General features: G+C 37.1%; 4 protein-coding genes across 7 annotated transcripts in view; 1 reads left to right on the forward strand and 3 right to left on the reverse strand.

Moving 5' to 3' along the window:
• Positions 1-13,475: 13,475 nt before the first annotated feature.
• cdc73 (cell division cycle 73, Paf1/RNA polymerase II complex component, homolog (S. cerevisiae)) lies at positions 13,476-43,653 on the reverse strand. 2 transcript variants are annotated; one of them, XM_030160481.1, is made up of 17 exons: positions 43,491-43,653; positions 42,167-42,272; positions 41,954-42,023; positions 41,435-41,497; positions 39,210-39,262; positions 38,238-38,326; positions 37,207-37,420; positions 35,171-35,269; positions 34,768-34,846; positions 34,468-34,532; positions 25,409-25,466; positions 19,879-19,914; positions 19,630-19,717; positions 18,524-18,685; positions 17,951-18,051; positions 17,155-17,296; positions 13,476-14,262 (listed from the first exon to the last, which is right to left on the reverse strand). In XM_030160481.1, the coding sequence occupies exons 1-17, from the start codon at positions 43,619-43,621 to the stop codon at positions 14,226-14,228; spliced, it is 1,593 nt and encodes a 530-aa protein (XP_030016341.1). In that variant the 5' UTR covers positions 43,622-43,653; the 3' UTR covers positions 13,476-14,225. The 2 variants fall into 2 exon arrangements, with proteins under 2 accessions (XP_030016341.1, XP_030016340.1); XM_030160480.1 differs by having other exon boundaries at positions 34,768-34,849.
• LOC115437286 (beta-1,3-galactosyltransferase 2-like) lies at positions 27,851-34,061 on the forward strand. 2 transcript variants are annotated; one of them, XM_030160482.1, is made up of 2 exons: positions 27,851-28,767; positions 29,953-34,061. In XM_030160482.1, the coding sequence occupies exon 2, from the start codon at positions 30,124-30,126 to the stop codon at positions 31,390-31,392; it is 1,269 nt and encodes a 422-aa protein (XP_030016342.1). In that variant the 5' UTR covers positions 27,851-28,767; positions 29,953-30,123; the 3' UTR covers positions 31,393-34,061. The 2 variants fall into 2 exon arrangements, with proteins under 2 accessions (XP_030016342.1, XP_030016343.1); XM_030160483.1 differs by lacking the exon at positions 27,851-28,767 and adding an exon at positions 29,897-29,907.
• A 7,368-nt stretch (positions 43,654-51,021) lies between the features above and the next one.
• ro60 (Ro60, Y RNA binding protein) lies at positions 51,022-62,894 on the reverse strand. Its single transcript, XM_030160349.1, has 9 exons — positions 62,783-62,894; positions 60,298-60,898; positions 59,481-59,701; positions 58,927-59,073; positions 58,702-58,839; positions 55,644-55,760; positions 53,949-54,065; positions 53,715-53,861; positions 51,022-52,910 (listed from the first exon to the last, which is right to left on the reverse strand). Exons 2-9 carry the CDS (start codon positions 60,878-60,880, stop codon positions 52,758-52,760), a joined length of 1,623 nt encoding a protein of 540 aa, XP_030016209.1. The 5' UTR covers positions 60,881-60,898; positions 62,783-62,894; the 3' UTR covers positions 51,022-52,757.
• A 9,038-nt stretch (positions 62,895-71,932) lies between these two features.
• The window catches only part of LOC115436690 (regulator of G-protein signaling 21-like), a 6,126-nt gene continuing 5,969 nt past the window's right edge, over positions 71,933-72,089 (reverse strand). For both annotated transcript variants that reach the window (XM_030159599.1, XM_030159598.1), the window contains exon 5: positions 71,933-72,089. This exon is cut by the window's right edge and continues 582 nt beyond it. The gene's annotated coding sequence lies outside the window, so the exon portion shown is untranslated.

Here is a 72,089-nt window from a genome sequence, read left to right on the forward strand (position 1 = left end):
TTTAAATGCATTTATTTGTAGTTGCTTCCAATGATCTTGGATGTGTACACTGATTTATTTATGTCTGTCACATTACACTCTGGATGAGGCTGATATCTGTGGTAAGCTGCAAATGAATTGGCCGTATGGGATACATGAAGTTTTGTGTGAATCTGAAACTGAATCTGACATGTACATGTTTTAGAGACTTTAAAAGTATATCTGTCTCGTAGTGAAGTGAATGTGGACCAGTGTGGGTGGGTGGGGTACTACTCTTCTCCCTTTTTAGCTTACCGGCCAACACGCCATAAGCTACTGTCGTCATGCGTTGTCGTCGTCCGTTACAAAACTTTCAATTTCAAACTTGGCATACAGCTTCTTGATGATGATGTCAACAAAAGTTAGTGAAATTATTTGGATCCGGCTCTGATTCTGGATTTGGTGCCACTTTGAAAAATGTCCCCATTATAAGAGATAGGAAGTGGATGGATGCAATAACTCAGTAAATATAAATGATATCCAGTGTAAATTTCTCCAGTCCAGCCCTGATGGGGAGATGACCAAAACATAATGTCCACATGCTGATCAGGATCTTCTTCTGGATCCGGGAACTTACGGAAAATTTAACATGGGCTCCTACGGGGAAAAAATTTCAATCGTCTTCTTCTCCCAAACTCCAGTTCTGATTGACTTCAAACTTGGTATACAGCTTCTGTATGATGATGTCAACACAAGGGTTTGAAATTATTTAGATCTGGATCTGATTCTGGATTTGGCGCGACTTTGAAAAATTTTCCCATTATAACAGATAGGAAGTGGATTGATCCAATAAATCAGTATCAATGATATCAAGTGTGAATTTGAATTTTTTACAGATCTGATTGGAATATGACCAAAACATGGGCTATTTCTGTAATAGAATAAATACACAGAACTGGGTGAGAATAAATGGCATCTGGATACATTTCCCAAAGCGTTAATTTGCCCGGTAAGCTACAGGGCCATTGGTCCTATTTTTTAATTTAAGTTTTTGTTTGCTTTTTTCTTTTTTCTTTTTGAAAACTGGAAAATTGGACATATGCTTGTACCTGTGCTGAGAGGATGCGTGTACTGAAAATGTGTCTTAAGAGTACAAAAAAAAGCATATCTTTTCATTTGCAGTATATCTTCAATCGGCCTCCATAGTCCTCATATTTCTTATTCCCCACTTTTTTTTAATCCTTTAGCCTTGAAGAAAACACTTAATCACCCACAGTGTGGAGTGAGCAGCACTGATAAAGCGCTCATTAGTCTTCATTTAGGAAACATCCCCTACAGACCTCATCTGCCAATACAGCAGGAGAGTAATTACTCAGCCTTCAACACTACAGCCAAGAATACCCAGTGAGGATTTGCTACTAAAGTCTTTCAGCCGGCCCATATTTGCACTTTCCAAAGTCGAGTATAGAGTATGTTTTTTTATCGCGACTAAAGTCCACAGTGAAAACTAGCCTCGCATTGACATTAAAGTTCAGAACAGTTTCCCTTTCCTGCTTCCTCTTCTAATCTCTGTGGAGCAGAGCGCAGGAAACCTGCGAGTTGTGGCCGCATGAAAGCCGAGAAGTGAGGTTCATGAAGTGAATATTTATTCCGAGGCGCATATTACCCTCTCTTTTCTGCCAGACTCCAACAGATGTAAAGTGTTTGTGTAGTTTGTTGATGCCTCTGGCCGTGTCACATGACTCTTCTAATATGAGCTGAGTCTGAAGCCAGCGGCTGCCGGGCAACAGGAGGGAGGCGGACAGGAGGGACGGGGGGGGGGGGGGAGTCGGTCGATGCTCTCCCCCCGAGGCCTTCAAAGTGAGTCCTCGCGTCTGTGTTTGGGCCGTGAGTGAAGCAGAGGAGCATGGGAACAGCTAGGCTTCCTGTCTGAAGAGCATGGCTGATGAGCAGAGAACCACAACAAAGGCTTCTTGTCAAGGCACGAAAGCAATTTGGCAACGAGGTCCATTCTGTGAAAACCCAAACAACAACCGCCAGACAAACATGAGACTGTGAGACCTTCCACACACTCAGATTAAGGTCCATCAATAAAACAGACAGAACATGATTACATTACCTCATCATTTTTCCTCCATCTTGACCCTCAAACACCTTAACGCAGGGCTGTCAAACTCATTTTAGTTCAGTTCCACATTCACCTAAATTCGATCTGCAGTGGGCCCAACCAGTCGAATAATAACAGAATAATATATAAATAATGTCAACTCCAAACTTTTCTCGATGTTTTAGAGCGAAAAAAGTGAATTTACATTATGAGAAGGTTTACATCTACAAACTATCCTTTCAAAAGATGTGAATAACATGAACAAACTGAAAAAATCAGTGTAATTTTAACAATATTATGCCTCTGTTTATCATTTCCACATGTACATTAGAACTTACAGATCACAGCAGATCTACAAACACACAAAACATTTAATAACAGACAGAATATTGTTAAAATTGGACTGACTTCTCATAAGACATTTCAGGTTGTTCATATTTGTTCAGGTTATTCACATTTTCTGCGAAATTATACTTTGTTTTAGTGTAAATACATGAAAATATTTACATTTACAAAGAGAAACATTTGGAATTGTCATTATTTCTATGTTATTATGATAGTATTTTACTGAATCCTGCCCACTGGAGATTGAATTGGTCTGAATGTGGAACCTGAACTAAAAGGATTGTTAATATCTTAGTGTAATTTTTGCATTTCACAAATTCATCCCCAGGGCCGGACTGGACCCTTTGGTGGGCCGGATTTGGCCCCCGGGCCGCATGTTTGACACCTGTACCTTAATGCTTTATCAGAGAAGTGATTATTTTTAGTAATTTCCACACACATTCCAAGACAGTGACAGCAACAGTTACACCGAGGACAGTGAGGCAACAATCTCAGGTCCAATGTGGTCTATAGCAGTGGTTTCCAACCTTTTTTGGCTCATGTCCCCATTTTAACATCACCGGTGACCCCAAATATTCAAAATAGAGACTTTTTTTTTTTTTTTGCTAAAATTAATTTGTTTTTAATCATGTCATAGTTTTCTATACTATGTTGTAATAAACATTAATTTTAGAGGACATTTAGTCTATATAATGTATATTATTATGGACGGAGGCAGTAAATCCAGGTGTAGATTACTGCACAAAGGGAGAATTTTATTTTTCTTGGTCAGGATATGTACAGTCAGTCCAGCTGTGATTTACAAGGAGGACAATTAATACTGAACAAACAAGAACTGAAACTATGAATTATGAAAGAGCTGCAGCATCTGAAACTGACCACAATGAACACTTGACAGAGAAACAGAACCACAGTGCTGCAGTTTCAGACTCACAGTTTGTCATGTCTGTTATGGATTGGGATTGTCTCTGTCAACTCACCATGTATTTTTATTAGTAAGTTGGTTTCTTTTTTTCTTTTTTTTTTTTTTAATCAATTACTAGAAATTTCAGGTGACCCCATTTGAATTTCAGGCGACCCCAGGTGGGGTCCCGACCCTAAGGTTGAAAAACACTGGGCTTATGCCAGGTTCAACAAATGCACATAAATATTCACTGTATCAGTTGTGTCTGTGTGGGTTCTCTCCAGTTGCTCCTCCTTCCTCCCACCATCCAAAGACATGCACTGATAGGTTAACCAGTTAATGTAAATCACCCATAGGTGTGAATGTGACAGTGGTTATTTGTCTCTATATGTTCAGACCCGTGATGAACTGATGACATGTCCAGGATGTACCCCACCTTCAGAACTGAAACTATGAATTATGAAAGAGCTGCAGCATCTGAAACTGACCACAATGAACATTTGAAAAATAAACAGAACCACAGTGCCGCAGTTTCAGCTTCACAGTTTATCATGTCTTTTATGTTTTGTGATTGTCTCTGTTAACTCACTGTATAGTTTTTATTAGTAAGTTTTTTGGGTTTTTTTTTTTTATCAATTACTAGAAATTTCAGTTGACCCCACTTGAATTCCAGGTGACCCCACATGGGGTCCTGACCCCAAGGTTGAAAAACACTGGTCTACAGGGTCTGTCAGGTCCACCTCTGCATGAACAGTGAGTGTACCTGCTTTGTTCGGTACATGCAGTAATGGTACTAATGTAAGGAATGATGTTCAAAGGGATCATGTGGATGTGGACAGGGGTCTGGATCAGCACTTATGTTGGTCTAATGTTCTAAAAGTCATGTTCTAATGTTCTAAAATACATGTTCCTTTCACATAACGTGGTTTTCTTCCATTTTTTATGTTTACTTGGATTTTTTTTTTTTTTTTTTTTTTTGCCATTTATGGGCAAGGGACCAAATATGGTAACTTCATTGACCTTGATTTTACACATAACAATAAAAAAATTTTGAAACATTTCACAAAAGTAACAAAGTCTTGTTAGGTCCTCCAATAACACACTAGGGTTGAAATGTTGAATTTCAGAGTATTTCTATGAGTGCCCTATAAAGGATTAAAGCAGTGGTTTCCAACCTTTTTTGGTTCATGACCCCATTTTAACATCACACATTTCTAGCGACCCCAGACATTCAAAATGGAGACATTTTTTTTGCAAAAACTAATCTTTTTTTAATCATGTAATAGTTTTCTATACTATGTTGCAATAAACATTAATTTTAGAGGACATTTAGTCTATATAATGTATATTATTATGGACGGAGGCAGTAAATCCAGGTGTAGATTACTGCACAAAGGGAGAATTTGATTTTCCTTGGTCAGGATATGTACAGTCAGTCCAGCTTGGATTTACAAGGCTGACAATTAATACTGAACAAACAAGAACTGAAACTATGAATTATGAAAGAGCTGCAGCATCTGAAACTGACCACAATGAACATTTGAAAGTCACATGATCAGATATGGCCTCCTAGATATTATATCCTGCATTTTATTTGAACTTGATTTTTATTAGGAAAAGTGTGTAGTGTTTTAATTATAATGAAATATATATTGAATCATTAAAAATATTTTTTCTGATTTTTTTTTTTTTTCTAGAAATTCCAGGTGACCCCACGTGTGGTTGTGACCTCAAGGTTGAAAAACACTGAGTTAATGTCTGTCAGCGACCAAGAGCATCTACTGATCTAAAAGGATTAATAACCACTGGGCTATTTATCCTATCAATACATGTAAAGAATTCAGGTAAAATGCAGTTTTCTTAGTTGTCATGATCATCAGATATGACCCATTTGGACGTTCAGAGGCTCCGTAGTGAATGTGGAAACACCGTCATCTTCTACAACAATGATTCAACAATAAAGTCCATGTAGTTTAACAAATGACAGTGGATGTAGACACTTGTTTTTCTGCTCAGCTAATGAATATTTTGCTAAATGCGTCACTTTTTCCTCAGTATTCTCTCTCTCTCTTCAGTTATGATATAATGACCTTAGAATTTACCCTCAGTAAATTAAATACAAGACAATACATGCTTTTCACTGAGAGGATAAAATAATGAATAGAAATAAGTCACCTAGAAAAGATTCATTTGGAAGTTGCCACAAAAATAGCTCTGAGTCTTTAAGGGTTTAAGTTTTGTTTTGTTTTTTTTCCCAGTGTTTCGGTCACTTCAAGGCTGCAGAAAGTGAAGTGAGTTGCAGTTGCCAACATGCATTTGAGGTTGTTTTCTTTTAACCTGTCTTTTAATGGCAGTAAATCCAAACACTGAGATAAAAGACAGAGGATCAGCAGAGGTGATATTTGTTTTAATGAAATTTACATGTTATGACAGTTATCTTTGGTCTAGTTGAAATACAGGCCTGCACAAACAGAACTTCAGTTAACTGTCTAATTACTGAGTGAAATGATTATTAAAGAGAGGACAAACATAGTCAAATTAAGGGCCAGGGCTGACCGCTGGAGGGGGCGCCACAGGTAGGCAAAAAAATACAAAATAAATAAAAATGTAAAAAAAAATAATAATGGTAATAATAATTATAGTAAAAAAAGACAAACTAGTATTGATGACGTGAACATTTCTCATTAGCTGTCTTAATAATAAAGAAATTAGAAAAAAAAAAAAAAAAAAACAACAACAACACCCCCCTGTAATTTCTTAGGTGAGCTCTCCCAGACCAGTGCTCACTGTGTGTGTGTGTGTGTGTGTGTGTGTTTGTGTGTCAGACACAGAACGACAGCATCAGATGGGTGTTGAACTAAACATCTAAGGTAAAGGTTGTAGAGTTTATCTCCATGAAAAGGCCTTCCACGCCCTTAGCTGCACAGTTTCGAAGAAGAGAAAAGAGGAGGCAGAAAAGTAATCAAATTACAGAGGTATGTAACCTTTAATAATGTTAAAAAAAACATTTGATGGCACCAACAACAGCTAGCTGAATGGAAATGAAGCAAAGTTGGCTAATAATGGAACTGTAGATGATTAAGATATGAGATATCTGCCAAGGTGTGTGGTTTACTGATGAACTGGGTTATATATGTTTCTATCTGGTCTATACATGTTTGTATCTGATTACCTCCGCCAAGGAGGTTATGTTTTTGCCAGGGTTTGTTTGTTTGTTTGTCTGTTTGTTTGTCTGTCCGTTAGTGTGCAACATAACTCAAAAAGTTATGGACAGATTTGGATGAAATTTTCAGGGTTTGTTGGAAATGGGATAAGGAAGAAATGATTAAATTTTGGTGGTGATCGGGGATGGGGGGGCCCACGGGGGGGGCCACTGATCAGCCTTGGCGGAGGTCTGCGCTCTCCGAGTGCTTCTAGTTTATGTATGTTTCTATCTGGTTACCTCCGCCAAGGAGGTTATGTTTTTGCCAGCGTTTGTTTGTTTGTCTGTCTGTCTGTTTGTCTGTCCGTTAGTGTGCAACATAACTGAAAAAGTTATGGACAGATTTGGATGAAATTTTCAGGGTTTGTTGGAAATGGGATACGGAAGAAATGATTAAATTTTGGTGGTGATCGGGGTGGGGGGGTGGGGGGGGGGCAGACCACAGAATTTCATCAAAATCTGTCCATAACTTTTTGAGTTATGTTGCACACTAACGGACAGACAAACAGACAGACAGACAAACAAACAAACAAACCCTGGCAAAAACATAACCTCCTTGGTGTGGGGGGGCCCACGGGGGGGGGCCACTGATCAGCCTTGGCGGAGGTCTGCGCTCTCCGAGTGCTTCTAGTTTATATATGTTTCTCTCTGATTTATGTATGTTTCTATCTGGTTACCTCCGCCAAGGAGGTTATGTTTTTGCCAGGGTTTGTTTGTTTGTTTGTTTGTCTGTCTGTTTGTCTGTCCGTTAGTGTGCAACATAACTCAAAAAGTTATGGACAGATTTGGATGAAATTTTCAGGGATTGTTGGAAATGGGACAAGGAAGAAATGATTAAATTTTGGTGGTGATCGGGGGTGGGGTGGGGGGGGCCCACGGGGGGGCCCATTTCCAACAAACCCTGAAAATTTCATCAAAATCTGTCTATAACTTTTTGAGTTATGTTGCACACTAACGGACAGACAAACAAACAGACAAACAAACAAACAAACAAACAAACAAACCCTGGCAAAAACACAACCTCCTTGGCGTGGGGGGGGGCCTACAGGGGGGGCCACTGATCAGCCTTGGCGGAGGTCTGCGCTCTCCGAGTGCTTCTAGTTTATATATGTTTCTATCTGATTTATATATGTTTCTATCTGGTTTATATATGTTTCTATCTGATTTATATATGTTTCTATCTTGTTTATATATGTTTCTATCTTGTTTATATATGTTTCTATCTTGTTTATATATGTTTCTATCTGATTTATATATGTTTCTATCTGGTTTATATATGTTTCTATCTGATTTATATATGTTTCTATCTTGTTTATATATGTTTCTATCTTGTTTATATATGTTTCTATCTGATTACCTCCGCCAAGGAGGTTATGTTTTTGCCAGGGTTTGTTTGTTTGTCTGTCTGTTTGTCTGTCCGTTAGTGTGCAACATAACTCAAAAAGTTATGGACAGATTTGGATGAAATTTTCAGGGTTTGTTGGAAATGGGATAAGGAAGAAATGATTAAATTTTGGTGGTGATCGGGGGTGGGGGGGCCCATGGGGGGGGCGCAGACCACAAAATGTCATCAAAATCTGTCCATAACTTTTTGAGTTATGTTGCACACTAACGGACAGACAAACAGACAGACAGACAAACAAACCCTGGCAAAAACATAACCTCCTTGGCGTGGGGGGGCCCACGGGGGGGGCCACTGATCAGCCTTGGCGGAGGTCTGCGCTCTCCGAGTGCTTCTAGTTTATATATGTTTCTTTCTGGTCTATACATGTTTCTATCTGGTTTATATATGTTTCTATCTGAGTTATATATGTTTCTATCTGATTTATATATGTTTCTATCTGGTATATATATGTTTCTGTCTGATTTATATATGTTTCTATCTGGTCTACACATGTTTCTGTCTGGTTTATATATGTTTCTATCTGATTTATATATGTTTCTATCTGGTTTATATATGCTTCTATCTGATTTATATATGTTTCTATCTGGTCTATACATGTTTCTATCTGGTTTATATATGTTTCTATCTGATTTATATATGCTTCTATCTGGTCTATACATGTTTCTATCTGATTTATATATTTTTCTATCTGGTTTATATACATTTCTATCTGATTTAAATATGTTTCTATCTGGTCTATGCATGTTTCTATCTGATTTACATATTTCTCCATCTCGTTTATTTATTTTTCTATCTGATTTATATATGTTTCTATCTAGTTTATATATGTTTCTGTCGGATTTATATATGTTTCTATCTGGTCTATACATGTTTCTATCTGGTTTATATATGTTTCTATCTGATTTATATGTTTCTATCTGGTTTATATATGCTTCTATCTGGTCTATACATGTTTCTATCTGATTTATATATGTTTCTATCTAGTTTATATATGTTTCTGTCGGATTTATATATGTTTCTATCTGGTCTATACATGTTTCTATCTGGTTTATATATGTTTCTATCTGATTTATATGTTTCTATCTGGTTTATATATGCTTCTATCTGGTCTATACATGTTTCTATCTGGTTTATACATGTTTCTATCTGGTTTATATATGTTTCTATCTCATTTATATATGTTTCTATCTGATTTATATATGTTTCTATCTGATTTATATATGTTTCTATCTGGTTTAGATATGCTTCTATCTGGTCTATACATGTTTCTATCTGATTTATATATGTTTCTATCTGATTTATATATGTTTCTATCTGTTTTTTTATATGTTTCTGTCTAATGTATATATGTTTCTATCTGATTTATATATGTTTCTATCTGGTTTATATACATTTCTATCTGATTTATATATGTTTCTATCTGGTCTATGCATGTTTCTATCCGATTTACATATTTCTCCATCTCGTTTATTTATTTTTCTATCTGATTTATTTATATATGTTTCTATCTGATTTATACATTTCTCTGTCTGGTTTATATATGTTTCTATCTGATTTATATATGTTTCTATCTGGTCTATACATGTTTCTATCTGATTTATATATTTTTCTATCTGGCTTATCCGCCCCACCCCCCCGTGTGTGTGTGTGTGTGTGTGTGGGGGGGGGGGGGTGCCAAATTCATATCTCGCCTAGGGTGCCAAAATGGCTAGAACTGGCCCTGTTAAGGGCAGTTATTGCAAACAGGAAGAGGATCTCACTTTCAGGACTGTAAGCACAAGTCTAAACCAATGACTGAAAATATGAGAACCAAAAACTGAGGTTCCGTAGAAACGTGGAAACAACAGCGTTTTAAGTTGCTAGTTTACAAAGTCTGTGTTTTGCTTACTCATTTTATTCTTCTGCTTTTGGTTTCACAGTCATGACCAGCACATTTGCATATTACTTTCCTATTCTGCATGTTTTGATAAGTAAACTCCAGTTCTGGGTGATTCTGTTGACCTCAGCTGGGGTCATTGTGTTTTAACAGTTAAATATGAACCTAAAAAGACCCAAGTGTTGACCAAAAGCGTCTACTGATCTAAACTGTTGATCCACTAATCCTATCAATACATGTAAGTAATTGGTGTAAAATGCCATGTGTCATCTTTCCATGGTCATCAGATAACGCGGAAACACCGTCATCTTCTACAACACCGATTCACCAGTAAAACCCTCGGTGTTTAATCAGTGACAGTGGAAGGATACACTTGGTTTATGTTCAGTTAATGATATATTTTACAGAAAAAGTCCCCTTTTCTTCAGTTTTTTCTGTTTTGATGTAATGACCTTTGAATTTACTCTGAGCTTTTATGAACAGCTACATGATCGATCAATTAAAAATAGGAAAATAGATGACTTTCACTGGGAAAAAATGCAAAATTCAGAGGATAATATTATAATAAATGGTGATAAATCACTTCAGAAAGGTTAAATAGAAAGAAAAATTAATTTGGGAATTGCCACAAAATCCCACTGGGTCCTTATGGGTTAAAAAAATGACCTAGTTATCATTAGCGTTTAGAATAGAGTATTGCAGATATATTGGATTATATAAGTTGTTCATAAAGTCTCTTTACCATTTAACACATTTATTACAAGCAAATGAATAGACAGATCTGTGGAAATTATTACAAAATGAAAAGTAGATATTGAAGTTTTTTTGCCTAATATGGGCACCATTAGTTGCACGAAGCAGATTAAACAATTCTGCATTTCTTAGCCTGTTAGCTGTAGCATAGCCTCATCAGTGGTTTCAATGGCAGCAGTGGTCTTTTGCTCCAGGCCGTTGATATCCCATATCTTTGTTCGATACTCAATATCTTTAACCCTTTAACCCCTGACGTGTCTGTGGTGAGTGTTCTGAATATATGATTTATTTTAAATATTCATAAAAATTTAACCGTTTGCATGATAGGAAAAATGTCAAAATATGCTGGTAGATAGTGCTTTCCGTAGACATCTGAGCATGCTCAGTGCAACCCCCCCACTGGCTGTGGAATGGGGGTAAAACAGAGCAGTGAGTAAGACCAACTCAATTTGGATTTTTCTTTTTTTTCTTAAACACCATTTTCCTTGTGGTCTTTACCAATTTTTTTTTTGTTTCTAACCGAGTTTTCACCTACCCATGTAAACACAAATCAATGAGTGATTTTGCAACAGTGGTCATTTTTGTGAAACACTCTGCCTCGCATATTTACTTCGATTCCCAAAATGTACCTGTGAAAATAAAAAGATATTCAAAAAATAATAGTATGTAATTTTCATGTCCTTTTTGCCATGTTAATGTGGATTTTTGTATAAAAAATATTACACAAAAAAAAGTGTTTTACCTGAAAAATAGTTTCTCTTTTATCTCAGTAAATACTTATTTTTAAAATAGACCCAAAGTGCTTCCAAACTTGCTTTATAACATTAGTCTACATCTGGTTTGAATTTTTAGCCCCCCATGGCCTGTTTTTAGGGACCAGTTTCGTAGAAGCACCCAACTGCTTTTTGGTGTTCAACCAGCTACCAAAAAGCAGCTGGACTGATTTAGAAAAAAAAAAAGAGCCCCAAAACAAAAACCAGTGGGCCAGAATTCAAATACTTGTTGTTCAGTGTGTTCCAGTTCACAGTTCATGTTCAACATCCTACAATTCTTATTGATGTACATTCTGAGTGCCTTATTTAGTGAAAACCGGTCAAATCAAACCTGTCATCTGAGCATGCTCAATGCCTGGAGTCAACCTGAGAACACCTGCTAATTTTCTTTTTTGACATGAAGTTTTATTTTTTTTAAATGTATCATCGCTCCATAAGTAGCATTGGCTTTCCATCTAACCTGGCAGAGTTACTAAAAAAAAAAAATTAAATCACATCACAGTTAGAATTCCAAGCACTTAAACTAAAATTAAGGCACTTTTCAGACCTTGAAAACACATTGAAACTCAAACTTTTTCAAGGATTTCAAGCACCCGTATGAACCCTGTATACAGATTAGAGGATGTGACCCTTGTTTCTTGTTTAACCCTTCTACGGTGTTTGGGTCTGTGGGACCACTTTTAATTTTTTATTAAAAGAAAAATGAGTAATTTTTTTTAATGAATTTTTTCCTCTCATATCTTATGGAACAGGATTAAGGCCACTGGAAAAAAAATAAATTAAGGTCCAATATATATATCTTTTATTATTATTCTGAGAAAAAAGTCAGAATTCAGACTTTTTTTCTCAGAGTAATGCTAAAAATATATTGGACCTTTTTTTCAGTTTTTTTCCCTAATCCTCTTCCGTACATATCTTGATTATATTACATTGTATTAAAAAAAAAAACAAAAACTAAAAACGAGTTGCACTTTAATTCATAAACGTGATCTAGCAAAAACAAAAGGTAAATATTAAACATATCGGCTAAAATTTCCTTAGGGGGTCAAATGAGTGGTCATTTTTGTAAAAAAAAACAGTTGTCCTAAAGTCATAGAAGTGTGTGTAAATAATGCTAATCCATTTGTGCACAGACTACTGATATTCTGTGACAGTGGAAGCTCTATTTTCATAAATATTGGTTTTGGAATAGCACGTGTATGTGAAAACTTTTGCTGGTGAACGGACGTGACATTACCCATGATGCTCTGGTCAGTACCAGAACTTTATTAGGAATAAACTTACACACTTACTATTGCTAATTCTGCTCTTCTTCACAAATGTTAGTATTGTGGATCTAAAACAATCCCAGCTGACACAAAAACACAAAATATGTCAGTGGACGGATGTGACATGGTTGTTGTGGATCCCATCATACTGATGCTCTGCAGCCATGTCAGCGTTTACACTAATGATCCCTGTGCAAAAACTAGGATCACAATTATTTATTGGATAGTTTATCATCAGACTGAAGAGGAAAGAACAATATATCACAAACATGTGATATGTCGAATAGAATCTGGTAAGAAAAACTGGGGAATCTAAAAGAATAGAATATTTGTTTTTCAGGTAAATTCTGTTCAAACAGAATTTGGCCATTTGTGACATGAAAATATAGCATTAATTGTGATGAAATTGGACATTTTTGAGCTGAAAACATAGTTCATATGAGCATCAACATGTTGAACAGAACTGAAATCCTGTATATTTGCAGAACTTGTATTTACAAACACAAAGTTCCTTTGGGGATTCACTTAGATTGATTTCTTATGCACAAAGACAGAAATAAGACCTCTAAGCACATTTTAGCTGATATATGCTTTTTTGTTGCTTGTAATTGGGATGAAATAAACATCTGTTGAGTATTTTAACATAAATTTGTTTATGTTGAATTAAAAACCCACAAATGCAGCGGGACCACCAGACCAAGGAACACTGGCTGAAGAACAAAAATCTGAACACCACACAAAGGTTAACTGATTGGGTCGCTTCAATTCTGTGAGTGAAAGCAAAAAACTTTTACTCATCTTCGACGAACACCTGTGGAAATGTAAACTATCAAACATGAAAGAACAGTGAAGACAAAAACAGAGCATGTGTAGGCGGTACAGTGTGACTTTAAGAGGTTTTATTGTCTATTTCATGTGATGACTTAAAGCAGAACTCTCCTCTACCACAACACCAACAAAGAAAAAGAAGACATTAATGTGGCCATTTTATGACCGAGAGATGTGCTGATCTGTCAAAAACTGAGCTTCCTAGGAAGTGCCTGCTTGACTGACGATGTTTTCCACAGAGCCAGAGTAGCTTTCTAATGCATCAACAAATCATTTACCTGCAGCGCCATCTCTGCTCCAACAGAACTCCGGCTGCCAGGTTTTTATCTTATGTACATTTTGCCCACAAACACCCAAACTAAAAGAAAAAGATAAGTGAAACTCTGAGCTATTTTTATGGTTTTCTTATTCTTAACAGTTCTGAGGCGATTTCACAAAAGCTCCCCTCCGGATCGTTTGATGTTGCTTATTATTTCATTTAAATTGTTTCCACAGCACGTTGCCTTTGTCATATAAAACATATTTTGGTATTTTTTTATTACATCAAAACATTAGAAAACAATTACAACAAAAACACAAAAAAATCCCCATATTCCCCTGTTCAGAGTGAACAGCACATTGCATCAGGGAGTCCTGGCGGAAGTGGAAGAGGGGAGGGGTGCCTCCTCCTAAAACGGGGGTCGTGTTGGAAGGCGGGTCACCGGTGTGGATGCCAGAGGTTATTTCTGCCAGAGTTGGACCGAGGAGGGTCGGAAGTTCAAAGAATCACATGTGGGACTTTTGGAGATGGACGTTACGATGTGGATTTAGAACCTGAGGTGGGATTTGTGTTTCACCATGTATCTGCAAAGACAGGGGGAACAACCGAATGTCTGCCACAATTCTGATGAACAGCATCCACAGTTCCTCCATCAAATGAAAATACATGCAATGGAATCTACAGCGGCTTCAGCTTTTCGAATAAAATATGTCTTCCATCTGTCAGTGATTCAATCAGCAGGTCAATCAGTGTGTGTGTGAGTGTATGAAATATTACAATGAGATTTCAAACCATCAACACTGACAAACTCATATTCACAGTAGTGGATGGAAATGTGCAGGTGTTTGCATCATCTTTGATCATTTCCAGAACATTTTAAGAAAGCTGCACTAAAAACCAAACTTCAGTTTCCTTTCCTTTCTTCCTACCTTTCTGTCTGTCTTTCTTCCCTTTCTGTCTTTATTGCATCCATCTTTCCTTTCTGTCTTTTGTTCTATTCTTTCCTCCTTCCATCCTTTCAGTTCCTTCTTCCCTTCCTTCCTTCTTTCATTTCATTCCCTCCTTCTTTCATCTTTCTTTCCTTTGTCTTTATTCAATTCTTATTTCCTTCCTTCCTTTCTTCTTTCTAGGGATGCACTGATACCACTTTTTTCCAGACCGAGTACGAGTACTTACATTTGAGTACTTGCTGACACTGAATACCGATACGAGTACTTAATAATCCCATTCCAGTTCTTAGTTCCTTTTGTAAGTGTGCTTTATTGTCGTTGTCATTAGTCTGACTGGAACAAAGTGCTGCTACTGACATTTAATGTGTTGGAATGAGCGTTTCTCACCAGGGGGCGCCGCTCTGAATTAACCATACTGGACAAATACCATGAAGAAGAGTAAAGTTTTTTGAGAAGAAGAAGAAGAAGAAAGTCAGTAATAACAAACATGGAGACGACAGAGGCAACACTAATGTGATACTAATGCTGCAGCGTTTTCTCTGGTAAGGTTTAAAAGTTTAGCTTCAGCACGAAGAGAAAAGAGAAATGAGCGAGAAGTCTCGTTTTCACTTCTGTTGGCAGTGGTCCGCACCACTCCGTACTCCCGCTGGTTTTCTCATTCTGTGTACGCATCCGCCAGCGCCTGGAAAACAGGTGGAATGTACGCAGAGGACGGACAGAAAGCTGCGTCCGTATCTCTCTGTGTCTGTAACATTACTGTCAGTCAGCATTACTTTTATCACTGTCCTTTATTTGGTTCAATCTCCACACTCTTCACACTCCACACACTTTATTCCTCCTCCTCGTACCTGCTGCACTGAACTGGGAATGTCACACGTCCGTAAGTGGTATCGGTGCATTTGTATCAGATATCTTTTACGAGTACGAGTACACACACTTAGTATCGGAGCCGATGCCGATACTCATATCAGTGAATCCCTACTTCTTCCCTTTCTGTCTTCCTTCAATTCTTTCCTTCCTTTGTCTTCCTTCCATCCTTCTTTCATTTCTTTCCCTACTTCTTTCATTTCTGTCTTCCTACATTCTTTCATTTCCTTTCCTCCTTGCCTCGTTCATCCCTCTTTCCTTTCTGCCTTTATTCCATTCTTCCTGCCTTCCTTCTTTCATTTTTTTCCCCTCCTTCCTTCATCCTTTCCTTTCTGTCTTTATTCCATCCTTCTTTCCTTTCTGTCTTTATTCCATTCTTCCATCCCTCACCTTCAATTTCTCATTATACAATAAATTGTGCAGCTGAGACACAACAAGGTTTGTAAATTGATCTACATCCAAATAAGAACAAACAATAAGACGATAAGCAAATGAGACACAATAAATAAAGACTGAAAGGTCAGTGTGTATTCGATTCGATTCGATTCGATTCGATTCGATTCGATTCGATAAGATAAGATAAGATAAGATAAGATAAGATAAGATAAGATAAGATAAGATAAGATAAGATAAGATAAGATAAGATAAGATAAGATAAGATAAGATAAGATAAGATAAGATATTACTGATCCCACCATGGATGGGTTCATGAATATGTATGGGATCAAAGTGAGATCTATTCCTTAAAGCAGTGGTTCCCAAACTCATTTTAATGTCTCCTTTGGACCCATACGTACAAAAACACATCCTGAATTGACATAACTTTAATCCTAAATTATATTATCACCAAAACAGTGTCATAAAGTCTCTTTCTGTAATACCGTTACATCTTTAAGGTTGTTTCCATCTTGCTCATCCTTTTATTTCATTTTTATCACGTTACATCTCTTGTGTAAATATTTATAAACTCCTTTAGAAAACCCTATTCTAGTATTTTTTATCAGGACAATGAGTCCACAGATAATAATACCGTTATGCATGTGTTTATTCATGCCATTGTGTGACTTAATAAAAACAGCTCCATGACCCAATTTTGAGAAAAGCTGCTTCAATGTCACTGACTATAATACAGTAGACAGGTGCCTTTTATAGGCTGGTTATGCAGCTGTTAAAAGGATGATGTAGTGATGGGATGGGTTTCAGTTTACTGAGAGATCACACATTTAGACTTTCTTTACATTTAGAGCCTGGATACATGGCGGTAAAACACAGGGCAGCCCTGGTATAGAAATCACTATCATAACTTAACATAATTATGGTGTTATTTTCTTCTCTGCTCTGTTTTCTTGTGTACCATTTGCACATCTTTTGTATTTTCTTTGTCATTTCTGTGGATGTCAAAGTAACACTAGAGATTTCTGGGTAGTGAGGGCAGAAATGGGCTTTGCATGTTATGTCCTTGTCTGTGTCCGCTGCCTTGATTTGTTATGCTAGAGGTCGAGGATAAGCGGGCAAGAAAATAACAAATTTCCCCTCCAATCTCCACTGTATGTCTTTGACACTGAGCTCAGACAGTAAATACTTGATCGACCAAGATATCCATGGTAGACAAGGCAAACAAAGCGATAAGATGATGTGATCGAACGTGAGTGTAAATACCTGTCGAGGGTTTCCCAAAAGCGCAAGAAGACGGGCCGGTCCAAATGGCGCCTGTGGCGACTCAGCTCCAGGACCGTGACATCCCATTTCTGCACATTGGGGTCTGTTTTTGCCTCGTCATACTTTAAATGAAAGGCTCGAACTGGAGAAAAAAACAAAACAAAACACAATTTTGTCAATGAGGACACATCCTAATATAATCTTTTACTCAACTGGTTTCTGCGCTAGTTAGCTGGTTAAACCTGGGCCATTTGTTTCTAGGTTGAATCATGTTAATGTAACAATGGATTTAATTGCAAGTGGATTTAATGCAGCAAAAAACAACAGATTAGCTGATAGCAGAGGTTTCATTCATATAACACCAAGTTATGTTCAGAAAACAGCACAGTAAAGACAAAATCTGTATTCATCGCTTCATAATGGAACCTTTATTTTTGCTCTTCTTTGGCTTGTTCAGTGAAATTTAGCAGTTGAAAAATAATACCTGTACTGTTGGATCTACTTAGTGTTGGCTTATCAGTGGAAAGTTTGTTGCATCGGTCTGTTTTATGAAATTATTAATGACAAATGCTGGTGTTGGACTGTTGGCTTGTTTTAGATGGTTGCCCACTTAAGTGCTTGTGATTGTGTGTGTGAATTGTGTTCTGTTTTCTTAGTTTCATTGAACTTTTAGCTGAAGTTATTCAGTGTGTATACCCTAACCTTAACCCTACAAGCATCACATTGCAATACCATGGCAACACAGACGGAACACCGGAAACAGTTACAATTTCAAACATGTCCGAATATCACCTACTTTTGGCGAAAATGTCAACAGGAGATCCATCAGGCAGCAGCCAGGGCCAGCCTTTGAACTGCCAGGCAGGACCCTGCACAAACACAGCCACGACTCGATCCCTGCAAAAGGAAAAAAAAAAAAAAAAAAAAAGACACATCCACAGATTAAACCTACCATTGGTTGACATTAAGAAGATAGAACAGATAGGAGTGAAACTGCACAAAAACGAATCATCACAAACATTAAGCTGAAATGAAAGCAGCCCTCATTACTGTGTGCACAACAGATATTCAGACTGTTCACCATTTTTGTGTATCACAGGTTGCACATGGAATCCTGAGTCATAGATGCAAAACGCTACTGACTCAATCCCATAGTCACTGGTGTTGACAACTGAGTCATTTGACAGAAAAGAAGGTCTAACAAGTGGCTGTTTCGGGGCTATTATTTATATATATATATATATATATATATATATATGAAAAAACATGTAGTGACGTGATATATGTGTTCTCAGAGCTACAGGTGTCTTGACAACACTCATGCATGAGCGAAATCACAAATTATGAGACAGAATGATAAACTTCTCACCAGTCTTGTGGAGCCAGTTTAAGGGGCTGGTCAATTATTCGATACGGCACGGTGACGCTGAGCGTGGCACCACCAGGTTGGATCTGATCTTTACGGCGCTGAAGTAGAACCTCATTATCACGCGGAATGCCCTGCTTTTTCTTCTCCTCTGACGTGACAAACCTGGGGATAAACAGATAAAGGTATCTGTCATTTATTTTACGTTCATTAAAACAAAAGCTTCTTCGATATTTTGGGTTTATTTTAAAGACTGTGGTGGAAAGAATCAGCCCCGTGGGGGGAAACCATAGTCTGTATGATTAATGGGGAACACTGCTTCTAGAACTGATGTGTACAGAATGAATTTCGGTGTTTAATGGGATGCAGAAATGTTAGCATGTCTGACAAACTAGGCAAGTAGATGCCACAGTCGTGCGCTAACCGGGCATCAAATTAACTGAGCATTTTCCCACCTTTGAACAATGACAGAAAAATTAAAGACCATAATTTTTGACAGATTGGAGTACAATAGAATGTCACAGTACGAGTGCACCATTGTACTAGTAATTTGGTTTACGAGCAGCTCATGAGTATTGTCTTGAATTAAAAGTGGAAAATAAAACTGTAAACAAAAAAAAAAGTGATTTAATGCATGTTCTAATTGCAGTAATTTCCAATAGCAGGTATCTTGTGGCTACTGAACAGGACAAATATTCACTACAAAAGGAAATGAGCACTGAGACATAAATGCACTGTACATGTGCTTATCTGAACCCCAGTATCAATCATGGCACAGTGTAGCAGTTGAACTAATAAAAACTATGTGTTCAAATACAACATTTCTGTACTAATTAGGTGACTTAAGAAAAAAAGTCCAAGCCACAGTGGGGATCACTACTTTCAAGTACCATTTTCTCGAATTACATCAGCAACAGCAGACAACGTTCATACCAAAGACGGGAGTAGTTTGACGTTTAGGGACACGTACTCTTAAGAAACACTGGTGGGAGAGCTGTACATACACTCTGGTTTAAAAGTGGTTCAATATACGTTTAAATGGGAGATACAGAAAAGAGTGTTTGTATTCAGAGGAGAAGAGAAGCAGTGCATCATATTTCCACACGTACTTCAGATCCTGCAGAAGGTCTTTAGCATTGAGCATTGTGATGAGAGAGGTGGTGGCAGCAGGGATGATGATGATTGGCGTTCGGGACCCTGTAAAATAAAAAAAAAAAAAAAAAAAAAAAAAAAAAAAGAAAAATTCAAAAAAGGATGGAAGAGATGTTCAATTAATTCAATACTGGTTTAACACATACTGTAATAATATACATATAAAAGTGAAGGTCATATCATTGAATTTGATAAAAGCAAAGTACCTTTTTTCTGATTTGGTGGAGGTCTGGCTTGTGAAACTAGAATGAAAAAAGCATGAATGAATAAACAGAAACATTATGTGGCATTTGATGACACCAAGAAGAAAAGGACCTAAAATTTACAAGACGGGGTTCCTACAAGTTAAATTTAAGACTTTTTAAGACTACTTAGAACAGAATTTAATGCCCATTTCACAGCTATTTCATGGCCATACTGGCAAAAATTGGTGACTCCTCGAATTTTGGAAAATGTACTGATTTATGCCTTGATTCATTCCTCAAAGGGGGGCTGCAAAGTTAACCATAATTGGTTCCTAATTTCAAAATGTTGGGTTGGAACAGGTGGAACTGAGTCTACTACTGTTACTTTCTTTGTAGCTTGGACATTTAACTGACGCATTTAAACCCAACACAGCGAACAAGTTTATGGCAACATAACTTAAGACCTACAATCATCAAATTAAGACCTTTTAAAGACTTTCTTCAGGGATTAAATGCAGATCTGTAAATTCAAGACTTTTAAGACTTTTGAAGAACACTGCAAGAGCTCAAAAGCTAAAATCAAAGAACTAGAATTGTGCAATAATGTCATATTAATATTAGGGCTAGGACTTTAACACATTAATTTCAATGAACGAAATTAACACGTTAATTAATTACAGGAAAAACAGTGCAATTTCAAAAAATAACACATTTAGTCGCAATTTATTTTTACACTCCAGACAACATGGAACATTTCTCAGGGGTCGGGTTTCTAGCATACTGATCATATCACTGAACAAGAGGAAGAGGAAATGTAAAATAAATAACAGAAGAACATGCAAACTATGCCACAAAAAGTTGGCATACCACCAGTTATTCAAACCTCACGTACCACCTAAATGCCAGACACATCACAGCTGGTATGAACACTGGAGCCAACGCCAACACTAGTGCTCCTACAGGGCTCGTGACTGCGACTGAATTATGGTCGCATGCGCCTGAGAATTTCGGTAGTGCGACTGTTTTTGAAATTACGATCACACGGTGCACCAATAAAAAAATGAGCGAAAATTAATACGTGCGCCTAGAATAATGGCTGCAGAAGTAACTCGTCAGCTGAAAATAAACAAGCTCCACGCCCCGCTGACTGAAGCGGAAAATCTAGTCCCCGCCCCCTCGCGTGCGCATCTCTGCGGATGGTCCAACACTGCATGACTTCAATGCACTGCCAGCGGTCAGGAAGTACCTACACTCTGGCACCAGGTCAAGGAGACCTGACTTCAGGCGTCGTGGTGCAGACCACAGTGACTAAGGGGCACCAGGTCAAGGAGACCTGACTTCAGGTGTGGTGTAGACCACAGTGACTAAGGGCCTTTAGGCCATGAAATAAAAAAGTTGGTTGTTGCAAATAATGGTGTGATTCGTCTTTCTTCTCCAAGAACCAACTAAAGTATATACCACACATTGACAATTGTTTTGCACCTGTGTCAATGTAAGCTTTTTCTTTCATACTCTATTCAAATACTTTATTCTAGGTTGTTAACATTGCTTAAATACATATAGGAATATTACTTGGTATGGCCAAGAGTTTTGCTTGTTCTCCAAATTTTTTATATAATAGTGGTGCGCCTAGATTTTAGCCTGTGCTCCTAACTTTTTAGGGTTAGGAGCACAGTGCTCCTAGGTCAAAAAGTTAATTTTGAGCCCTGTCCTATTACCACCAACTGACACTCCACCAGATAATGGGTTTAGAGCTAAGATGACTGAGTCCACGTCTGATAAATCAACAAACTCACTGGTGACGCGGATTCCAGTGGACTGTAGACCACTTTAGAAGATCAGGGGTTAGAAAAGATGCTATAGATAATGTCATCTGATCCCACTCATGAACTGCTATGCTTTAAAGTCAACTTTAAACAAAACCCAACAGCTTTATGACACAGAAAAGCAAGTAAAATGGAAAGAGGGACTGAGGTCGGTTAAAGGACCATTTGTGTTTGTTCTTTTCTTCATAATTTTCAATGGTATGGCACTTAATATTTAATGGCATTTTAAAGGGGTCATATTTTGCTAAACCCACTTTTATTAGTGTTTGGTTCATTTATTTGTGTATTTGGACCCTAATAGTTCACACAGTTTGAATTTGAACCCTCTAGGTGCTGCAAAGCTATCTTTATATTCATTTTGGCAAAAATCGAGTGGATTTCTACAACCCATTTTAATTCCTTCTTCATTTGTTACGTTTTATAACTACTTATGTAACGACATTTGCACATATAAGGTCAAGACTTCTGATGAATATTTCTCAGAGTATGGCTTAATTGTTTGTCAGCAGCAGCGGTTGGAGTAAAAATTCAAAATGTGTCCAAACTTCAAGCCGATTAAAATGTTCAGTTGTTGGTCGAACAGGACAGAGCGCACTGTCAACAACCTGAAGGGGTTGTGGCATGAAGTGGCTCATTTGCATTTAAAGGGCCAGTACTCGAAACGACCTTTCTGGTGTCATTACTTATAGAGTTGGAGATGGACCTGTGGAGTTGAATTAATGAAGAATTCAGACCCAAGCAGAGCATTTACAGTTTATGTAGACCACGGGGAAATGTTTTAACATGCATAATTCCATTTAAAAAAGCAAAATATCACTCCTTTAACTCTTGGTCGGTTTACTTTTGGCCAAGGACATTTATTTCTCACTTTACTACTCTTCTGAAATGAACTTGAAAGTACTGTTCATTTACAAAACAAACATGTGTAGTGGATTATATAAAGTAATAAACAGGATTTGGTTGTTTAAACTTATGTATGTGTCTATTCATTGATTTAGTCATCTACTGTTTGAATTGGAAAACGTTGCTTCTGGTGTCCAAAATTGATATGCCATTAAAATACGATTAATTCATTTCAAGGTCATTAATTAGATTTTTTTTTTTTTTTAATAAATCGAGCCCCACTTATTAATTGATATATTAGCTTTTTAGCGGTAGATGTCCCACATTTCCTCCCTTGAGCCATGTCTAGAGCTATTACTCCTCTATTGAACTGTGTCACTGCTGTGGGCCAAATGTGTCAGAGACGGTTAGCGAGGTAGTCACTTGCTAGATAACACTTCTGCTCTTGTTCTCTAAAAATAGCGGGGAAAAAAGGTGGCGAAGGAAACGTTTAGTCGGCGTTTGCTGAGGATCTGAACAGATGTGGGATTCTTCCCTTGAACAAAAGTGCCTTTGACAGATCCGGCTCCATCCAGTTAATGTTCATTTTTTTATGCAGTGGTCATGTTTAATAAAAAGCATCATGTGTTGTTCGAGTTTCAACAGTGGAAATGCTGATCGTTTTTTCTTTTACGGTTGCCAGTGGTTGTCTTTAAATGCAACATCCAGCCAAGATAAATACAGGGATACAGGGGTAACATATGTTGATACATTTATGGCATTGAATGAATTTCTTAGAATTAGGTCAAATCCAACACCTCTAGGAATAAATCTGCTTGTACCAACATCTAACAAAGCAATGCAAAATAAAAAAAACATAATTTCCTGTTAATTTCTTGGAGATGAAAGAGGTTTGTTCTACATGAAACTGCTTTGAGTGCGAGTGATGTTTATACTGTTATGTATATTGTAATATTAATTTTGCTGAAATGAAGCCCTGGTGCCAAACTGTGTTCAAACCGTCTAGCAATGTGAAGAAAATAAAACAATTTAATGATGTAAAAACTCCAACGTGGCTAATGATAGCATCTGAAAAGAGTGAGCGGGTGGTTTCTGTGATTTCTCCTCTCGCTGACCCTGGAGAGGCTGTGTGTCGGATCTAAATGGTGACTGCATGCAGCTGCCTGACAGGCCGGACTGAGGGGAAAAACACTCAAGGTTTTAGACACCAGTAACAGAGCAAGTGAGGATGCTGTAGAAGTCTTTTTCAAAAGCTAGTCACCAAAATGGTTAAGAATTTATCCGTTTTGGCTTTCTTTCAAAAGAGAAGCGTTATTTTTTTTATTAATCCTTTAATTATCCATAAATATGTCTCTGGTGGACAAAATGGGGACTAAAGACTGTGTCATATAGATCAGTTTCATATAGAAAATACACTAAATACACACAAGAATCATAAGAAAGATCAGAATAGAATTAAAGAGGTACAGGAAGAGACATACAGACCATACCAGCAAAAGGTTCTGTAAAGCAACATGCATCTTTCACAACACAAGCTTTTCGTGTGAAATTAAGTTTTGCAATTCAGACCATGACAATGGTGCATAAACAGAAAAAAACAACTTTCAGATGTGAGATGAAAACAATCTAAAGGACTGCGCCCCAAATCATGTCAATTCAAGAGGCAGCTGGACTCAAGAAATCACTCAGTCACATGGAAACCTGGCTCTAACTTAAGGAATCATCTACATGTCCCAAACGTGTAGCAGATAGGCAAGGCCTCATGGAAACCCGACATCCAAATTAGGGATGCAAATTATCCATTAATCAATAGTTGGTTGGCCTTATTGATTGATTAACGATTAATTGATAAGCTATTTTCCTGAGAACCTGAATTTCTCTTTCGATAGGGTCTATATGAATAAAAGCTAAATACTGTTTATATACTTCATGAAAAAACATGTCATATTCCTTAATGATTGATTTATTCTACCATTGTATACAGTACAGGCAATGACATTTATGGAGTATAAGAGAATAAATTCTGAAGAGAAATTCAATAAAATAAATGGATCTAAAGAGGGACAGTTTAGAAGAAATGAGCATTTCTGACTTTGCATCACTTCCTGACATGATGGAGTGAGATTTCAGCGGAGATCTTTCCCATGGCCACTGGGGTGACCGTGGGACATACCTGTGGTCCAGATCAGGAGTCTGGAGGATGTTTTCAACTTCTGCCTCACTGACCAGATCGTCCAGATTACCGTGAACTAAACCAACTTCCAGGGAAAACGCTCCGATCTGATACCAACCCTGCATTTGTGTGTGGGCTGTACCGCTCCCACAAACAGACGGGCCGGTCTATGTTTGGCTCCACCATGTCCCTAAAGCCACTCTAACTCATCAACGCCAAGATCCGGTTCGATAACCACTATCCCAGCCGCGGCATGGCAGCAGTAAAGCCTTGTTTGGGCAGTGGCGCCCCCTACTGTCGACACCACAAATCCCACTGTAGAAAAGGGCTATTAACCGACAAAGAATAATTTAATCAAGCAAATTCTCATCGACAATTAAGTGATAGTCGGTTAATTGTTTACATCCCTAATCCAAATATCTACCAGTGCACACATCTCTACTGCTGCATGATGCATACCCATGACTGCATGTTGTCCTCTTCACGGCCGTTTACAGTTATCTGGTCATGTGACTATCAGATGGTTTACTTCTGTCACACATACCAGACTTTTTCAATGCTATTCATACACAAAGATGATGATGAAAGGTTCTTTCTCGTTTTGATCCAGAGAAAAAATTACATCCTAATACAGGTAGATGTTAAACAAATAAGAAATGCATGGCTATTCAAAAGCACTTGGATATGTGAATGCTTTGGGTTTTCTAACCTGGACGAGGGACAGGCTGCAGTGCTGGGGTCTGGGCCTTCCGTGCAGAAGCTCCTTCCTGGTAAGAAAAACAAAAGAATTCATCCGTAATCATGTTGATCAAATTCTCCTTGAAATCAGGCTCCTTTGCTGATAGTCACTCATCTTCCACTGCCTCTAGGCCACTATTGATTGATTTGGTATTGAGAAGTAAATGTGTGCCTGTGTGTATGTGTGTTTGCAGTGGAAAGGGGGGAGGGGGTTGTTCAAAAGTTGGCTGCATTCAGGGCCACAGTCGAGTAGTAATCCATCATCCAATGCCATTTCCTCAGGCTTGTGTGTCACCCTGAGAGACAGTAGGAACCTTGTGTTGTGGTCAAATAGTCCTTCTTACTTAGACCTGAATGAAAAGACTCTGATGTACTGTATCTAAGCAGCTGACAGGATAACAGCCGGTCGAATTCACTAAATGCTAAGGAAAGGTGCCTCAATGCTTCCTTTTGTATTTCCTTTAGCATGGATACACTGCTGGACCATCTTTCCTACAAAAGAAAGAAAGATAACGCCATCCTACAGTTCCTCAAGGCAGCCGCTTCTATAGTGAGACCACATTCACCGACCATTCACAAAAAAACCCCACAAAAAACCCCCAAACAAACAAGATCAACATGGCCAACCAGACACACAGATAATCCCATTACAGTAGCTTATTAAACATTTCCATCTCATGTCAAATCTAGTGAATGCTGCATGGATGATTTCATCCAAAATTTTAGTCATTTAATATTTAATTCCTATGGCGATGTATGATGTATACACACAATAAGGAGATTCCCTGCGCTTTAGTCATTGTAATTCCTGTAACAATAAGACAAGTAAAACAATGCAGCCCAAACCCATCAGTGTGCCCCAAAGTCACTTGATGAACATCAATTTTATCTTTCCTGCCTTCCCACAAGCCGCAGGGCAGAGTCTATCAGCAGCACTGCAGGATCACTGTCAATTACTGCTTATCTGCAGCTCAGCAGCGGCCTGAGCAGCTGTGCTTCCTTTCCAGTGATATTACACTGTGCAACAAGAGATGCTCAGCTTTACAATAAATAAATACTGTAGTATGTACAGGCAGTAAGCCGGCACGATGTGAGGGAAATCTGTGATGTGCAGCAACGACACAATGATATGATGCCTAATAAACTAATCTCACAATAGTCACAAACTTGACAACAGCCATCCCCCGACTCCGCTGGGACCAGCTGTACCACATTATGGCTCCAAAGTGGTTCTGTTTAGTCCTCTACAGGGCTTCAAGCCACACAGAGAGGTTTCCAGAGGCTGCAATGATGCTGTAACATAATGCAGCTGTTCCTCGGTGGAATCCAGGGGTTAATCAGAGAGAAGTTGGCGACTCCTGTGGGCAATCGCAAAATGTGTCAAATTCTGTATCAGTATGGACACGTATTTAAATATTCACCTGCTGAGTATGAATGCAGAATGCTTGTAAATAAAACCTTTTATCTTATTCGTTGTGATTCAGTTTTTCATGATGCATTTACATGCATCCCTATTCAAAGACAAAAAAATGAGCAGTAACAGACAAATGGACTTATTACATCATAATAATGACCAATGTTAACCTTCCTTTTGTCTTACAAAATAGGTAGAAATTGGTCAAATCAAATGCATATCTCCACATGAACATCATGAACCCAGTATTTATTTTCCATTGTGTTTTTTGTAATAATGTGTATATACTAAGGTGGGCTACTCAGCTGATGTTGAAATCATTCCTTGATTGATTAGTTAGAATTTTGAAAGTATATTCTTAAAAAAAAACATACAAACAAAAAAAAATAAAGGGTTCACAACTGCTTGTAGTAAGAGCAAACATCAAGTAATACAAAAAACTGAAGATGTGATGCTTTGAGATGCATTCATAAATGTGTGTAAATTCTAATCAAATCAAATCGTATGGACAGATTCATAACCACTGCATAGTATTTCATTGATCTGAAGTTACCATTAATCAATAGTAACAATTCCATTTTTAAAAGCCGTGTAACGCAGCAGACCTATCAAGGTGGGTTAAGTGGACCTACAGGGATCATAACTGCCTGTGGAAAACACAGCAAACAAGCAGCCCCCTCCCCTTCCCCCAAGCTCCCATTAACAGAGCAGCAAAATTTAAATGACAATACACGAATATCAAACCTCTGCCACTGCATGCTACACCGTGTGTAAATAAAACTGGATTTTAATTAAAGGCGTTTCAATCATTTCACAATACAAGAGACTGGCACACACGAAAGACTAAAATAGATCCTTTACTTCTAAGGTGTAACTGGACGATTGGGCCATCAGCGCTTAAGTAAAATTTGTGTAAGTGGTGACACATCTTCTGTCATGGCACAGCAGACAGAGATAATGCTTTATTCCTCTTTCTGGAGAGTGGGCGTGAATACAAATAGGTCACGAGCCCAGCCCCCCTTCCCCAGTAACGGAGCAGGCAGCAACAGCAGCAGAGACGGCATGACGTGGTGGGAGAGCGTAGTGCCACAAAGCCTGAAGCTGCCTTTCAGAACGAACGCTCAACTCACAGAGCTACGTCCTGTTCATCTTCCTCCACCCCTGCTGCTTTCACACTCCCCAGCTCTCTTGCAGAAAACACATTGTCGGCACAGAGCAGAGAGTGAGGGGCTGCTGCGTAAAAAGGGAGGGGGGGGGGAGAGAGAATGGAAACGAAACGCAACAGAGAAGCACACGGGAGAAGGGTAGTCAGCATGAGCGGTTGTGAATCAGAGAGGGGGGGCGAGGATAAGCAAGGACTGCCACGAAAAAAATGAAGAGCTGAAGAAATGAAGACATGTAAGGCTGTGCATCACCCACAGATGGACCCCCTGTACGGACGGTTGCTGTGATATACGCGGGAATGACAAGCAAGGACTGTGAACGGACCCGGAGCTGCAGTTAACCGCCAGCTATCGAGTCCCATCACCCTTTGGCCAGAGGCAGTGGCAGCAGCAGCAGCAGCAGCGTTAGCATTTAAGCCTCTGGGGACAATGCGCCAAGGCAGATGGAGAGCTGCAACAGTGGAGCTCTGACACATACTCTGCACATACCCAAATACCCATGCATGCGCCTGCAAGAGGATGCAGTTTCTTATCTGACTGAGAAACCACCACGTGTCAAAAAATTCATCCCCCCAAAAATCTGTCACCGGTTAGAAAGGAAACAGCTGAGGACCTAAGCCATGAAGCCTGAACTGTATGAAGCAGTAGAGGATGAGCAGAGACCGAGAAGGAAAGTCAAGCCAAGTGTGAGGATTATGAATGATCATACTGAGCAATGATGGAAACCAGAAAGAGAGATGTACTCGAATTCAGGTGAGTACAGGATGTAAACACGGAAATCCAAACTCAAATAACTGCAGTAAAGAATTCAGAAATAATTAATGCCATACATCTTCTGTAATTAAATCTCACATGTCATCACCATCTGTTTTTAATGCTACACAGGATATGGAGGGTGTGCCTTTTTCAACTCCTCTTTCTGTTTCCGTCAGTGTATGCAAGAGAGCTAACATACGTCTCCCCAGTGCTTCTCTGAGCTTTCACAAACCACTCTTTGTCTTGTTGGGGTCCTTTAAGAGGGTAGTGTGTAATTCAGTAAAAACGTGAAAGACCACACTCCACTTCTAGTTCTAGCCTGGATACTGTACAACGGCAAAAAAAAAAAGGCATGTCACCAATAAGAAGTGTAAACATGTAAGTCATGTGTTCGATATGAACCTAAAGGAACTTGTCCAAAAATATGTCTGTCCTGTGTTAACACCTGCTGAGCATTAGGCATGTTGAAATATGCTGCTTATATATACAGCGTTTTTACTCTTATCAGAAGCAAAATAAACTCCTGACTTATTAAGAATAAATAATAATTTTTTTCCATTAGGAATCTGTAGAATTGGAAGCACACGTGCAAAAAATAAATGAAACAAATTATTCAAACTTGACCAGACAATCAGTGATGCCAGACGATGCACCATTAGCTCATATCCACCACAATGAACAACTTCACTATCGCGTCCATATACTAAAAGAAACTTGTGTCACAAAATCAATTTCTTAACCCTTTTAAAGTCCTACAAAGAATTTGGATTCAAGTTTCCCTCAGAGTGTTGTGATGTTACTCAAAGAGGAGTGGATGTGATTTTACTGTCGATACCGTCATGAATGGACCTCAAACATGGTGGAAACTTGATATAAAATTGTTATCACCAAGATCTGGATTCTTATCGAAAATCTAAACCTTCATTGAGGAAAACGGAAACTGAAACTTCGCATTTGTGTAAAATTTTCAGGTTGAAATGCATTGAATTACAGGCGAGGATAAACACACACAATTACCTTCTGAGACAAGGGTAAGAAAATATCTCTCAAGGAAAAGTCCACAAAAACAGATGAGAACTTTTTTCTGTGGCATGAAGATAAGGTAGGAAAACCTGTGAATTTGACTGAATAATGCAGGTCTTGTATTCTTGCTTATACTCTCCTCTGTCCTTTGTCTTCCAGGTAGTCACTGGAGGTTCAGCGACATCTGGCTTGTGAGGATTTGATTCACAGTGATTTACATGGTCACACCTGCAAATCGGGGCTAAGCCTACAACGCAAATCTCTCTGCCTTCAGGTATAAAGGCTGAAGACTGTCCAAGTGCATCAGCACAGCCGTTTGCCTTCGGAGCCATGCAGTGGAGACGACGCCACTGCTGTGCACATACAGCTAAACTTCTTTATCTGCTCTCCCTGTTGGGTTTACTGGTCTTCTTGGTCAACCAAGTGTGGCTACCGAGGCTCACGGGCCTGCCGTGGTGGAGGGGCCATCCTGTGGTGTATGGAGGCGGTCTACATACCACTAAAGCCAAATGGAACACAAGCTCTCACCATACAACGTGGCGGCTCGTTATCGTTCCTCAGGCAACTCTCAAGGCTGATGCTAACGCCAGCTCTCATGAGAAGGAGGGTGTAATCTCTCCTCAGGGAGAGCCAGGACTTGACAACACTCTGACAGCTAACACTAGCCAAACAGACGAGGTGACCCTCAGTGGTGAGATAACACAAGGGCCTTTCCCTTTTATCATCAATGAACAAGACAAATGCGTTGAGGGCAAACCTGCACCTTTTCTGGTGTTGTTGATAGCTACTGAGGCGCGGCAGGTAGAGGCGAGGAACGCCATACGCCAAACCTGGGGGAACGAGAGTGTTGCTCCTCATCCAGGATTTATCAGACTGTTTCTACTGGGAAAAACTGAAGGTGAACTGGGAATTTTACAGCAAAGAATGTTGGAAGCAGAGAGTCGTAGACACCATGATATAATTCAACAGGACTTTCTTGATACCTACAAGAACCTGACCGTGAAGACACTGATGGGCATGAACTGGGTGGCAATGCACTGTCCACAGGCGAGCTACGTCATGAAGACAGACAGTGATATGTTTGTTAACACAGAGTACCTCATACAGAAGCTCCTCAGGCCAGAGCTGAAGCCTAAGAAGAACTACTTCACAGGCAATAACATGAGGGGCTTTGCACCTAATCGGAACAAAAACAGCAAATGGTACATGTCTCCTGAACTGTACCCAGGAGACAAGTATCCCACCTTCTGCTCTGGGACAGGCTATGTGTTCTCTGGAGATTTGGCCGGGAAAATCTATCGAGCATCCCTCAGCATCCGCTTTTTGCATCTGGAGGACGTGTTTGTGGGAATATGCCTGGCCAAGCTACGAATTGAGCCCACGCCACCGCCCAATGAGTTCCTTTTCAACCACTGGCGCGTGTCTTACTCTAGTTGTAAGTACAGCCATCTGATAACTTCACATGGGTTTCATCCCAATGAACTACTGAAATACTGGCATCATCTACAGACCAACAAGCACAACGCCTGCATCAACTCAAACAAGGAAAGAGCTGGGAGGCCACACTCAAACAGAATGCATGTAGAAAAACCACCTTAAGGACTGAAAACTTAAACTGGTGATCATCATAAAGGTTGGGTGGATCTCTCTGCACATATCAAATAACCAGCTGTGTAAGAACTGAGATTTGTCCTTCCACTTTATGAAAACAAATGAAAATGTTTGAGTCAGATCACTGGGAAGTTTATGAACAGAGTTTCATCTTTTGTACAAGAATACGCAGGTGTGTCTGTTTAGCTAATAATGTAATATCAATTGTATAAGTTTTCTATAAGCACACATGGTGTCTAAATTACAGCAGACAGGGTATGGCACCATTACAGTTCTTCACATTGGCATTAAACAGTCCCTGCAATCTGATTATAGAGATCAAGACTGAAGCAGACAACAGATAGAAGGGTCTGCTTTTTATAACCTTGTGGCTACACTGAACATATAACGTATGCTAGGCCAGGCACGGAAGCAGCATGTAGGTGATGGGCAATACTGTGCAAAAGTTACAGGCAACCTTTAGTGTTGCAATGTGTGCATCTTTATTTTCAACAAGAAATATGAAGAAATATGTACACAGTATTGAATTAAGCATACACATAACCACAAAACCAAAAATCAAACTGAGAAATAAACAGCTTCAGCAGCTAAAGTCAGTACTTAGTTTACTGTGACCACCATTTGGATTAATTAAATTTTCAATTGTCTTGGGTCGACTGTCTGGATGTTATCTTAAATAATATTTTTCATATTTTTTTCAGAAATGCATTTATGCTTTTAACACTAAGTATTTGCTGTATATTCCACTTGTACATGTATTAATACAAAGACTGAGAAATGCATATGTGTGGTTTTCGGAAGCGAAATGGGTCATCTGGACAGTAAAAAGGATAGAAGACCATAAAATCCTCTGGAATATTCTGAAGGTGTGCGATATAGCACAAGATTATTTTACATCCAGTCAACCCAAGATAGTTGAAGATTTACTCAAAGTAAACACTGATTTTACCAGCAGAAGGTGTTTAGTTCAGATTTTGTGTCTTTCAATGTCGTGCACTTAGTTCCTGTTTACTTGTTTTTAGAAATAGACATATGCCCTATACAACCCTGCAAAAACAAAACTAAAGGCTGCCTAGGACTTTTGCACAGTACTGTACATGTTCAGAGAAATGCAGAGTACATCTACAAATAGCCTATTCTTCTATTTATATTTTTAGGCTAAATGTACAAAGCTGTTTTACTGAGAAACGGGTCAGAGAGTACCTATATTTTTTAAATTATAACAGAGTAGCATACAGGAAATCAGTGGTACACTGGCTGTGTCAGTTCAAGTTCAGCGTAGTAATCGTTTCCTGTTCCACGCTTTCCTGAGAATGAAAAGAGCTGTGTTCAATCAGATGTCCCCATGAATAATCAAAAATCTTGAGTTTTAGCAGGATTTTGAGGTCACTGAAATTTTTACAATTCATCCTTGAATGCAAGTGAATGTGAATTTTCAAGCTGTTCCTAAGATATTATATTTTTAAAATAATGGCGACAGATGCACCAGTCACCAGACAACCTTAAAAGAGATATGCGGACGCATCTAAAAAACACAGTGTGATCAATTGTTTTACTTCTTCTTTCCCATCACCCTGTCAACATTGTACCTTTATCCCTTACAGAGCACTCTAGACTGCAGCTCTGAACTTCCCACATTTCACAAGTACTGACAAACATTTCCCAGTGCTTTTCTGGGGGCTTATAAGCTGAAACCACGACACAATCATACAACGACATCTTGTTTTATCTGTGACTCAGCCCTACGCTGTACATGCACTGGTGGTACAAGCAGCTTGGAAAATACATTCAATGAAAAAAACTACTCTGCTAACCAACTGCGTACGTTAGATTAAACTTATTCTGACTAAAGATGGAAGAGTCCGATCTCATGGTGAACACATACAATCAGCCAACCTCTGATCATTTTTTAACAATTTATGTCATCACAAGCATGCCGTCACAAGCACTGGCAGAATGTGATTTCAGATGCTAGACACCATCGGTTCAGGGTGATGATGCACATGATCAAGGCTCAAGTTAAGCAAAGATCAGCATTGGAATCTTTTGCATTTAGTCAGAACATGTTTAGTTAGGTGTTCAGTGTAGCCAAAGGATAATATTTTTTGGACTTTATACTTATACTATATCTAAACTATAACAAAGGTTGCCAAATGACATTTGATGATGATACATAGAGGCCTTGTTACTTAAGTATCTACTGTCACATGACAACGCCAGTGCCAACAATAATATGTTTGGAATAGAGCATAAAAAGGTGTGCCATGTTGAAGAACTTGACTGGAAATATGATGGTGATTAGGCAGTTTTTGTATTTACCAAGTGGCAGGCAGCTAATACCAGAGAAAATTATGGTAGAAGATGGTTCTACCAGGATGGTCTCAAAAAAGCAGCACGAAAACAATTTCCTGTCTGAGGTAGTACAAATTATATCTTTACGATGGAAAAATGAAACTGACCAATATGATTTTTTCCTCATGCTTTTAATGAAATGAAAAATGTGATTATTAATACCAACTGAAATTCTTCAGAAAACAATATGTCTACTGTTTATATCACCATGTAGACAAGCTGATGTTTACACATTCAAGTATGTCAAGATTCATAACCCATGTAAACAAGACTTGAACGAATTTAATAAAAGACTTTTCTGTGTATTTTTTGGTGAAATGGAACTTGCCGCTATATTCACACGAATGATTTCAGTGAATACTCGAATGAGAAACAAGCCGTCTTCACTACCAGACTATTTGCCATGATCCAGTGCTGAATAAAGGTGTTTTTCCACAAGATTATAACAATGTGAAAACAACTTACTTCATGAAATTGTTATTTCTGTGAAATTTTGAGACAATTGGAACTAGAATTCATAAGTAATTTATTGAAAAATGCCTTTCAAAAAACCCCTAAATTTAAGTAAACATCAACAAATACTAAACACACATACAGAGTCATCCGGCCACACAGAGGCTTCTGAAACTATCCGGTGGTGTGAGAATAAGAGCACCTCACTGGTTAGTCATTAGGAAGAAAAAAACAAACAAAACAGAGGTTTGTTCTTACCGTCACTGACTTCAGGGTCATGCCGTGGTAGGTGCCCATGGTATCAATCTTGAAACCCTCCGTTTCTAAGACCACAAAAAAGAATAAGCCACATATTACTAGAAGAACAAAAGGGTCTATTTTTAACCTGTGAAATACACTGTATTCAGGCGTGTGACTCACGATCTCTGAAGGTGACATCTAATCCCATTGTACCATGTTTGAGTCTGTTCTTTTAATATTTGAAGAAGATCCATCTTAAACTGCTCAGTACATTCAGTCAAGACTAAAACTGGCCACGGGAGCAGGACACAAACTCACCCTCTTTTCCCTTGAATCGCTCCTGATCGTATCTGTTGTAGGCAGCTGGGACCGGCTGCTTGTTCCTCAGGGACGGATCCTGCTGACAAGAGCAAACAAAAAATGTTACTACTTGTCTTCAATACACACTTCACCCTTAAAAGACCTACAACTACTTTTGTGGCCACTTCCAGTTATTTTGTTGTCTACATTAACGTTTTCAAAATGATTTATCATCATTTGTCATATTATCCTCTGCATTTTCAGTGAAAATCAGGTATTTTCCTGAATTTAATTTAATGAATTTTTATTTTGCTCATAATTTATTGAATTAGGTTAAATTAATTGATTGAATAGGGGATACTATTCATTACAGAAGCCAAATTAGTTTGGCAAAGTATCCAGTGAGGAATGCGGTTCTTACCATTTGAGTAGTGTTCTGGGCTGGTCTCTGCTCTGGAGCCCGACCTTCTTCTCTGGCTTTCACAGACTGAAGGATGGCGAAGATGTTCTTGGAAAAGTTCTGCAGAGGAACAACACAGGTGAAGGTGAGAGACATTTTTTACACATCATTCCTCGGGTCAAATACAAATATTGAAATGTAGCATTTGAAGTAAACAGGTAAGTCATTTATGGTACACAGGACGCCTTGAAGACTGATTACTCCACTGGATACCCAATAATTATTTATTAAAGCACTGGATGCCATTTTCAGCCTCACTGAGGAGCTTCAACATTAATTGTAGTACTGTACTGTTAAGATAAAGATAGTATCCAAACAGAGTCAGAAAGAGTTCCCCTCATAACAGCACCTGACCGAGAATGTTTACAGGATCATTTTAATAGGACACTGGACATTTTGATTCCAATTCAAAGATTTCCCAGAGGAAAAACTTCCAGCTTTGTGTGTAACTGCCATCAAAAAGATATATGTGTAACAGTATTTTTACTTGGACTATAACAGGTTTGAATAAATTCAAGGCCTCTCAAAGAGGGAAGTCTATCTAAAACAAATGGCTTTGCTGCCATCTGGTGGTTAAATATTTGCACATAGGAAGCATTTTCACAATTTAGGCATTGAAGCCTTTTAAATTTCTTTAAAACTGGCTTGAACTCTGACACAGTTCACACAATAATGAAATAAAATGAACTGCCTGTATGGGATAAATAAAGTTTTCTGAATCTGAATCAATAATAACGATTTATTTTCAACCCATTAACGCTGGCAATCTAATTGTTTCATGATCCATGCAGTACTGATTTGAAATGAAGAAAATTGAGTCACTGTCCATAACTTACATGTTCTGACTATATATGAGGATTTGAAGTTAAGACGTTTTTTTAACTACCTTGAGACAATCCTGTGTGACTAATAACATTACGTTTAATGTTCCCATTCTTGCATGGGTTTTAGGGGGCAAAATATGTGACTGTCATTGTGCTTCAAGCACTGCGATCACTACAATTTTTTTCTCCAATAACATTTAGAACACAAGCTTAAATTAATGCTACTTCATAAAGCAGGGGTCTCAAACTCATTTTCTTTCAGGGGCCACATTCAGCCCAATTTGATCTCCAGTGGGCCGGACCAGTAAAATAATAGCATAACAACCTATAATTAATGACAAATCCAAATTTTTGCCTTTGTTTTAGTGTAAAAAACACAACATTAAATTATAAAAACACTTACTTTTAGAGACCATTTAAAATGTGAATAACCTGAAAAAACAATTTCGTAAGAAAAATAAGTGCAAGTTTAACAATAATATGCCTCAACTTATCATTTCTACATGTGTATTATGGATCAGATCTACAAAGACACTAAACACTGAGGAACAGGCAGAAAAGAGTTTAAATTGTACTTAATTTTCTTTAGACATTTCAGGTTTTTCATATTTGGTCAGGTTATTCACATTTTATTGTTACAGGATAGTTTATTACTGTAAATATTTTCGTAATTTAATGTTATTTTTTGCATTAAAACAAAAACTTGAAGTCATCATTTATAGGCCTAATGTAATATTTTTTTCACATCAAACTGAGAATATGGAGTCATTATTTTTTGTAGGTTATTCTGCTGTTATTATTTGACTGTAGATCATATTGGTCTGTATGTGGAACCTGAACTAAAATGAGTTCCATGGCCTTGACTGTGGAATTTATGCACTTTGCAAATTCATCCCACGGGCCAGATTGGAATCTTTGGCGGGATGCATTTGGGCCCGGGGACGCATATTTGAGACCCCTGTCATAAAGCTTGAACAAAGTCATATTCAAGACTTTAAGACACACAAATTAATTTAATTCCGATTCTTATCCCTGAAAGTACAGGTACAAATGGACCAACAAACCTGGAAGTGGTAATCTCACACAGGAGTTTAAAGGACTAGTCTGTGTTTGTTTACAGGACAGAAAAAGCAGTTGTGCATCTGATTGGATGTGAGCGAAATGGATGCTGACCTTTCCTGTGCTCTGCAAAATGGTTGTCCTGGTCCTCCAAACCCGCTCTCTGCTGACAATATCTCTGGTGACATCCACCTCTGCGTCCACAAAGCTTCTCTGCTTCAGGGTTATGTCATCGTCCAGATCTGTTTTGATGGTGGAACGCTTCTTGGCCATAATCTTGGCCTTGATGGCAGCAATTTTCTCCACTGACATGGCCTCAGACAGGGATCTGGAGGGGGAGAAGATTCCTGGTTCTTAACCCTTGAGCTCTTCAAATTTACAATCCTCTGGATACCTTCTTGGCAAAAATATACATGCACAAAAAAAGCTTTTATTAAATAATCAAACGTCAATATTTTTTGGCTTTTCAGGAATCTTTAAAACGTCCTCAAACTTGCTCAAAACTACCAAAACATTCAATAATCTTCAGGATTTTAACCGTTTAAATGACAGTTCATAATTACTTATTTAGGAATTATTTTTTTCTAAAAAAAGACAACCACAAAAAAGCACACACAAAAATTTATTATTTTCCATATAATAATAGGGGGATGGGGCATTGGTGGTGATTAGAGTCTTGGATATGTCAAAGATTCGCAACAAAATTGATTTGATTTTGTTTGTATTTTTATGTCACTACTCCCTTTGGACACTTTTGTAGCAAACATACCTCACTGACTTCCATTAAAACTGTTGTTTGTTTGTTTGTTTAACTCATTGCCATTACAGCATATTAACATGCACACCAAAGTGTCCAGAGGGTTCAAATGCATCAACAGAGTATAAAACACATTTAAGTGTAAAAGACATTGGATTTCAAAAATTTTACTAAAAAGAAAAGTTCTTGCTTAAATTCATGCTACAAGCTGTAACACAGCCAAAAGGATCACCAAATTAAAATAAATAAATAAATAAAAAAGTTCAGAAAAATGTACAAAAAATGCCTGTGGGGACATAAGGTTTAAGCAGCTCATGCCTCTAAGATGTGTTTTGCAGTGAAAGCATGTCATCCAAGCAGGTCATCCTGCTGAGAGAATCCACTCTACCTGATCTGGTCTGTCTGTACGATGCCTTCTTTGTGACCCTCCAGACGGGCGGCCAACCGCTCCTTGTCCAGACGTACTCGCTCTTCATCCTTAAAACGACAGCAGTGTACGCATTATTATTATTTCACATTATCATCATGAATCTTTTTTCCACAATCTGTTAACAAGTTCATGACCCTGTCTGTCAGTTCATTTGCTGCATATTTGATCTGCCTGAATACAGACATGAAAAGGACAGAGTTTATTTTTGATATGCATATTACTGCTACGAAATGGATAGTTTATTTCGATTTGTCTATTATTGTTATGAAAAGGACAGAGTTTATTTTTGTTTTTGAAATGCATATTATTACTGCTACAAAAAGGGACAGAGTTCATTTTGATGTGAAATGCTGTTGCAAAATGGACAGAGTCTATCCTTGGTATGTACAGCATTTTTGTGTTTTGTGCTTAGTCAGAATTTAGTCTGATATGTGTAGGATTTTTGAGTTACTTATGGGGTCTGATGTAGGAATTTAGGATAGGTAGAAGGATGGGGTAAGGGGGTGGGAGATTATAAATAAAACTTCATCCCGCTCCTTTTTGAATGTTTTCCTTTCTTCTTATACAAATCTTTTTGAGGTTTAGTTTTAATGTTATAGTCGAAATAAACAAACAATATCCAAGTCCTCCGTAAAGCCTTGTCATTTCACTTCACCCACTTCACAGCCATTTGTAACAAAATTACTCTTTTTTATTCCATTGAACACTGATGAGCAACATAATTAAATGTACTTTTGCCCATCTTATCATACTTTTAAATGTTCCCACCTCCATTAGTTGTAGAGGCACTAAAGCTCAATATTCTTGTAGAATAAGCATTAAAAATAGCGTAACAAAATCAATTCTTTAGGAGTGACCGTTTACCTACTCGGGTCAATATGCAAGTCTGAATTAATTTAAGTTTGTTACTTTATACAAAGCAGCTCTTACCTCAATTCTGGGTTTTTTGGCTTCAGAAGATACCTCATCTGCTGCTCTTTTCACTGCGAGACAGAACAAAACAATGTTATTGCATTAACGTTCAAAGTAAATGTTAAGTAATGACTTGACTTCTCCTCTTACAAATTTACAACCAAAAACTGTGAACTCTGTGGTCTGCCTGTGTCTCTATTACAAAACAAAGTACATAGAACAAACGCTTGGTCTAAATGACAATATTTATTTTATTTTATGTACTTAACACATACAGGATAAATAAGTGTGAAAAACAAGCATGAATAACAACCAAGCACTAATCAACATAAGTGAACAACCCAAACCAGTAAGTTAAGGATAATTTAACAGTAAAATGAAACGGGTAATGATGAAACTTCGGATGAGTAATTTATTACTTATGATCAGCTCAAAAACTTGGGTGGAACCAAGGTGTCTAATGTGGGGCTGAATTCAGATGTGCTGGGTCTGAACAGAAATATTAAATCCGGGGTTAGATACTAAATATATGACCAATTTAGCTGAACAACAAAACTTTCAACGAACAGTGATGGTAATGCCTAACAGAAAAACCTAAGGCTGTGACTTTCTCATTTTAATTCAGTGTTGGATAATAACTGACTTGCTGCAAAAACAGAAATTCTGTGCATTGTAAGCCTAATTGACATTGTACCCGTGTTCATTCGTCCTCTCTCGTGATATTCAAGAGAGTAAGCAATTTCTAAATTAACATTTATTCCATTAATGTTTTGGTTTTCTACAGTATTACATACACCCTTGTCACCATAACCCATTAAAAACAATAGCAATAGATGTCAGGTATGGAATTAAGCATTGCCTTGACTACATTACAAAATACTACAGGGCTGAAATGACTAGTTGACTACCTGAAAAATAGTCAATGGCAAAATTAGCCGATGAATAATTTAGTACTCGACAGGTCGTTTGTGACGTCATGCACTTTTGTTTAAAGAAAAATGTTTATTTTATTGCTGATTGTAACTTGAGTATTTGGTTATTTAAAAAATTTTTCTCCGATACTGAAATTCTTATGCACAAAATGCACTTTTGTCTAAGGAAAAATGTTATTGCCCCTTGGAAACTTTGTTGAAAATTTAACTGAACATTTGTTTAACAATCTTTGTTATGCATTTCAATTGCTGTGCACCACATGTCCTTTTTAAAGAACATACATTTTGTTGCTGCAGTAAAGATAAATAAGAGCCATTGTTTTTTAACAATTCATAATTTGACTCGTTGACTTGTCGTTAGAGTAGTCGATAACTAGTCAACCATTGAAATAGTCATTAGTTGTAGCCCTAAAACATTACATATGAATGACACATGTAGTATAACCCACCAAAGCAGAAGAAGACCAGTGTAGGAATGGTAATAAGCAATTTAATTAGTGTATTAACTTTTAAAAGTAATTATGGAAAATACATCTGAGCATGAATGATCATGTGGTTACGTGGAAAACAAACCTCAAATAATGATAATTATAAACTTTATTTCAAACATAAGTAAGAATAAAATGTAAATGGTGAACAAAAGGCAAAGAGAAATTACAAATTTAAACAGAACACTCCAGAATATTGAAGGCCATAAGTTAACCAAAAAAGGGGGAAAAAAAAGTCACACCATGAACAACTATTTCATTGTGGTTCTTTAACAACACTTTATGTATAAAATGGAGTAGGACGAAGCTGAGCTCATATTATCCTACCAAAAATAATCAATCCCACATTCTTAGTATACAGAGATGGCAGTTGCATCATCTTACTGGAATGATTTAACTAAATAAAGTAAATCTAAAATGTCTACTACATATGTATTAAAGACCTGTATTCTAATCAAAATGTTTCCTGCTTTGTAAGTCTTTGAGGACACAACCAGACTTTTACAACATGGTCTGGTGACCCGTCTCCAGAGAAAATTCTGGGAAAAAGGAAACAGTGGTCTGCATGACAGTGCTGATGTACATTAATAGAAGTCAAAACTTGATCACTGCTGAGTCGGTGTGAAGAAAAAAACTTTACTGGCACCTTTAATGGTTTTAAAACGCACAATAATCTCCATTTTTGTCTTGAGTTAGGTCTTATATTAGCCGACTTATTTTCACTACTCTGAAGTAGGTATATCATGTTGTTTGAAATAAAAGAAATTACTCAACTCTCATTAAATAATGAATTAACATCTGTCACAAATATGGTTATCCTCACCTTGTGTTGGCCTTTGCAAACCTATTTCTATAGGTGCACTTCTGTCAATACTTGTCGATGTAGCTGCAAAGAGACAAAGAAACTGCATTACGACATTTATATTTCAAAGATTATAATCAACCATAATGTTTAGCCCTCAACAAGAATGGGCAATATGGCCAAAAAAATATATCTCCTTTTTTTTTCTCTGGTTTTATGGATTATTCATGACAATAATCCATGTTCTTCTGTCTACATGAACAGAAAAAAAAAAAACACACATAATGCTTGACACAAAACAGTTTTCTTTACTACATCTGTGTGTTGTATATAACTGGGAAAAACATTTTGAAAACATTACAATAAATAAGCTACATTTTTAAGGTGAGTAAAAAAAAAGTCTCAATAAGTATACTATAGTAGTACACTGGCCAGCCGGACCCTGAGAGAGACTATTATACAAAAATGTGGTATAAACATCTTACACAAACACTAAAACACAAAACAATAGAAAAGAAAGGGATTCCAATTACTACTTACAGCTCTCGCCATTGAGATATGACAATAAGCCCTTTCGATCAGGTCGTCTGACAACAGGGATGTTCTCTGTCTACAAACAAACCATGTAAAGTTAATTACGATGACAGTAGATTAGGTCTGTTTTCTTCTCAAAGACTGCAATTGTATATTTTACCCAAATACTTTTAGTGCAAGGTTAAGATACTTTGAGAGTTCTTTATTATTAGTACTTACTGCAGCTCTTCGCACATACGATGGATGCGGGAGATGCACATTGTTGAGCAAGAACAAGATAGAGTCCAAAGTATAGTATTCTTTGGGCTGCCCCTCTTTACCGGTACTGAAAGTAGAATTAGAGGCAGATGTCATAACAATATTCAAAGCTCAAGGATATTTGACCTTCACAGCAGAAATACTTCACTGTACACAGACTGGAGCTGGTTACAGATAAACAGAAAAGAACTGGATACGTGAGGTTTACTTGAGCAGTTCTAATTCAATTCGTAAAAATTTTACTTGTCCCCAGGGGGCAATTTAATTAAATTTATGTGCAGCATGATTACACAACACTTATACAACCAAAGAAATCTAAGAAAACAATGTAAAAAATAAAGTCATATAATATATAACAAATGAAAATAAGAACTGTGTACAATAGATAACAAACCTGTGCCAAAAAAAAAAAAAAAAACAAAGATTGAACTGTTCATAGTGAATGCAAACATGTGACTGTATGGATTAGGTGGGTAAAGTGAATAACGTGCAGATAGGTAAATATGAGTTGAGCATTACTGGAAATTTTATATTTACAATTGTTATTGCAGAGGTAGTAATGAATGACTACATAAAAAATAAAAAAATAATGTTGAAATTATGTATGGGTAATCAGTTTTAAACAATAAAAATTACATTACATTAGACATATGAGTTTAGATCTTAAAACTTTACAAGATGTTTTTAGGAAATTCAGTTTGTGTTGGTAAAAATCAGTAAAATAATGAGCAAATTAATGATATACTGTTCGATGCTACAGAACAACTTGTTAAAAGTGAATACATCAGCACTATATTTAAGCGTTATCCATAGTTATTGCAGTTTGAGCATTTGCTGCATGTTTCAAACTTTAACTCAGACTGAGACCTTTCTGTTGTAGTTAAAAAATATTCTAGAAGCCAAAACTACAAACCGGGGATTAGCTTCACACACTCTGACTCCAAGGCAACACAACTCCACGATAGCTACTGTTGCTATCTGTTTAGCATCAGAGCCGTACTGCAACTTTCACAGTCCGACTCTCATAAATACATCTTAATGAAGTTTAAAAGTAACAAACTGACATGCACAAGTGTTACCAAAACGAACTGCGGGGCTTAAAGCACAATACTTGTCAAATAGACCACAATGCGTAAAGTTTGAAGCATTCACAACGAGGACGGGAGTTGTGTTAGCATTGTAGCATCTGGCAGCTAACTAGCCTTCCGTCTTTGCTAGCACAAGGCACTGAGCTGCTGCTGCGGCCTACAAAAGCGATTTTTATATAATTTAAGCACTGACATACCCCCAGATTATGTAGTTGGTCTTCACATTTTTCGGCCAGGAGAATTCTCCAAATATAACTTCATCTCCTTTAGCGACGATTTCTTTTTTCTGGATGTTATACTGGCGAAGAACACTCAACACATCCGCCATCTTCACTCGTCTTGATGTAGTGTGTTTGCGAAGCCCCCACTTATCAACACGGTGTGACCTGCAGAATGCCTGACTCAAATAAAACTTCCACAGACATGTTCAAGTCCTGTCACATGTTTAATACAGACGTCATATATGTTACATAATATCTCCGAGTGTTGATTAACTCCTTCATGCATGAATTATGAGAAACTTAGTCAAAATTTTTTTCTTGAGTGTTTTTATTCCTCTTTAGGCATGAAAAAAAGGTGCGCAGACAAATGCCCACAACCTTAATGAAAAAAGAGACAAATGCCCACAACTTTATTTCATAATATTTTATCAGCAACAAAAGTAACAAAATTATATACATTGTTAGTAAGGAAATGTAAAAAACAGTACCTGTGATATCCCATCACCTCCATATGTAGACATATGCATAAGCAAAGCTGAGTCTTTGTAGACAGAAAAACTGCATTATGTATAGATTGTTACTTTAATTTTAATTAATCAATACTAATAAAACACTAAACAGGTTTTTCAAATGTGATGGGTGATTGATCTGAGTATTTACATAATTCTTAGAGGTTTCTTAAAAAAAATGTCTGAAAAACAAAATCCTACAAACAATTTTCTCTTTGATTTATTATCTAATAAAGGCTTAATTCAGATCCTGTATCAATAATGTTAGAGTGAAATTACTATTTGGACTATTGTTGTTTAACAACTGAATACTGATTACATATGTAGATATCTGCAGTACATATGTACTTAAAATATCTGCAGTATTTGCATGCTTCATATAGTTCCCCCATTGGAATAATGCCATACTACAAACTGTGGGCATTTGTCTTGTGGGCATTTGTCATGGAGTAAAAAAAACGTCATGGAGTAAAAAAAAAACAAAAAAAAACAAAAAACAATGCAATTGAATTTTTTTGTTATGAACCTATTTTTCGTCGAGTCACAAAAATGTCCACTCAGCTGGACACCACGTGTTTAATTTTTGAAGCAAAGACGCATGTATTTAAAACTCATCATCAGAAAGTGATATACTGTGTAAAAACTACGAAATAAAAACATTTTTAATGCCCCTAATCTGATGTTTTCTCACATTTTATCCTACTCAAATACTAGTTATTACTCATTTCATGGAGATAATATCCTCTGAGACCCAGGAAATGGACAATTTTAGCTTTTTTACACTAAAAACTTGTCTTGATTGGAAACTGTACCCTTCAACAGTTTTTTCAGATACATTTTTAAAATAATTTTTATTTACTGATTGATTTTTTAATGGAATGTCCTTTGCGATGGACAGCATTTGAGTAAAACTGTCAAACTTTTGTCCCCTATTGAGGACAAAATGCATTGCTGGATCTTAGGAGGAAATGCAAAAAAAAAAAAACAACAAAAAAACAAAAAAAAAACTTTTTGTTTCAGAAAACTGTTAATTACAGTCTCATAACAATTAGCAATTGATTTACACTCAAACATGTTAGTGCAGATCAGGTTTATTTAGAACAGCAAAGTTACAGTAATGGTATGAATGTCAGTGTATTATGGGATGGTGCATTAGTGTCCACTGTGTTGACTGATATAGAACTAAAACAACAAAACCCATGAATATATGAGAGAACAGCTGGAGAAGAACTGTCCACTGGAGTGACCACTGTGCATGAAAGGGTTAATCCTAGACACATTTTCATTTACTTGGCTTGTATCTTTGACAAATGTATGCACTGAAAACAGATAAGTAGCTAATAATACAAATATTATACAATTATATTAATATAACAACCAATAAAACCTAATGTTTTTCAAGATTGTGTAATGGTACTTTTACATATATTCTATATTACATATAAGATTGGTTGAACTCTGTATTATATGAGACTGGGTTTTATTCCTGTTAGACAAATGTTGTTTTGCACTCTGTGTTTGGTCTAGGACATAGGGACACCTGCGTTGGAAAATGCTTTCTCACAGAAGTTTCTCACAGAAGTTATCTCTTCCTGTACTCCCAGACATTCCAGCCAGGCATAGACTTTTTTTTATTAGTTTCATATACGAGACAATGACAGACTGTAATCTTTGTACACTCCTGCAGACAGCGTTGCCTGTGTATGATCAGACCTTGGAGCTCATATTAAAATACACAAAGACACTGATCGTCTAATGACCATTTTTTTTATTCTGAGGACGAATGAGCAGAGTATTTTTCCCACAACAGTAGTCAGTTATTGATGTAGAAAAAAAACTTTGTGGAACAAAAAACCCCCAAAACAACACTGTAGTACTTTATTCTGAATACCGTATTCATAAATATAATTTAAAAGTGGACATGAGGACAAGGACTAAAAATGACAAATAAGCAAAAACATTAGAAATCTGAATTTTTTTTTTTTGTTATGAGATACCCCTTTGTATTTTATAGCCTATCAATGTACAATTTATAATCTGTATATTATGATAAATGATTTTTGTTTTTTTGTTTGTTTTTTTTGCACTATCTTGTTTTTTTTATTTTTATGCAGCTTTAACCTGTGAATTTCCCACTCTGGGATAAATAAAGTTCCATCTTCTCTTCTCTTCTCTTCTCTTCTCTTCTCTTCTCTTCTCTTCTCTTTGAAGTTAGAATGTTAATTTTGATGTTTGATGTCATGAAACTACAGCTTGAACAAATTCACCACCTTTACAGTGTTGCTTAAACTATTTTTAGGACTTTCAGATTGAGTATGTTCATTTTGTCGTTTTTCTTAGATTAGCAATTCTTTTTTTTCTGACAAACACACTCACGCACACGTCAGATGACACCCTGAGGAAGACTGCAGAAGTAGTCGAAACATGCCAGCAAGGTAAAACACTCATCCTTACTAATTGTCAGAAAAAAAAAATATTAACCTAATATTTTTAGTACTTCTCATCTTTATTGTCCAATTCAGAATAATTGGTAAGAAAATGAATCAAACTCATGAAATGTGCAGGTGATGTGCGAGACATTTGGATATAAACCATTTTAGTCACAGTTCTTGTCCTCCTCAAATTCATCCCAATCTCCTTGGTGTTAATATTTAGGAACCCCCTCCCTCCAGTATGCTCTCCAATAGGTCCCAGTTCTCTGACTCCTGCCCATCATTACTACACCCCACCCTGATAGCATCACTACAGACATTTATGCAGGTAACACCATTTAAAGAAGCTGCTACGACAGGCTGACACTTACATAAATGCATATTAAGGCTGTGAGGTGAAAACTGCTTTTATCAGTTAGTCTGTGATGTTGTGGTCCTCCGATGTTAGCTCAAACAGATGATGCCCAAAATAGGATGAGAGGTGACATGTACATCGGTAAGATGAAACATTCTGTGTGATGTTGTTGGTGATACACACAGAGATAATATAAAAATGAAAGTGTACTGTCATATTTAACCCTTTCATGCATCGTGGTCAGTCCAGTGGACAGTTCTTCTCCAGCTGTTCTCTTGTATTTTCATGGGTTTTGTTGTTTTAGTTCCATATTTGCCAACACAGTGGACACCAATGCAACATCTCATACACTGACATTCATACAATGACTGTAACTCTACTGCTCTTGGTGAACCTGATCTGCACTAACATGTTTGAGAGTAAATCCTTTGCTAGTTGTTATTAGACTGTAATTGTTTTCTTAAACAATTTTTTTTTTCTTTTTATTATCTCCATGAAAAGAGTAATAATTAGTATTAGAGTATGTTAAAATGTGAGAAAACATCAGATTAGCTGCATTAAAAAAGATATTTTATAGTTTTCCACCCAGTATATCACTTTCTGATACTGGGCCGGATCTACTAAGATCCCAATTTGCTTGTAGTCATTTGCTTGCGCAATCTAGAATTTTGCATGTGGGGTGTGACCAAGGTTTGCAGGTGATTTACCAAGATTACTTGCGCAAATTACAACAGGTGCAAAGTCTTGCAGACCGCCCTATTTAAATGAGGGTTTTGCGTGCGCTACTGGAGATAATACACTGGAAAAACTGCAGTGGGATAAACCAGCACTAATGGGAACGTGCGCTGAATGATCCAGAGGAACCGAAATGTAACGTTGGAGGAGTTTTGTCACAGAAGGTATTGCATGACTCAGTCATTCATTCATTTATTTTTCATTTTAAAAGTGTATGTGTGTGTGCGTGTGCGCACGGGGTGGGTGGGGGGTTGTATTTGGATAGAAGGACTGTCAGGCGCAAATAATTTTGTCATGCTGTAGCCCAGGGGTCTCAAACTCGCGGCCGCAGTATGTGAATTTGTGGCCCCCCACTTGATACTAAAGGTTAATGTTAGTGCAGCCCACAAGTTTTTTTCTCACATGATCTATTTTATGTGGGGGAATTTATTTTAAAAAGTAATTATTTATAGCTTTTTGTTGCGTTCTCTTTCATTAATGTTGATGTTCGGAATTCCGACGCCCTTGAACGCACCTCGCATATGCGCGATTAGTGAAGGAGGACACGACAAGTAAGTGACATGAACATGTATCCTGTCCCAGTCATGGCTTTTTCAAAACCTACCATGAAGAGAAAGATTAGCGACAAGCACAGACAGTTCCAGGAGAAGTGGGAGATGGAATATTTATTTGTTGAGCACAGGAGGACCCCGACGGGTCTGATATACGCAGAAAAAGTTGCAGTGTACAAAGAATACAACAGCAAAGGTCATTATTGAACTGGACATGATGAGCATCTGCAAGACATACTGAGGGTCTCAACTGCTTCCTCCCCGAAGCCAAATGTAGCTCATGTGTGCAGGAGGACGCGCTGCCAGACGTCTGGGAGCAACCAGTAGTCAATGGAAGTCTGTTCTGAAGAAAGGTTCATGTTTGAAGGAATGTTCATGTTCAGAAGAAGCGTTTGTGTTCAGAGGAAGTGTTCTTGTTGTGGAGTACTTGATGCGGCCCAGCCTCACCCAGACTCTACCTCCAGCAGCCCCCAGGTAAACTGAGTTTGAGACCCCTGCTGTAGCTATATGACGGTGCGTATTTTTAATCACAATCATCAGGAGTGGAAAAGCGTCCTGTAAAGTGTGTGTGTGTGTGTGTGTGTGGGGGGGGGGGGGGGGGGGGGGCATACGTCTCAGTTATTTTTTCTTCCATCACTCCAAAAATGTTCACATGAGGGTGAAAAATATGTTCTCTGCATCTGGTTTCATCATTTCTTTGTCTCCTAACCGCAGCCATGTGTGCGCACTTACGCATCCAAACCGTTTGCACCTCCTTTTGAGACGTGGTAAATATAGACGCAGTTTCTATGAGCAAAATTGCTTTCTGGTTTGATAAATCACTTTGCCTGTGCCAAATTAATATATTTACATTTTCTCCTCCCACAACACGCACAACTGCGTGTAAACGCCCCATATTGCATATTCATTGAGGCAAACGTACTAATTGGATGCAGATGCGCTATTTTGCACCTTTGAAAGACGCAACCCTTATTGCGCACTGTTAGTAAATCAGTTTGTACATTTTTTTGAGCGTGCAATGAGTTTGCACACGTTTTAATACGCGCAAACCTTTGATAGATCCGGCCCACTGTGTTTTAAATACAGGGTTGTAATGGCAAAATTACTTATATCCATATATATTCATATACAGGGTGGGGAAGCAAAATTTACAATATTTTGAGGCAGGGATTGAAAGACAGTGTATGACCAATTAGTTTATTGAAAGTCATGAGAATTTATTTGCCACAAGAAAATTCACATAATAGAAAATGTTTTTATTCTATGTGTCCTTCTTCTTTCTCAATAACTGCCTTCACACGCTTCCTGAAACTTGCGCAAGTGTTCCTCAAATATTGGGGTGACAACTTCTCCCATTCTTCTTTAATAGTATCTCCCGGACTTTCTCGTAATAGTTTTGCTCATAGTCATTCTCTTCTTTCCATTATAAACAGTCTTTATGGACACTCCAACTATTTTTGAAATCTCCTTTGGTGTGACGAGTGCATTCAGCAAATCACACACTCTTTGACGTTTACTTTCCTGATTACTCATATGGGCAAAAGTTTCTGAAAAGGTATGGATAATAGTGTTAGGTATGATTATGACATCAATATATGTTTGGTTTCAAAACAATTGACATAGTGCCTGCTAAGAAAAAAAACCCCTAAATGTTCATTGTAAATTTTGCTTCCCCACCCTGTATATTTTCATATATTTCATATATCATATAGGCTTCTAACTCTATTTCAGATATTTTCATGTCACTGTGTATTCTAGAGCAGTTTGGACCTCTTTTGTGTTGTGTCCACAGTAGAAGGCCAAACCAACATTTCTCACAGGGGTCTTATCTCTAAGTTCCTGGCACTAACCAAAACACTTTCCACACATCATAATTTTCTCATGGGAGACAGAAGACTACATTGTGATTTGTATTTTTGGGTTCAGACCGTCTCAGTCTTTTGTCTGAGCGATATCTCTTTCTATGGAGCTCCAAATAAAGTGATTTCTTTGACACTGAACATTTGGACTGACCCTTCTTTTCTGAAGACGAATTAGTAGAGTATTATTTTTCCATAACAGGGTGAAAACATGGTATTTGAAATCCCTCTGATGGGACATTTTAGAGACAGATTAGGGTTGTTAAATGACCCCCAGTTTTACTTCTAAATTCATTTTTGCTTTAGTTGGACCATAAGGGATTATCCAAAACAAGAAGCTACTTTAATATTGAAACTAGAAAAGCACTCGGAGAGCGCAGACCTCCGCCAAGCGCAAAAATTCCCCACATAATCGGTGATACAAATCCTACATTTATTTTTTAAAATAAAATCCGCCTTCTGGATCAGCCTTTGAAATGTGCTAGAGGACCCCCTTGTCAATTCCTGAGTTAAATTTCATGAGTTTTGGTCAATAATTAAGCGAGATATTGGGAAACGAAAATTTTGGCCCCATTTACCACAATGTTAACGAAAATTTCAAAGTGATCCAGAATCCAGGATTTTTTCTGGATCACCCCCAAAAGTTAATCATTTCTTCCTTATCCCATTTCCAACAAACCCTGAAAATTTCATCAAAATCTGTCCATAACTTTTTGAGTTATGTTGCACACTAAAGGACAGACAAACAAACAGACAGACAGACAAACCCTGGCAAAAACATAACCTCCTTGGCGGATGTAATAAATGTTAGAATGGTGGTCAATTCAAGTTTGCTCTGACAGGATATTACTGTGTTTTGACCCTACGTTTTTTTTTTTTTTAATTTAATGCATGGTGTCTGGCTGAGAGGACATTTTTTGTAGCTTCATAAAAAACAGGTTCATAAAAAATTTCAATCACATTGTTTTTTTCATGCCTAACGAGGAATAAAAGCACTCAGGAACAAAATCTTGACTAAGGTTCTCATAATTCATGCTTGAAAGGGTTAAAGCCAAACCAGTGAATCTTTTGAAGAGCAGCAAATTATTTATTAGGGGTTTACATTGCCACTACAGTCAAGTACTTACATGTTAGGCAAAACAGATACAAGACAATATGATTGGCATGAAGTTTCCCATGATAGTGAAAGAACTACCACACCCCATAACTATCTCATGTCAGACTTTCAACTACGTAACTTGCATTAATTACTGTATCATACAAATATCTTAATTGTACTTGACCTCTTGACAGACAGTGGAAATTGTCGTAAAATGAGTGCCACCATGTGTATACAAATAAATCCTTCACAGTAACATGGTCAGGGGTTTATTTTTTTTCTTTGTGATGAGTGAATCACATCAGAATGGAGATTAAAGTGACAAGTTTTGTTACTGCTGTCAGTAACTGCAGCAATTACTGCAAAAAAACAAAAAAACAAAAAAAAAAAAAAAACACACTGCTGCAGTTGTTTGCCTATATTTTCCCAAAGGTAAATTGGCCCCTAAGACTAAACACCGTCAGCAGTGTGCATTTATTGTGTCGGAATATAAAGCGTTGTACTTTAAACCTCTAATGTTACACGTTCTACAAAAGTACATTCAATTTATTTTGCTCCAAGAAGGTAACAATTATCTGTTGTGTTTTGTATAATGTACATTCTTACATAAAAAATTAAGCAAAACTGTGCTAGCAGATTCAGACTTGGTAAACAGTTGTTAGATAGCTATAATTTGCCCTTCTTGGACATAACACAGTAAAATCCAAACCGTGATGCATAGAATTCAGAATAAAATATGAGAGCCTGTCCATTTCTTTGACTTACAGTTAGCTGACTTAGAGTTCCAAACATTGGTATTATCATTTGACTAAAATAAAAAATAAAACAAAACACAAACCAAATATCCCAAAAGCTCGTGACTATCAGACCACTGAGGGCAGGGTAAACGGGACAAGAGCAGAACAGAGTTAATACAATAACTTGGCAAAAGGAGAAAACAAATGTCAATAAAACTACTGAATATTAATGTGGGTGGGCTACGGGAAAGACTCGTGTCAACATAATTCTAGATTTACCTAAAAAAAAAATAAGTCACTTACCAAATGAATACATTTTAAAGAACAGAAAAAGTCATAGTATTAGGTTGACTTTTGGTACTTTTTCAGTGTCCATTACATCTGTTAATAATTTATAATAATGCTACATGTAACAGAGGGACAGGCTATTAAATGTAAAATGCCTCCACTATCACATCAAACCTGCTAAAATCATACCAAAGACACATGCTAGAATCTATATGAACTCCCCTTAAAATAAACCTACCAAAGCACTAAGCCTCTTCCATTCTGACTCTTCAACTGTTGCTCTTCTCGCTTCATCTTCGCTATGAGTGGAATCTCCCACTGAATGGATTAGTGTCTCATCAAAGCACTAAATGGCCCACTGTAGTGTTGTGTTGCACTAATACTCTTTAACAGTGTGATATGCAATGACATATCATGTCCAATAACGTCTTTTTCAAATTACAGAAAAAAATATATGCACATAACATTTCCAGAGTGTTGTCCAGCCCGCTGGACACGTTGTCAATTAACTTGTAAGTGACATAATACAAAAAGAGAAATTGGAATTGTAAATGTCAAAATCTTTTGGGTTAGTGCTGTTTTAGGGCACTCTACATGCTAAGTGAGCCAATTTGGTCCACTTTGTGCCTTCTTTTTGTACTCTAACATACATGATTGAGAGACAGTCTCAATATGTTATCAGATCAGGTCCAGGGCCAGGTTTCGAATGACGCTCATGGCTCCGACGTCGAAGCCGCAGATGTTCAGTAAACCTCTGTCTTCTGTGTCTGAGATGGCGTGTCCGATGGAAGTCAGCCCACACATCAATAACTTAGAGGAGGTGCCCGATTTCTGTTGTCAAAACACAAACATTTTTTAGGTTGTCATTTCATTTGAAAGTTTCTTCATAAAGTGAACAACTATTATACACTCGCAGTCAATGAAAACTTTGAGACCGTATTTCTTGACATAATTTTTATTTTGAAACCCTAAACTGGAATTTTTTCATATGAATCATTTGTTTAGGATATTGGCGTCCAGAAACAAAAATCTAAAGTTTCAAGAATAATTTCAAAACAAAAAAATTAACAAAAGAAAATGTCACCTGCTAAACACAAAGTCCCAACAGTAGTGGTCCTGGTCTGTAGCTGTCTCTCTCTCTCTCCCTGGACTATGGGGTCTATGGTCAACAGAGCCTATGGTGTTGTGGTGTTCACCCAGGTTTGTGATTGTGTGTTGGGAACAGCCCATCCATAGGCCTGGCTATATGACTGGAGCTCAAAGCGGCCTCCACCATACCCAGTGCCAACCTGGAGACGACGTTCATGTGATAGATGTGGCATGATGCGTTCACTGGACTAACAATGGTGTCCTTTTTTGGGCCTTTACATAGGCCTTCCAAACTAATCCTCAAATTGTGCACAGACCCACTGAGTATTGCTCAATGTGTATTTGGTCTACTTTTGCAAAGAGACCAACCCATGTGCAATGAACCGTGACAACATGACAACTCATCATTATCTGAACTACCCCAGCACTAAGTCATCAATAAATCCACAATGAATAATTACAACCGCCCTACAAGTAGAAATATGCAAACATTTAGACCTCAAAGTTTCTATTGACTGTCAGTATATATAAATGACAGATACGTACTTGTCTGTGCTTCTTGAGAGCCTCCACGGGGCTGGCAGTACATGTCCAAATGGGGTTGTTGGTCAAAACAATGAAAACATCTACAGCTTTCCCATTTTCTGTGGCCCATGTGATGGGAAGGGTGCAGTCAGTGCTCCCACCAGGAATCTGGAACATAAGGTCAAAGAGTTCAAAAGTAAGTTTTGCTGGTTTGCCACAGTACTAATAAAGCTTTGATCTCATCACATGCTTTACCTTCACCAGCTCTGCTGTTGCTTGTGCCAGAGTCATGTCGGCGGAAACAGAGCACGGTACCAACGCTCCTTCAGAGTAGGCCAACACCTGTGTGTCTGCTTCTGTTCTTGCAAAGGTCTAAGCAAGACGCAACAGTAAAATAATGTCTTAACATCAGGGTCACTATACACACACACTTAAATTCAGAAACCTTTATATGTTTTTCATTATACAGAAAAAAATGTTCCAACCTAATTTTATATTATTTAGAGCAGGGGTGTCAAACTCATGTTAGTTCAGGGGCCAGATACAGCCCAATATAACCTGCAGTGGGCCGGTGATGATTAAAATAATCACTCAATAATACATAAATAATATCAATTCCAAAATTTGTTTGTCTAATTTCTATGTTTTAGAGTGAAAAAAGTACAATTACTGTATACTATCAAATTTTTTACACCTATAAACTATCCTTTAAAAAAATGTGGAAAAACATGAACAACTATGACCAAAATGAAATTTACTGAGAAAAAAAGTGCAATTTTTAACAATTTATGCCATTATTTGGCCTCAGCTTCTCATTTTCACACGTTCATTACAACTTACAGATCACAGTGGATCTACAAATACACAAAACCTTTAATAACAGACAGAATATCGGTACAGTTACACTTAATTCTCTTAAGACATTTCAGATTGTTCATATTTGCTCAGGTTTTTCACTTTTTTTTTTTTTACACTAAAACAAAAAGAAAAATTTGTAGTTTTCATTATTTATAGTTTATTATGATAGTATTTTACTGGTCTGACCCACTTCAGATGAAACTGACCTAAAAATTATTTTAACATCCTTGATTGTTAATATCTTCAACATAATTTTTGCATTGCACTAATTCATCCCAGGGGCCAGATTGGACCCTTCAGTGGGCTGGTTTTGGCCCCTGGGCCGCATGTTTGACACCCCTGATTTAGAGTACTTTTTTATAGTTAAATGTTTAATACATCATTCCTCAATTAATATTAAAAGCCATAATGAAAGATGAAGTCGTATGGAATCATGGGAGTTGTTTTCACTACTGTTGAGGAACATGTGTCAGACTCTAGAAGTGATCCTGCAGATACAGATGAGGTAATGTTTTTTTATATAAACTACTAAAATAAACAAGTGACATCAGTGTTAGTGCAGAGGACACGATGTCACTGACAGAATGAATGCTTTCTCTGAATTTTATGGAAACATTAGATGTAATGTAGCATAATATAATAAGTCAACAAAATATATTGCACAAGATAGGCCAGATCATTTTTACATATTTTAATGCAGGAGTGTTACTATTACATAGTATTATTGTATGTTTTGTAAGTGTTGTTCAAACTAGTAGAACCCTTTATGTACCTTGGGATTAGTAAAGAATCTATCTAATCTATTCCGAACCATATTAAGAAGTGTCCTACATATATTGCAGAATGTCAGTATCTGCTTACCAGAGCTGAGAGTCACTGTCCTGGTAATAATTCCAAGCATGTACACTAAGATAATTGTACTGCGGAAGGAATTTCATTGGAATCTACAGTATGTGTCAACGGACCAATTCCTTGACTTCGGCTTCCTCCAAAGACAGGGCGGCCTGAGCCCTGCTTACAGACGCAGCTGTTCCGACTGAAACAACTACTACCCACACACTGCGCTGGTATCCCTCTTCAGTTTCATCTTACCATGGTAATGGCGGCAGCAGCGACCGCGGTGCTGATCGACGTCCCTGGGACCACGCTGCTCAGTGATGTGCTCACATCCACGGCTACGACAAAGTGTTTCCCCACAGGCTCCACACACTGAAAAACAACAGTATGAGAAATAATATGCAAGTGTGATAATTCCACTCAGCTCGCCTAAGACCTCCCAGTTCAGATCGAGGATTTAATTGGAAAAGAAAATCCTTCTTTCTATGAATTTTATCAGATGTATGTATATTCTAAACCTTGTTACTTGCTTATTTTTCACTGGACTGCATAGCCTGGCATTACCATGTCTGCACAAATCAGATTTATTACCCTGCCCCCCGAAGGAGAGGCAAGGGGTATTATTTTTGGTTCGGTTTGTTTGTTTGTTTGTTAACACTCTAGCAGCAGAACTATTGGTTGAATTCATAACAAAATTTGGTTTGTAGATTGCCAGTGACCCAGAATAGATCTGATTATATTTTGGGAACAGTAGGTCAGAGTTCAAATTTTTAATGAATTTTTAAAATCTTTTTTTTTTTCCCTATTTACTTATAATGGCCGAAATTTCAAATGTCTGTCGCAGCAAAACTATTGGTTGAATACACACCAAATTTGGTTTATAGATTGCCAGTGACACAGAACAGATGTCCTTACATTTTGGGAAAAATCGGTCAAAGTTTAAATTTTAATAAAAATCTTTTTACCCCCCCCCCCCATTTACTTATAATGGATGAAATTTCACATGTCTGTAGCAGCAAAACCATTGGTTGAATTCATACCAAATTGGGTTTATAGATTACCAGTGACCCAGAATAGATGTCATTACATTTTGGGAGAAGTAGGTGAAAGTTCTAATTTTTAAAATGTTTTTTCTTCTTCCATTTACTTATAATGGACGGAATTTCACATGTTTATAAAAAAAAACATCAGTTTTGTTTGTTTATTTACTTCAAACTTGGCACATATATAGAGGCAGTTGATATGCTGACACCAGCACACGCACAGACATGATGACATCAGCTGGATCGATGCCAAAAAAAGCTACAATATGTGTGAGGGGCAGGGTTTGTTGTGCCTGACGTCACTTGTTCCTCTTATTTCACTTTTGATTTTCACAGCGTTACCTACATGTACTAACCATAATGTTTCTGAATCCAATGACCCATGGGACATTGAGTCCGGTGGTAAATTAAACTGACCAAATTCTGTGAGAAATAATGGAACAGCTCTTTTTTTTTCCATTTAAGGCTTTAAATGCAGTCATTTATTCTCCTAATGGAAAATACAAAGGCTGTGCCAGACCGCAGAAGGTGTCACTTGAATCAGATGTAGCTGCTTAATATGAGTCTTTGTTCAGTTTGTTATGCATTTTTTTCCTCTTTGGCAACAATAAAATCCACTGATAAAAGTTCTGGGGAAAACTGACCACACTAAATATAACGAATCAATCGCAACTTATTTTGGGGTATTTATAAGTCACTGCACAGCTGCATATGCCTACAGCACAATTCTACTGCTGATCCCCAACCAGTTTACTAGCAATTATCCAAATTAAGCTCTGCGGCGAGGGCAGATGGTGCATATGTGTTCTGAAATAATAATAAGGAAATACAGTAGGTGAGAGCATCAACTCAGAACATGAGGGTCATAAGTTAGATGTGTAACCTTCACGTACACGTCAGGGGCTTTTAGGCAAAACATCTCTCTCTCTCTCAACTACATGGGGAAAAATACCCTGGCACGTCCAGTTGTTACAGAAAGAGCAGTAAACGTTGCATTCAGAGGTTTGCCCTAAGGTTTGATTGTTATGCTTTCCTGCACAGATAAAAGCCAAAGATGGGCATAAAGAATAACAGATTGCAGCACATCTCCATCTCAAACCATAGACCCTCCCATTAGCAGATAAATGGTTGTTATTGCCTCAGCTGAATCTGCGCTGATTACGAGTGTAAATCAATTTTAATGGGCGCAGCACCAGATTAATCAGTCAGGCAGATGCAAGTGGTGTTTCTGCAATGAAATGGGTTGATACGAATACTAAACATCTACAGAGAACTTGTAATCATGTAAATTGCTGTTGGTGAAACTGGATGACCAAACATGAACAATTTATTACCCGAATGAAGACTCCTTCATTTGAAAAATTAATATTTCCACTACTTGTCACAGTACAGCCAACCTTTGAGTGTGTAGTAATAGTATGCTGTAGTTGTATTACATCCAAGTTATTTGGTCCAGCAAGAAAAACTGACTGCCACAGCTCCTGTTGAATATATTTTCAGAGCTGAAAAATCCACATTATGACAAAAAATAATTCTTTTTATACCACTAAAACGTCAGCATGGGAAATATTAGGCCTAAATAATATTTCAACATGCAGATATATACATGTCATACTCATAAAACAGAAGTTGACAACTTGAAGACTTACTGATATGTTTCTTTTTAGTCTGTTAAAAGTAGTCGCTTTTCCATTGGACATCTATGCAAAACTTGACTGATATTTACTAAATGTCAAAAAAACAGAAGTCTGTAATGTCGGTTTTTCCATTAAACCACAAATGGGATAATTTGTTTATTTATTATCGTGAGATGATATGAAAAGTCATTCCATAAACATGGCGACGAACTTAAATATCATGTTGATTTACAGATACATTCATTATTATTATATATTACCCCTCTATCCCGAACTAAATTTAAAAAATGATTCAGTTTCCTGGTGTGTCCACACATACCGCGCCCTGTTTCTTTTAAACTCTTCTTCTTCGCTTGTTGTAACGTTCGCCAAATTCCGTTTTTTTTATTCATGTGACTCTAGTTACGGAAAAAGGTCTTTCCATTGTAAATTTCCGTGATACACCATTTGCGCTACGCCTGAAAAACCACCTCTTGCCAGCGCAAAAACTTTTAATTGAAAAACGAGAGTATTAGTGAAATTGTCATTTTTTCATTAGGTAAAATTTTATGTGCAAGTTATATTCATGCAATTTGAGGGTCAATGGAAAAGCAACTAGTGATAGAAAGTAAAAAAAAAAAAAAAAAATCTTACCATAAAACTCTTGTAAAAAGCAGTGTCCATGGCTGTGAGGATGCTGCTGTCTGGTTCCCATTTTGTTTTGCCTTGATAGCCTTGGCCCCTTTTATAGTTTTCTGAAGCCAGGAGTATAGTGAACGGGTGAATCTTCGCCTGGTGATTAAGAAAAAACCTAAGTATAACTCAAAAATAAAACTCAAAATATGAGCACAAATGAATTCTAAACACTGTATGTCTTACTTTCTTTAGCGCCATCTCACTCTGGATTCTTTCACATACCGCCTCTGTGTCTGCACTTCCTGGTTCAAGAATTTTGTTGGATGTCATTTTACCCAAGATCCTTAGCAGTGATTGGAGAGGCATTTCCTTCAACAAAGCTTTCCATACCTCACAAGAAAAAAATAACAAAATAGGTCATTAAATTCATGCCAGAAATGGGAAAATACTGCTGTAACAGATTTGAAATACTATTTAGTGTTCCTTATGTGTGGAATTAATTTGAGTGGTTAATCCAAATGTGTACATGCAAACAAACTTTGATTTATATTCAACTTTTTTAACAGAAAAAATTGGCATCTGGCTTTATTGGAAATTCTCCCAGAAAGTGGTTAAAATATTTTGACAGTGAATTGCTATTTTTGCTTTGAGAGCGTTGGCTGTTTCTCCTTGGCATGAATCACCTCCAACAAGTAAAGCTTTAATTAATATGTAGGAAATAACTGATGATTATAAGTCAAAGCCATTATGTAAATGTATGTAAACTAAAATTATATATTACAGAACTCAAAACTCACCTGTTTGGACTTTAGGTGATCCGTCAGCAGCTGTTCCCTCTCCAGTTTATGTTCTTCTATTAAATTGATGACTTCTGTTTCATCACAGCTGTGCTTGACCTTCTCCACCACTTCAAGATATGAAAGCACCTTCATAACCTCCTCTGAGTTCTCCTTGTCAGCGTAACCTGCCTGGACGTCTTTCCATCCTTTTGTTACATATTTGCTGATCAAAGAAATAGCTGGAAATACAAAGTGTAGAAGCATTTACATCTAAGAAATATAATTCATCTGAGTAAATTCATGTTAATGGCAAAGTCATAGCTTCCATATGTCAACTTTGATTTTCTAATTTCATATCTATAATTTTCCTAATTAAGATGATGTAAACAATAATAAGACATTAATGAACAGTTATTGCCTTAAGTTGCCATAACATCCCAATATTAACAATAATTTTAAAAAGAGGATAAACATCTTCTACTGTCTAAACTTTTCTGCCATCTTTAAGCAGGGAATAAATATTTAATAAGAATATTTAAGGGTGGACAAAGCAGGTGGCAGATGCAATCAAAGTACTCAATTAGAATGTCATAATTACATGTTGAGTGGCTTTTCTATTTTTACCCATCATATGTTGTCTACAGGGCACAGACACTTGAATCTGTTCCTCTTTAAAACATTTGAAGATCATTTTTATCCAAATTTAAGATTTATATTTAGATATTGATGAACAATTTGACCTATTTTATGAAGCTGCAGACACTCTGCATTTGATTAATGGCAGAGGTAGACTTAGCATGTTTTTGTCCATTCCACTGTGGCTGTGTAGACTCACCTTCATTAGCTGGTTTGGTGTGTGAGAGTCTGAGCAGATCCTGGTGTGACCATCCATCCCTCTGTTTACATTTGGTCACAGCCACAGCCAGACTCATGGCATCTTGCTCATTGTACCAGTCAGACACTGCTTTTCGCAGGGCGCGTCCCCAGATCCCACATTTCATGCCCTCCTTCAGTTCCTTCTTGTACTGGATGAAAGCAAAGAGGTGTGCCGGGTCCCGACAAACTTCCTTCAGAGCTTTGAACGCCGCCTGCCTGGTTTTTAGCTCTGAATGCTGGGAGCACAGAGCCAAGGCAAAAAGGGAAGGGTTGATCCTGACAGCTTGTCCATCCTGACTGTACCTCTTTATGTCTTCCACCACTTCAGTGCCTCTGCCATCCTGAAGCAGAGACAGCAGGGCTCCGGCACTCTCCATGCTGACGCGAGCTTCCTCTCTGGCAGTGTATAGGTCTCCCTCTGATCCATAGCACAGGAAGCGCCGCAGTTTGGCCTTGTCACTGACCTCCCATGGACAAACACCACCTGTTGAGTTTGAGGTGTGGTTGCTCAGTGAAGACATCATACTTCCTGATGGCTCCATTGTAGTATTAGAGAAGGCCTGAAAAAAATAAATGATCACATGGAATTTTAGTTCATTATTTCGGCTAAAATTTCCTTAGGGGGTCAAATGAGTGGCCATTTTTGTCAAAAAAAAAAAAAAAGTTGTCAGAAATGCATAGAAGTGTGTGTAAATAATGCTAATCCATTTGTGCACAGACTACTGATATTCTTTGACAGTGGAAGCTCTATTTTCATAAATATTGGATTTGGAATAGCACATGTATGTGAAAACTTTTACTGGTGGACGGACGTGACAGTGGACGGACGTGACATTACCCATGATGCTCTGGTCAGTATCAGTACTTTATTAGGAATAAACTTATAGACTTACTATTGATAATTCTCCTCTTCTTCATAAATGTTCGTATTGTGGATCTAAAACAATACCAGCTGACACAAAAACACTAAATGTGTCAATGGACGGGTGTGACATGGTGGTTGTGGATCCCATCATACTGATGCTCGGCAGCCATGTTTAATGATCCCTGTGCAAAAACTAGGATCACAATTATTTATTGGATAGTTTATCATCAGACTAAAGAGGAAATAACAATATAGAATTGTTTTTTCTTTATAAAAATGCTTATTATTAGAAAACTGTTGATTTAAACAGTGGTGTGTGCCATTTTTCATGTATGTATTGGTGTAACATAAACAGGATGGATCAGCACCATACTCCAGATTGAACCTGTACAAATAAAACATGTGATATGTAGGATAGAATCTGGGAAGAAAAACTGGGGAATCTAAAATAATAGAAGTTTTTTTTTTCAGGTAAATTCAGTTCAAATATAACTTGGCCATTTGTGACATGAAAATGTGGCATTAATTGTGATGAAATTGGACATTTTTGAGCTGAAAACATAGTTCATATGAGCATCAACATGTTGAACAGAACTGAAATCCTGTACATTTGCAGAACTGGCATTTACCAACACAAAGTTCCTTTTGGGATTCACCTAGATTGATTTCTTATGCATAAAGACAGAAATAAGACCTCAAAGCAAATTTTAGCCGATTATCAACATTATTACCATTTCTTGGCTGTCTCCTCTTAAAAACTTCCCAAAACTGAGTCCACACTGTTTGACAGTCCAGTCAGATCCACCACTTACTCATCATATCTCATAAAATGATGCATAAATTCCCAATCGTGATGCTGGCGTGGTAACACATTAAGCAGAACTGAAATAGCAAACTAGTATTAGCATGCAAACACCCGAAATAAACTGCAGGCGACAACCACATCAAAGCAGCCCTTTAAACACGAGGTTAACGTTGAACTGGCTAGCAACATCACTCATTACACTGACAGAAATAGTTCAAAGCCGATTACAGGCTATGATAACACACAGGACAGATGCAACACACCCTGGGCTATTCTTACATGATACTGAATAATTAAGAAAAAATAAAATCACATACAACGTCAACATCAGCTGTAGCGAGCATCTCAGCTAACTGCTAACTCGCTAGTTACCAGTTCAGATTGGCTAAAGTTAAAAGAGGAAAGAAGGGCGGACTGGGAATGTGAAGTTAGCTAACGGCTTTAGCTAGCATGTTTGTAGATTCATTCTTCATATGTATAGACCTGGTTACAAACCTACGCCTGTTGTTTTTTTTTTTAATTCATCTATATGGTTCTTTTATCTGCAGAGATATCCGCTCTCTTACACTAAACTAAAAAGTGACACATCCTGATTATTTTTTTCGTAGCCGGACACCGGAAAGCTGGGCCAGCTCTGATGCATCTCGTCTGGGATAGGCAGCTGGTTACTAAGCTACGAGTACCGTAAAGAAAATGTGTTGGCTTTGCTGAAAATATCCATGGTGTCATTTACGATATGAAAAAAATGATACGAACAGTTATGCTTGGACTCACCACAGCAAGCGCACAGGTCTCAAGTTGTTAATAAAAGCGAAGCTGGATGTAGAAAGGCCTCCCCACTGTCGATCAGTGAGATAACCAGAGGGGGTGGCGTGGTGCATGCTGGGATACATAGTTCCACAGGACCACTCTCCCTCACACACTTTCACTTTTTTCATTTCACTGTGTTTTACTGACATGAATACAGGTGCAGCTCAAAAAATTAGCATATCATGAAAAAGTTCAATATTTTTTGTCACTCATTTCAGAAAGTGAAACCCATATATTATATGACTCATTAGACATACTGCTTATTTGACTGATTTATGTATATGTACATATGTTTCAGAGCCTTATTTTTCTATTGAACCTTCATTTTTATTTTTATTTTTTTTAATTGAACCTTTATTTTTAAATTTTTTCTATTGAAACTGGATGCAGGTACAAAACACATTTCACTGTGTATAATTGTGTATGTGACAAATAAAGAGTATCTTATCTTATCTTATCTTATCTTATCTTACATAGAGTGAAATATTTCAAGCCTTATTTCTTGAAATTTTGATGTTTATGTCTTACAGATAATGAAAACCCCAAATTCTGTGTCTCAGAAAAATAGAATATTACATAAAACCAATTAAAAAAGGATATTTTAAACAGAAATGTCAGGCTTCTGAAAAGTATATTCATTTCTATGTACTCAGGACTTGGTTGGTTCTACTTTTACATGAATTACTGCATCATTGTGTGGTGTCATGGAGGTGATCAGCCTGTGGTACTGCTCAGGTGGAATGGAAGCCCAGGTTGGTTTGATAGTGTCTTTCAGGTCATCTGCATTGTTGGATCTGGTGTCTCTCATCTTCCTCTGGACAATCCTCCATAGATTCTCTATGGGCTTCAGCTCAGGTGAGTTTTCTGGCCAATCAACCACGGTAACACCAGGGTCACTGACCAGCTTTTGGTTCCTTTGGCAGTGTGGGCAGGTGACAAGTCCTGCTGGAAAATGAAGGAAGGAAGGAGGCATGAAGTGTTCTAGAATGTCCTGATAGATGGCTGTGTGGACTGTGGACTTCAGAAAACACAGTGGACCAACACCAGCAGATGTCATGGCAGAACAAACCAGCACTGACTGTGGAAAGTCCAAAGTCCTCTTTTCAGATGAAAGTCCATTTTGCATGTCATTTGGAAATCAAGGTCCCAGAGTCTGGAGGAAGAGTGGAGAGGAACTGAATCCATGTTGCTTGAAGTCCAATGTGAAGTTTCCACAGTCAGTGCTGGTTTGTTCTGCCATGACATCTGCTGGTGTTGGTCCACTGTGTTTTCTGAAGTCCACAGTCCACACACCCATCTACCAGGACATTCTAGAACACTTCATGCTTCCTTCTGCTGAGAAGCTTTATGCAGATGCTGATTTCATTTTCCAGCAGGACTTGGCACCTGCCCACACTGTCAAAGGAACCAAAAGCTAGTCAGTGACCCTGGTGTTACTGTGACTGATGGGCCAGAAAACTCACCTGAGCTGAAGCCCATAGAGAATCTATGGAGGATTGTCCAGAGGAAGATGAGAGACACCAGATCCAACAATTACAGAAGAGCTGAAGGACACTGTCAAACCAACCTGGGCTTCCATTCCACCTGAGCAGGTCTACAGGCTGATCACCTCCATGACACCACACACTGATGCAGTAATTCATGTAAAAGTAGAACCTACCAAGTCCTGAGTACATAGAAATGAACAGACTTTTCAGAAACCTGACATTTCTGTTTAAAATATCCTTTTTTAATGGATTTTATGCAATATTCTAATTTTCTGAGACACAGTATTTTGGGTTTTCATTATCTGTAAGACATAAACATCAAAATTTCAAGAAATAAGGCTTGAAATATTTCACTCTATGTCTAATGAGTCATATAATACATGGGTTTCATCGTCTGAAATGACTGACAAAAAATATTGAACTTTTTCATGATATTCTAATTTTTTGAGCTGCACCTGTATGATGCCTAACACTGCCAAAGCATCAAAGGAAGTACAATGACTAAATAATTAGTTTTTTGAAATGAAAAAAGTTTTTCTTTTACTAATGACAACTATTACTAATTATTTTACTCTTCCATATCGGCCTAAGGGAAATTATGAGTATTAAAAATGTTACACTTCATGTTACAGTTCATGGGATGGATTTGTGAAATGCAAAATTTACACTGAAGATATTAACAATCATGTTTTTCAAAATCATTTTCAAAAGGATTTTGAGCCACATACAGGCCAATTCAGGTTGGACCAGTAAAAATACTATCATAACAATCTATAAATAATGACAACTCCAAATTTTCTCTTTGTTTCAGTGTAAGAAAGTGAAATGCTATGAAAATGTTTCCGTTTACAAACTGTCCTTTCACAAAAAGACGTGACAAACTCGAACAAATATTAACAACCAGTAATGTCTTAAGATAAGTAAATGCAATTTTAACAATATTATGCATGTAGCAAAAATATTTTGTACCTTTCGATCCACTGCAATCTGTAGGTTGTAATGAACATATGAAGATAAGCTCAGACATAATATTGTTAAAACTGCACTAATTTTTTTTTTCCAAGAAATTTCCGGTTGTTCATGATTGTTAATGGGATTCACCTTTTTTTAAGGATACTTATGTAAACATTTTCATAATGCCATTTTACATTTTTCACTGTTATTATTTTACTGGTCCAGCCCACTTGAGATCATATTGGGCTGTTTGTGACCCCTGAACTAAAAGGAATTACATAATTACTACTGTGATTAATATGTTTCAGCTGCAACATCCCTATCTGATGCATTAAGTAGTTTTTCATTTCATAAACAGCCAGCAGTTTGATAGAAAGAATAAAGACTGGACTGTGTTTAAATGGAAAAAGGTCATGTGGTCTGATGAGTCCAGATTGACCCTGTTCCAGAGTGATGAGTGCATCAGGGTAAGAAGAGAGGTGGATGAAGTGATTACCCATCATGCCTAGTGTGTGCAGTACAAGCTTGAGAGGGCAGTGTTACAATCAGTAGTGTAGGGTCTAGATTCAGTAACGTTATGTGACCAAAAAATGATCAAAAATAAATGTGGCTTTGCATAATCTTATTGAAACAAGTGTGCCTTTGTTAAAGCTAATAATTAATTAAGATTTAGACAAAATACTAGTCTGGGTCTTTTTTTTTTTTTTTTTTTTTTTTTTTTTTTTTACCAGGCTTTGTATCTTTATATACAGTTTATGGTGCTTCTTGGACTGCCGACAGGTCATCTTGGGTTGTGGTGGAAATGTCATGTTACTCTGGTGAAGAAAAGAAATAAACTGATTTCCAGACAGTGCTTTGTATCAAGTTTATTCTGCATAAAGAAACAATCTGACAGAGTACAACAATGCAGTCTGATCAGAGTGACTCTCTGAAAGGAAAGAAATGACAAGCTCAAATGTCATCTTTGTTACTGTGTGTGTATGTGACAGTTTGTTTAGATGAAGAAACACCTGCCAGATGCTGCCCCCGCCTTCAAGGCTGAGCTGTGTCTGTGCTGTGACCCCCATGCATATCTGGCAGGGACAGGCTGACGTGGTGGGCTGCCAGCAGGTTGTTTATGGATAGTTCATGCTCAGTATTGTAGACAATAATAACGCGTAGGCAGTAATGATCGGTAAATAGGTCATGAATTAATGCAAGCGTAAAACTCTCCATTACAGGGTATAGTTTGAGTTTGATGAACTGACAAAAAGGGAAAAGGTATTGACAGATTTTTCAATAATAAAGCTGCTGTATTTAGAAAGCATAAATACCTATAATGACATGAATATGAAATGAAATGAGCTATATGAATGGAAACTGAAAAATATAGTATGAATGTAATATAGATAAACCCACTAGGGAATCTTGGTGTAAAAGGGGCTTATGTTTACTGGTTGAGATTATGCTGTAAAATGCCTGTACTAAAATGTCTGTACATTTAATGTGGTCAGGTCTATTGATCACATCAGTGGGTCATCATCTGTTCCCCCGTGGATCCAAAAATATGTATTCATGAGGTTAAATCCCTGGTTAAAAGGCAGTCAAAAGACAACGTTGCAATTATTGCTTGCTGAACACCTTTCATTCCTGCTTATTTGGTTTATATTATTGATGTACCAGACCATACCATACCATACCATACCATACCATACCATACCATACCATACCATACCATACCATACCAACTTTATTTATAATGCACTTTAAGAACTTTACAGCTGACCAAAGTGCCGTGCACCAAACATAAAACAAGGGATTAAATAAGTAAATAAGTAAGAACAGTGATAACACAGGGTGCAAAGCAGGCTAAGAACAACAAAATACAACCATCATAAAAACAAAGACAAATTAAAATCTGATAAATACAGCATTATACACACACACACATACACACACACACACACACACACACACACACACATATAAAAAAGAAACACGTCACTCATTGATTAAAAGCCAATGAGAAAAAGTGCGTTTTTAGACGTGATTTAAATACAGGCACAGACTGAGCCTGTTGAACATCTAAGGGCAACTGGTTCCACAGCTTTAGGACAACAACAGAAAAGGCTGTTATATTACTGATGTGCCTCTACCTTAGTTGTCAGAGTGGTGCAGTAAATTTCTATTTTTTAATCATCATGAAAAGTTATTCAGTGCATTGTAAGGAACTTTAGATGAGTTTCTTGGCACCTCATATGCCATGAGTCAACTATGGCGCACCAGGAGTGACGGAATTAAATAAATAAATACATCACTAAATAAGTTCTTAAATGGGTCCATTAATTAAAATTGGAAATACATACATTAAATAGATAAATACATCTATCAATTATTATTCAAATGTGACATGAATTAAAACAGCAATTGAAGCATATATAATTATTTCACTACTTAATTAAGTATTTCATGGTCTCTGCTCAAGAATGCCACAATGAATTAATTTTAGCTGTCACTGTGGCTCATCAACAGACACTAACGTCAGATTGGTTATCCTGCACAGAAAGTCAAGACAACTCCATCCCAGATAATGGAGTGATGCAGAGCCAGTCAACACACCCCCACACATTAGGGGGCAGTGTTCATCTGATTTACCTTTGTCTGGATATGGTTTCTACCACTAAAAACCATGATGGAAGATGCAGCTTGGTGCTTACTTCTCCCGCCTGTCCTCTGTTTTGATAAGTTACTTGACTGGACCAATCACAACAGTTTCTGCCGTCAGAACATCAGTCAGTAAGAAAAACTCCCATCTGCTTTACGATCACTGTACGGTCAGTTTCTTGGTCGGAAAGTACGGAAATTACTCGAAGAAGTGTTCCTAAAGCAAGAGAGAGCTCATGAAGATCCTCCATTAAGGAACGGCCATGTTTTTAAAGTGTGTACTTCAGGCTAAAGCAATCATCTTGACTAGATAAGTGTAAACCCCGCCCACTGACTTTGATGGACGAGGTTGACAGGTAAAATAAAATTATTGCGGCACTCTTGGCACAGGACAATGAAATATTTAAATGAATAATTAGATATGCTTTAATTGATATTTTAATTAATTCATGAGACATTTAAGTAATTATTGACAGATATATTTATTTATTTAATGTATGCATTTCCACTTTTAATTAACAAATTAATTAATTAATCAATGACACATTTAAGGCCTTTTTAAATGATGTATTCATTTATTTAAGTTTGGCACGCCTGGCACTCTATTCTTAACATGTTTAAAAAAAAAAAAAAAAGAAATAATAATAATAATAATAATAAGTCTTAATTTAGTTTCATACTTCACTTATGTATCAGGGTGTATCATATTCAAATGTATTATGTTTAATAGAGGTTTTGGCCTGCAGCTATGTAGTAAAAGTGTTTACTTTTGTTCAGTTAAATGAAGTGTTTCATTTATGTTGTGTTCCATCTTAATTCACTCAGTGACATCAGAAGTGAGAAAATCTCATATGTGATACCAAATTTATTGAAGTTCACATTTTGGCTGGAGAAAAGTTCTATTAAATTTAACCATGTGGTTTTAATTCCCAGGTTTTAGGACTAAGACATTTATTTATCCATACGATTTATGTTTATTGTTCTTTAAGTGCTCCATTTATGACAATTTGCTTGTGAAAGTGAAAAAATCATAGTACAAAATCACAACTTTAAGGGTATTAAAAGTGATAGTTTTTCTAATTTCCACTAGGTGGCAGTAGCACATTAACTGTGATGACAGCACACAGTGTTTTTACATGCACTGTTTTTGGCCTTATTTGGAAGAACACTAAATTCCTAACTAAGCCGTTTAAATAACTAATGAAAATAAATGTTGCACTAATATTCTGTGCATACCCGAACTATAAAACACTGTCTTGAAATAGTCAGTTTTCAATATGTGCTCATATCCAACACGCTATTGGAATAATGTTTCATAATATTTCAACCTGAAATCTGGGCTTTTCTTCAGCACATTCGTCTCCTGCAGTCAGGATCTTTGTCTTTACTCCTGCTGAGTGTAAACAGGGGCTGTGGAGTGTGACCTGCAGTACATTTGTTTTATACATGTCCAGAAAAACTACACAAACCTGACATAATACTGGCAACTCCTGTATGTTTTAATCCCACAATGCTCTGCTCAAGATGTGCACATAAATGAACTCACACAAATATCTGAATGTCCACACCAGGATACACACAGCATTTTTGTTCAGTTCATCATATATTTCATTTGACAACAGTTAGTACAGTCGCAGAAAAAATTATTAGACCATCAAAAGTCATCAAAAACAACAGTTATGCAATCAAGTACTAACTCCTGGGTGTATCATGTGACTAAAACAGACAGAAAAGAAAACATGCAATGACTAAAAGCACTGTTTTTGTCAGTACAATGCCATAGATATTGATGGAAGAACTGAAGTGATCTTGGTTATTATCAAGAAAACATGGAAAATTGTTAGATATCAGCTGTTAAATTATACTCTTATGAGCTATTTTTGTTGTTATCATTATATTTGTCCAAACAAATGTACCTTTAGTTGGACCAGGCATTAACCCTTTCATGCATAGTGGTCACTCCAGTGGACAGTTATTCTACAGCTGTTCTCTTATCGTATTTTCCAGGATTTTATTGTTTTAATTCCATATCAGCCAACACAGTGGACGTTTATGCATCATCCTATACACTGGGATTCATACCATTACTGAAACTTTGCTGTTCTTGATAAACCTGATCTGCACTAACATGTCTGAGTGTAAATCAGGTGCTCGTTATTGTTGTTAGACTGTCATTAAAATTATTATTATTTTTTTTTTTTTTTACATAGAATCTCCATAAAGTGAGTAGTAACTAGTATTAGAGTTTGTTAAAATGTGACAAAACATCAGATTAACAACATTTTAAAAATTATTTCATAGTTTTCACACAGTATGTCAGTAAATACATGTTTCTTTGCTTCAAAATTTAACCCTTTCATGCACAGTGGTCACTCCAGTGGACTGTTCTTCTCCAGCTGTTCTCTTGTATATTCATGGATTTTGTTGTTTTAGTTCCATATCAGCCAACACAGTGGACACTTATGCACCATCCTATAATACACTGCAATTCATACCATTCCTGTAACTTTGCAGTTCTTGAGAAACCTGATCTGTAGCAACGTATTTGAGTGTAAATCAATTGCTAATTGTTATTACACTGTAATTAACAGTTTTGTTTTTTTTTTGTTTTTTTTAAAGTTGTTGTGTTTTATTGTTTTTTTTGCATATTATTTGAGTAATAGCTACTATTATAGTATGTTAAAATGTGAGAAAACATCAGATTAGCAGCCTTTTAAAAAAAATTATTTCAGAGTTTTCACACAGTATGACAGTAAACACATGTTTCTTTGCTTCAAAAATTAAATGCATGGTGTCCAGGTGAGTGGACATTTTTGTAAGGTTCATTAAAAAAAAAAAAAAAAAAATTCAATCACATTGTTTTTTCATGCCTAAAGAGGAATAAAAACACTCAGGAAAAAAAAAAAATCTTGATTAAGGTTCTCATAATTCATGCATGAATGGGTTAAACACATGGGGTCCAGCTGAGTAGACATTTTTGCAACTCCATGAAAAATAGGTTCATAAAAAACTATTTCAATCACATTCTTTTTTGGTAACACTTTACTTGAAGGTCTAGTTTATAATGCATTAAGCACACATTCATAATGCATTTATAATGCATTATAAAAGTCATTACAACAGTTTATGATCATGTACAACAACTTATACCAAGGTTAATAAAGTATTATAAGTGTAGGCATAATGTATTATAAATTCAGCTTTCATCATGTTTTATACATCCATACCAAAGTGACAGTGTAATAAGTTACAGGAGGACTTTAAGAACTTCTAGTAAAGTGACAATTGTAGCAATTAGCAATTGTATGGTATTATAACACAAGTATGATGATGTATGAGCAGTATCTGCTGGATCTGAGAAAAGTGTAAGAAAAAAAATATACATCAAAATGTTCTGAATAACTCTGTTTTGCAAAAATAAAACATTAAAAGAACAGAGACAGTAAATACAAGTGTTACATGCTGCTTTATACATAAATAAAAAATAATGTGGCAGCTCTAAATCTTTGTTAATTCAAACACATACTTTTTTTTTTTTTAATAAAAATTAAATCTATAAAATAGATGGGTATAGGCACCAGTGACAAAACCTCATAAAAATTCCCTACCTAAAAAACTAAATTCCTTCACACTGCTTCTCTGCCTGAATCCAAATCTCCCAATGTTTATCCGAGAACTTTAAACTTAAAACCAAACATCTGAGGAACTAAACAATGCACTTTCAAGAACAAACCATACGCTTAATTTACATTTAATGTGCAATGGTTAATTGTTATGATGGATAGAATGTGTTCTGTTGTCACTTTGGTATGGATGTATAAAACATTATGAAAGCTGAATTTATAATACATTATGGCGACACTTATAATACTTTATTAACCTTGGTGTAAGTTATTGTACATGATCATAAACTGTTGTAATGACTTTTATAATGCATTATAAATGCTTTAGAATGTCTTATGAATGTGCGCTTAATGCATTATAAACTAGACCTTCAAATAAAATGTTACCATTTTTTTTTCATGCCTAAAGAGGAATAAAAACACTCAACACTCACACAAGGTTCTCACAGTTCATGCATGAAAGGGTTAAAATGAATAAGAAACTGAAGAAAACAAGGGTGGTCTAATATTTTTTTTTCCATGACTGTATATATGTTCTCTTATTATACAAAGTGCAAATTCACA

This window comes from Sphaeramia orbicularis, chromosome 17 (assembly GCF_902148855.1).
Source record: "Sphaeramia orbicularis chromosome 17, fSphaOr1.1, whole genome shotgun sequence".
NCBI classification, from domain to species: Eukaryota; Metazoa; Chordata; class Actinopteri; order Kurtiformes; family Apogonidae; genus Sphaeramia; species Sphaeramia orbicularis.

Excerpts from the sequence above, each read along its gene's own strand:
- cdc73 (XM_030160480.1), bottom strand. The coding sequence starts at position 43,621 with ATGGCGGATGTGTTGAGTGTTCTTCGCCAGTATAACATCCAGAAAAAA. Across the intron at positions 42,273-43,490 it reads ACCAACTACATAATCTGGGG|TACCGGTAAAGAGGGGCAGC; the intron begins GTATGTCAGTGC and ends TTCTACTTTCAG. Across the intron at positions 19,718-19,878 it reads TCCACCAAATCAGAAAAAAG|GGTCCCGAACGCCAATCATC; the intron begins GTACTTTGCTTT and ends TTTATTTTACAG.
- LOC115437286 (XM_030160482.1), top strand. The coding sequence starts at position 30,124 with ATGCAGTGGAGACGACGCCACTGCTGTGCACATACAGCTAAACTTCTT.
- ro60 (XM_030160349.1), bottom strand. The coding sequence starts at position 60,880 with ATGGAGCCATCAGGAAGTATGATGTCTTCACTGAGCAACCACACCTCA. Across the intron at positions 59,074-59,480 it reads ATCACCTAAAGTCCAAACAG|GTATGGAAAGCTTTGTTGAA; the intron begins GTGAGTTTTGAG and ends TTTTCTTGTGAG. Across the intron at positions 52,911-53,714 it reads CTCTCAAGAAGCACAGACAA|AAATCGGGCACCTCCTCTAA; the intron begins GTACGTATCTGT and ends TTTTGACAACAG.